Raw genomic sequence first — 65,314 nt, 5'->3', positions numbered from 1 at the left:
TGACCATTTCGGCAAATCTTATTATTTTGCTGATTGGACAGGCAAAGAGAATTTTCCAAAGTCACAACACTGATTCCTCCTGACTGAGACCATTTGCAGAATTTTGTACCCCAGGGAAAGACCCTAGGGAGTTTTGTAATTTGAGGATAAGGTACAAGTTTGGATGTGCCCCAGTTTCTCCCTGGGGCACCTAAAGGCATAACAGGTAAGACACACCTCCCACCAGGGAGTGGTCCTCAGCACTTGAGGCTGTAAGGGAAGCTCAGCAGGAATTTTGTGGCATTTTTGATTGAAGAAAGAGCCACCAAAGCAGAGCAAGTTTCAGACTTGTTAATGGTGCACTGTTCATTTCTAGAGTCCTTGGTCTTGAGTTATGACTCCGCTGGTGGCTTGGGGTTGGGAGCATAAAGTGGTCTTTGGTGGAGGTGGTGCATGGTGGGGGTACCCTGAGCAGGGCTGCTTCTCAAAGCAGGAGACGGCCAGCTGTTTCTGGAAACACAGTCAGGCTGCTCCCTGTAGCCTGCCTCCTCCCATCTATTGTCCGTATTTGGTTACCATCAGTAAAGGAAGCTCATGAGGTAGAGGATGCCATCCATGGTTTACAGACCCTGGCTCCAGGAGTCACCTGGAGATGGCGTCAGGAGACCCAAGTTTGGAGTGAGAACCATCCTTTTTCTTCAGCACCACCATTGTGAGGCCGCTTAGTCAAAGGGAGTGTGGCCTTTGTCCACCCGTCCTAGTCTGTGTCACTACTGGACCGAAGAAGGAGGGAAGCACTCTGGAATGAGGCCGGCAGCGAGGAGAGCTGGCTCATCAGTACTTTGGACTTCTCTCTCTCTCTCTCTCTCTCTCTCTCTCTCTCTCTCTCTCTCTCTCTCTCTCTCTCTCTCTCAAAGTGAAAATCCCACCCAGTTATCAAATTGCTGGGAGAACCTGGACTGTGGATGATGTAGGAGCCTGAGCCCAGCAGAAGCCTCCCAGCTCCTTCACCTTCCCGGTGCTGTGGTCTGGGGATTAGAGCATTGGTGAGCAGCACTCCAGAGGCTGCTGGCTCTCCAGACACAAAGGAGGGTGACCCTGAGCACCCACCAGCAGGGTGCATCCTTGTTCTCCACAGAACTTTTTTTAGATTCCACCAAATGAGGCATGTAGGTACTGATACCTCAGGCCGCTCTCCTGCTCTGTCTCTCTATCTCCCCAAGAAAGGTTTCTCTGGTCTCTTAGTTCCTTCCATCTTCTCTAAGAGGCCACCTGTATTCCACCTGTGGGTGGTGGGCACCAAAGGGCCAGCACCCCACCCTCCTGCTGGTGCAGGAGGAGCCAGAACGGAGAGCCCATGTGAGAACCGAGCTCTGCCCCTACCAGGGCTTGCAGATGGGGCTCTGTCCTGCTGAGCCTTCAGGACAGTGGAGCAAAGCGAGCCAGGGCAGGTGGGAGTTGCTTTGGGGCTGGGGGCATCCAGGACAGTGCAGGGAGAGGCTCTTTTTCGACTCCCTGCGGTAGTGTTGGCCCCTACACAACCTGTCAGAGGGAGGAGAGAACAGAGAGGAGGGGAGCCAGAGGGCCTTGGGTCCCCAGGTTGGGGGGCAGGGAGAAGTTTGAGGGATCCCTAGCTCTCCAAGGACCCTGTGCCAGGTGTGCTCAGCGTTTATATGCAACCACCAAGCTAGGAGAGGCCCTGCCTGTCTTTTTCTGGATCTCGTCACTAGGCAGAATAGCAGCCTCCATGGAGCCTGGAGATGGCTTGTCCCTTGGTGTGGACCATTGCAACAGAGGGATTTGCTACTCCACCAGAACCTCTGGGATTCTCTCTTCCATCCCCCCTCCCCTGTCTGTATTCCTCCTTCCCTGACTCACCACTTCCCTTTCCTTCCTGCCTACCTTCTCTCTCGGGCCTGGAATTCACTCTGTAGTTCAGTCTGACCTTGGACTTGCTACCCGCTCGCCTCAGCCTCTCTTTTTGTTTCTTTCTTGCTCTCTGACTAACAGTCTGGCTTTGGAGGGCTGTGTGGTCCACAACACACCTGCATTTTGTCTCTCTTACTGGGAGGCTCTCATTGCCTGTGGTTTCCTTCTTATCTGGGGATCAGGGGGTTTCTAGGAGCGCCCTCTGCTGTCTCAGAAGGAGCTGTCCCTTACCAGCCAGTGTGCTGCCAAACCACATATGTAGGGGGATAGAACATCATCTGTAACCTGCTCACAAGGGTGGGTCCTAGGTGAATACAATATGGTGGATGCTGGACGGTAAGACCAAGTCTCTTTAACCATAGACCTTCCTAGAGGCCACAGCTGAGAGAGCTGAACTAGGGTGGGACAGAGACGTGGGTGAGGACACTGAGCCAGTATTGCAAATGGTTTTCTGGTGACCCAGGGCCTTTGAGGTTTTCCCATGGGAACCACTTTGGAGCTGAGCCTCAAGGGACTGACTGTGGCTTTGATGAGCATATGTATGAGCGATCCTGGAGGAAAAATCATTTTTGTCCCAACAGTTGGATGAGTGAGCAGGCAGTGTGGGATTCCAAGGGCAGATGAGGCAGCCCCTTCCATCCCTACCCTGCAGCCTGTCGGGTGCTCAGTTCTTTCCAGAACTTCCCTCACTGATCCTGTGGGGTCCTTCTCTCATGACCTTTTCACAGGAGTGGGTCCCCTAAGCGCAAAGACAGAAAGTTGCAGGGTAATTTCTGTATCTAGGCTAAAAGAAATACCTAATGGCGCTAGGTGGCGGTGGCGCACGCCTTTAATCCCAGCACTTGGGAGGCAGAGGCAGGTGGGTCTCTATGAGTTTGAAGCCAGCCTGGTCTACAGAGTGAGTCCAAAGCTATGCAGAGAAACCCTGTCTCGAAAAAGCAAAAAAAAAAAAAAAAAATCCAAACAATATTCAGAAGTTACCTTCAAAATTCCACATAGATCGGGAAAAAAAATGCATTCTGACGTGTGTGTGTGTGTGTGTGTGTGTGTGTGTGTGTGTGTGTGTGTGTGTGTGAATGTGTGTGTGTGTGTGTGTGTGTGTGTGTGTGTGTGTGTGTGGTGCTGGGGACCAAACTCAGCATGCAAGCACTCTGATGTTGAGCCATACCCACGGCCAACATGTTATTTTAATGTTTTTATTTTATTATTCTATACTTTTATGTATATAAAGTGTTTCCCTAGAAGTATGTATGTATATCACAATCACATTTGTGCCTGGTACCCAAAGAGGTTAGAAGTGGGCATCAGACTCCCTGGAACTGGAGGTACAGATGTTTGTAAACCACCATGTGAGTGCTGTGAACCGAGCCCAGGTCCTATGCAAGAGCAGCAAGTGCTCTTAATCACAGGGCCGTCCTTTGAACCTCCTTATTTTTATTTTTTTTTTAATTTTACATGTATGGGGGTTTTGCCTGCATATGTGTGTGTGTGTGTGTGTGTGTGTGTGTGTGTGTGTGTGTGTGTGTGTGTACCATGTACATGCAGTGTCTGTAGAGGCTAAAAAGAGGGTATCAGGTCCCCTGGAACTGGAGTTACAGACAGTTGTGAGCCCCCATGTGGGTGCTGGGAATTGAACCCAGGTCCTTTGGAAGAGTAACCAGTGCTCTAAACTCCTGAGCTATCCCTTCAGTGCTGAGCCTCCTTATTTTATTATTTTATGTGTGGGGGTATTTTGTTTATGTGTATGTCTGTGCACCATGTGACGGGTGCTGAAGGAAGCCAGACGGTGTCGGATCTCCTGGACCTGGAATTACAGATGGTTGCAAGCCACCATGTGGACACTGAGAATAGAACCTGGATCTTCAGAAAGAGTTGCCAGTGCTTTTAACCACTAGCCATCTCTCCAGCCACACAAGCTACTTTAAGTTCATTTTGTTGTTGTTTGAGACAGGGTCTCTTTATGGAATCCTGGCTACCCTGGAACTTGCTGTGTAGACTAGAGTGGCCTCTAACTCAAAGACACCTGCCTAGCTCTGCCTCCTGAGTTCTAGGAGTAAAGGGATGTGACAACGCACCTGGCTAATTTCATCCCCCAGTAACTGTAGTTCCTCACTGACCAAAACCAGCACTTCCGTTTCTTCACACACTGTAGAGCCCACAGGCTGCTGTGCCCACCATCTTTGCTTTTAATGGTGGCTACAGCCCAGCCTTACAGAGACAAAATCTCTGAGAGGAATTTGGAACCATCAGCACTAAAATGAAACGTGCTTGTAGCTAATGGAGATATCCCTCCCTGGACAACAGAAGACATTCTACACTACACTGGGAGCTTTCTGGGACACCCTGGGCTGCCTTGGCACACACTCTGAGAAAGGCAGCACTAAAGCAAGCAGGTGGGACTGTGCCCCAGATGTGTGGGTGGGTGGGGCTGACCGGAGGAAGAAAATGGTGCGGCCACATCTGCTCCCGGATCTGTCCTGGAAGACTGAACTTTCCGGACCCTGGACTCGGCTCTCCCTCTCCCCACTTCTACCCTCCAGTTAAGTCACTTGGCCTGTCTGTGTGGATTATTCTGTCCTGCTGATGGTGTGTTCTTTTCTTCATAGCTAGTGAGCTTCCTGTTCATCTGTTCATTCTTGCACCTCCTCTCCACATCCTTGTCTCCTCCCCCGCCCCCCCCGCCCCCCCCCCCCCCCCCCCCCCCCGCATCTCTCCAGGAACCAACAGTAATGTCATTTCCACAGCCGTGTCTGTGGCGATCACTGACATGGGTATGTCTTTGCAGGGCCTCAGCAAGCAAGGCTTCCAGCTCAGGATGTGAGGCTGCTTGCATGGTCTGTGTCTAGTCTGGACCCCTTCTCCAGCGTGCGCTGCGATTGTTCCCAGCTCATGCAGTGCTTTATTCAGGCTGGACTCTTGCTCGCTGTCTGGTTTTGTGTGGGGCAGGTACAGCCCGGCAGCTGTTCCACTTGTGGTGACACACCCACCAGCTGTCTGGGTGTTCCGCTTCCTCAGCCATTCCCCTTCCTTCAGCCTCTCCTCCTGCTGACCGAGCTCAGTGTGTTTCTCCTATCAGACTGTCTGTTGCTTACATTGGGGCTGCTCATCCTTCCTTCCTTCCTTCCTTCCTTCCTTCCTTCCTTCCTTCCTTCCTTCTTTCCTTCCTACCTTCCTTCTTTCCTTCCCTCTTTCCTTCCTTCCTTTCTTCCTTCTTTCCTTCCTTCCTTCTTTCCTTCCTACCTTCCTTCTTTCCTTCCTTCCTTCTTTCCTTCTTTCCTTCCTTCCTTCCTTTCTTCCTTCCTTCCTTCTTTCCTTCCTTCCTTCCTTCTTTCCTCCCTCCCTCCTTCCCTCTCTCCCTCCCTCCTTTTCTTCCTTCCTTCCTTCCTTCTTTCCTTCCTTCCTTCCTTCCTTCCTTCTTTCCTCCCTTCCTCCTTCCCTCTCTCCCTTCCTCCCTTTCTTCCTTCCACTCTTCTCATTTGTTTTGAGATAGGGAGCTCCTGTAACCAAGGCTGATCTTGACGTAGCTGTGGATGACTTGACCGTGATGCCTTTGCGTCTGGGTACCTTCTTTCCTTAGTTTATAGTAATACTTACAGTCGCCTTGCCCCAACCTTTATGGAAGTTTCACTTGCTGCGGTTTCAGTCACCCTCAGTTAACAACAGTTCAGAAACACCATGGGGAAACTCCAGGAATAAACCATTTGTGAACTTTATTATCACTCCATGTGAGCTGAGTGATGAAATCTCACTCTGTCTCATGTGGAGTGGGCATCACCTCATTACCCCATTGCCCAACATCCCCACACTGTGGACTCTACCCACTCCTTAAGTCTGTTATGAGATGGACAGCCTCCACACCAGTGGGCTTCCATTTAAGTGGCCCTTTCTTTCCTCAATAGCCCAAAAGAGTAGTGATTCTGGAATTCAAGCATGTAAAAGAGAAGCTAGAAAGTGTTTCCTTTAATTAAAAGAGTAAAAGTTATCAATAAGGAAAGAAAAAATATAATATGCTGAGGTTGCTAAGACCCACATGAGACCAAGTCTTCTGTCTTCAGAACTGTGAGGAGGGAAACAGCTCTGTTCATTCTGAGTTTGGTTGTTTAGCTCCTAGTATGCCCGGTTTGTAAATTCAACATCATCACAGGTATGTGAGGGGGAATTAATACATGTAGGATTTGGTTGTTGATGTTATTGGTTTCACGCGTTCATGTTTTTTTTTCTTAAAGTGTTTATTCCCCTCCTCTCGTTCCGACCCCATGTTCTCTTGGTTCTTGGGGAAATTCTTAGCACAATACAGGTTTCCAGTGAGGTTTCTCCAAGGCTGTGGCGGTATGAGAACAGCAACCACACTCTGTCTAGGCTTCGTGGTCATGGGGCATCTGCTTTCCGATGCCCTGGAGGTTGTCCCCATCTCTCTGGAACTCAGGCTGTTTGAGGGTTACGCCTCATCTCTCTAAGGTGGGGATGGAGACCCCAGAAGATGAGCAGTCTTCGGCTGCATGGTGGGATGTGCTGGGTGGATCACGTGAGGTTTCTCTGGTGAGGAGAAGCTGCTGTGATGGTTAGGTTGATTGGACAGGAACTAGAGTCAGCACAAACTCTGTGAGGGAGTTTCTAGGTTAGACTGACTGAGGTAGGAAGACACTTATTAAATGTGAGCAGTGCCGTTCCATGGACTGGTATCCTAGACTGCCTAGAAAGGAGACAGTGAGCTGAGCATTCAGTCCTTGCTTCTGGATGCTGCTCCCCCTCTGGGAGCAGCTGCCTCCAGCTCCCGCCACCGTACCTTCCCTGCCACCATGGACCAAAACCTCGAACCGTGAGCCAAGCAGTGAGAATGGGAGCTAACACAGCCGAGGAGCTGATGTGAGCCCACACCATGCATGGCTGTTCGGAGTTGACCCCTGACACACGTATTTCCAAATAAAGGTGGTAGAGGCAGTGCTCAGTGGTTGGTTTCTCCCCTGCTCTTCCTGGAGAGACTGTAGAGGAGAATGAAGCGTTTCTCTCTCAGTTTTCGCCTCAACATGGGCTGTCTCCTCTCATGCTCACATCTCCAAATAGTCCCTGTGGAATACTATTTTAGCCTTATCAGTTTAGATCCTGTGTTACTCTGTCTTCTGTTATAACATGGTAACACTGGCTGGGTAATTTTGAAAGAAAAAAAAAAGCTTATAAAGAGGTCATGGTTCTGGAGGGTTGCAGCCAAAAGGTGCCTCTGGTAATCATTTATTCATTTATTATCTATCTATCTATCTATCTATCTATCTATCTATCTATCTATCTATCTATTTAATTTGTCTCTTCAAGCCTCTCTCCCTATTCCTATAAATTCACTGCTATTCATTCACAGGGCCCACTCTGGACCTTATCTAGCCATAATCACCCCCCAAAGGCTCCACCTCTGAACATCTCAATCAATTAGATTTCTACTCTCCTAGGACCCCACAATGAGGATTAAATTTCAAGCCTGGTGAAACACCCTCAAATCATACTGAAGATATATCAGACATCATGGAAGTCACCAGAAGCTCAGGCCAGCACCTTCTCATGTAGGAAAATCAGGCTTACAGTGAAGCGGTAGAGTAAGGAGAAATAGTCTAGATCCCTACCCCAAGGACCCTTCTGTGCTTTACACACTCTTCCGTCTGTCTGCTGGACGTCTGGGTGTTTTGCAGCCTTCTTCTCTTCATTTAGGGCAGAGTCTCTGAGAGCAAACCCGTACTACCCTCACTGAGTTGCCTGGACCCACCCTGCAGATGTATGGCCTCGTGGATCTCCACACAGAAGAGAAAACCAAATGGAATCTCAGCGCTATGGGTGCATGACACCAGCCTTCAGCTTGCCTGTGAAGCTAACATCAAATCCCTCGTCATGGGTGGGATGAGCTGTGAGATCCTGTGGCCCATGCAGCTGGGTAGCTGGAACCCTTGAATCCTGGAATGTTATGATTATCGAAACAAAGAGCCATAGGTGGAGTATTGCAGAATGATTTAAAAAATGGAATTTGGAATTTTAAAAAATCACAACACCAAGGCTTTGTAGAATCCTAGACTTCTGCTGTCACAACAGGTCCGAATCTGTAGACTCAGGTCTGGAGCTCTGGTCCCCAGGCTTCAGCAGGAAGTTGAAGGCATTAGACCACTCCGTCTTTCTTAGTGACAGGGTTCTGCTTCTCAGCCAATACTGCCACCACGTGGAGATGCCCAGGGCAGAGCAGCTTGGACAAGATGCACAGCATCCCTTTGCATGGAATCCACCCCTTTAGTTACGGATGGGTTTGGTGGGGTCTCCTCTTCGTACTCTCCACATTCCCATGGTCCGAGTCAGGTTTCGCGTTGTGTGGATGATACATCTTGTGACGGTGTCAACCCAAACTCCTCCCTGCTGAGTGCCAGGCTAGTGTGAACCAGATCAGTCCCCTTGGTAGATATAGGTGTCGCCACCCTGGAGTGTAAGTCAGCTGACATTCCTGCCCTAGACTATCTATGTATGTATGTGCAAACAAAATGGAGCCAGTCTGCCAAAGAGGCATCAGCGGGCTCGTGTTCACCACAGCACCATTTGCAGTGGCCAAGAAACAGAAGCAACCCGCGTGGCCATGACTGATGAACGGATAAGAAAAATGTGGTACAATATACTCCGCCTGTCGGCCGTAAGAATGGGTGTCTTTTGTGATATGATTTGGATTTGAGAGTGGTGTATAGAGGAGAAAGTAAAAATGTTTCTCTTAAAGCTGAAGTGAACAGCACTGGGAAAGTCCCCCTTACACTCTGACTTTCTCCTAGCCCCATGATTAATAGGCCAGACCTGCCTCAAGGGGCACAGCGTAGTCATCGGAGCCTGAGGCCGAGGTTCTCCCATGCAGGCAGATTATGTGGACCCTGGTCCTAGAGAACAGGAGTGTGGGGCAAGGGGCAGACAAGAAAAGAGGAGGAATCATCGGACAATTGACTTATCCGTGGGCTACCATCTTGATTGAGGGAGACTAAGGTATCGCGACCTTAGCCCTCCATTTTCAGCCTGTGGACCAGCCATTCAAGAGCAGGAAGAAAGCTAGGCGTGCCTTTACGGTGTGAGCTCAGCTTTGAGATCCTTCTGCCTCCATGACCTGGAAGTTGTGGGCCCAGCTTGTTTGGCCAGAACAAAAACCAAGTTGGGGGCCTCCTTACCCGGCCAAGGTCAGATTCGTCAGGGGCAGGCACCAGCTAGGACCTGCAGGGGGCAGTGTTGTCTCCTGCTGCAGTGGACATGGTCTCTCTCAGTAGGAACGTTTCTAGCCCAGAGCTAAACCCAGGGGGAAGATCAAGACACAGGGGTAGGGGGTCAACACGGCACAACATTCATATCTGCAGAAGATAGGGCAGTGCCGTGTGTTAGAGACTCCCCAAATACCTCACCGTTAACGCTTGCTGTTTGCACACTACATCCCAGAAAAGGCTCCGTTCTTGCCTACCAATGTAGTCTCCACTCGACCCTCTCCCCGCCGCCCCCTCCACCTGACCCACCCCCGCCCCCCCGCCCCCCTCCCCCGACACAGTATGTTCTGAACTTGAGCCTCTGATGCCTCCAGATCCATCACTCCATCTCCTCCCATCCTGTCTCAGTTCTCTGCAATCTGTTTCTGGTGGGTTATGCCTCCTCCACCCTTACCTTTCCTCTTGAATTAGCCCTTCTTTCTATAGAGAACGCTAAAGGAAAGAGGTCTATTTAGAAACAGTTTCAGAGGCTGAAAGTTCAGCATCCAGCAGCCCGTCTGGCCTCTGGAGAGGGAAGATGAAATCATGACACGAGTGTGGATAGGCAGAAGAGATCTTGTTGAAAGCAGAAGGCCAGAGAGATTGAGGGATTTAAAAACAACGCTCTTGGGAGCCAACTAGGACCATAAACATCTCTACCATTTTAAAGTACCAGTGAATCAGTCACTTTCTACTTGGCATCACCACTCAAAAAGGAAAAAAGTTATTATTATTTTTTTTTTTTAGGTTTTTCGAGACAGGGTTTCTCTGTGCAGCTTTGCGCCTTTCCTGGATCTCGCTCTCTAGACCAGGCTGGCCTCGAACTCACAAAGATCCGCCTGCCTCTGCCTCCCAAGTGCTGGGATTAAAGGCATGCGCCACCACCGCCCGGCTTATTTAGCTTTTTTGAGACAGGGTTTCTCTGTGTAGTTTTGGTGCCTGTCCTGGATCTCGCTCTGTAGACCAGGCTGGCCTCGAACTCACAGAGATCTGCCTGGCTCTGCCTCCCGAGTATTGGGATTAAAGGTGTGTGCCACCACCACCTGGCTTATTTTAGTTTATTTTAGGCAGGGTCTCACCATGTAGCCCTGCTGGCCTGGAACTCACTATGTAGACGAGACTGAGTTTGCTTCCTGAGTGCTGGATTAAAGGCTTGTACCACCAGGACTAACAAAACAACAACAAAATCATTTTTTTGAGACGGGGGTCTCATTCTGTAGCCCAGGATGGCCCCAAATTTGCAATCTTCCTGCTCTTATCTTCTGAATACTATAATTATAGGAATGTATCCCAGCCAACACTTTTATTTCTCATTTTATGTCACTGTGGTCAGAAAAGATGCATGTTATATGCTGGGATTGCAAGAGTGACCCTCTAAGCCTGATTAGGTATCCTTTCTTTCTTTTTCCTCTTAGATGTATTTATTTTATAGATTTATTTATTTTTAAATGTCTGCACACCACATTTGTGCAGTGCCCTCAGAGGCCAGAAGAGGGCATTAGCTCTCCTGGAACTGGAGTTAAAGACAGCTGTGAGCTGCCATACTAGAAGCCCAAAACTGGGTCCTCTGCAAGAGCAACAAACGCTCTTAACTGCTGAGCCATCTCTCCAGCCCCTAGGGACCATTTCCTAATGGTCTCCAATAACACTACGTTGAGGCCCAAGCTCCCAACACATGAACCCGGGAACACAACCCGTATCCAATTCAGCACATCTTTCCAAGGGCCTTCCCTCTGCCTCATGGACCTTCCCAGAGAAGGCAAAACAACCACAGAGAGGGTTTGGGGATCTAGCTCAGTCGTGAAGTACCTGCTGTGCGGGCATGGGGCCCAAAGGTCAGCATTCACACAAACAGGTGGCACAAATTAATAATCCAGGAGCCGGGGAGACACTAGAGACGGGGACAAGCAGATCGTTAGAACAAAAGATGAATGGTTGGGCTGGAGAGATGGTCAACCATAAAGAGCGCTTTTTGCTTTTGCAAAGAACACAGGTTTGGCTCTCAGCACCCACCTGCAGTTTACGGCAGTCTGTAACTCCAGTTCCAGGGCATCTGGTATCCTCCTCTAGCCTCCAATGACATCAAACACACACATGCAGGCAAAAGACTTATACCTGGGAAGTCAAAATAAATCTTTTTTTTTTGGGGGGGGGGAGCTCCTGAGGAATGACGCCCAAGGGGAGGGTGATCTTGTTCCTCCGCAACAGCCAGATCAGCCAGACCAACCCTGGCAGGGGAAAGGTGACAGATGTGACTGCCAGGCCAACCTCACATCATAGTGTCTGTCGTCTTTTCTGTGTTTCCTCCACTGGCAGTTTGTTGAACTTTTTGATTTTTAAAATAAAAATCAAAAGTTACTCTTTATCTTACGAATGTTTGCTCTGTACATATGACTGCACGAGGTGTGTGCCTGGTGTCCAAGGAGAACAAAAGAGTGTCAGATCTCCTGGGACTAGAGTTAAAGGTGATTGTGAGCCGCCGCGTGTGTGCTGGAAGTCCAACCAGGGTCCCTGGAGAGAACCAGTGTGCTCTTAACCACAGAGCCATCTCACTAAACACACCTGTTTGTTTGCTTTGTTTTTTTGAGACAGGGTTTCTCTATGTAGACCTGGCTGTCCTGGAACTCACTCTGTAGACCAGGCTGGCCTTGAACTCAGAGATCTCCCTGCCTCTGCCTCCAGAATGCTGGGATTAAAGGCTTATGTCACCACCACCCCACGGCTAGAAACTCCTGGGATGAACCTGAATAGAGTGGTGCAAAGCTGTAATCTCCATGTTTGAGGTGGAGGCAGGAGGTTCAGGAGTTCAAGGACAGCCTGGGATATACAAGACCCTGTCTTTTTAAAAACAAACAAACAACAACAAAGGTAGAGAAAGAAGGAGATGGGGGCTGGAGGGGATGTAGGAATTCATTGGCAGAGTGCTTGCCCAGCCTTGGACTCAGTGCCTAGTTCTGCATAAATTGGCATGATGCCCAACTAATCCCAGCATTTGTGAAGAGAGTTGGGAAGATGAAAAGTGTAAGGCCATCCTTAGCTACATAGTGAGCTCAAGGCCAGCAAAACAATAACAACAGGAAGGAAGGAAGGGAGGGAGGGAAGAAGGAAGGGAGGGAGGGAGGGAGGAAGAAAGGGAAGGAGGGAGGAAGGAAGGAAGAAGGGAGGGAGGGAGGGAGGGAGGAAGAAGGGAGGAAGGAAAGGAAGCTCATGGAAGGATTTTTCTGGGTTATGGTGTTCTGTGGTTCACTAAAGAGGCCAGAGCCAGGAGCTTTGAGGTTAGGGTAAGAGGGACACCGAGGACAGAGGTCATGAAGTTTGTGGGTAGGCGGGCGATCCACGATGGAGATCAGATCCTGTCTACACTGCTGTCACCGTGTGCTCAGCCAGTGCTGATCATCCTTCTCTGGGATGCACCACGCAAGACTGAGAAGTTCCTGCCTGGCAACAGGAGCATTATGGAACCCAGCAATGAGATCCCCACTTTCACAACAGAAGAGTCAGAAGCCACTTTCTGTGCCCTAGCCAGAAACACAGCAAAACAGGGCCTGGGAGTTGTGTCTGGAGTCTGAACATTGCTTTGTAAACACAATTTAATAAAAGTCTTGCACAAAGGGGAAAAAAACCAACAAATTTCTCACACTCATCTCCCAGAGGATGTAGGGTGTGGATGAATGCTTTTCTCGACAAGTCTGCCTTTTTTCTGGCATCTGTCCCAAGTCAGGTCTTGGGCTGGGTGCTGCCCAAGTAGGTATGCACATGCTGGCTGGGATGGTAGCCAGGACACTGGCTGGGGCACTGGCCATTCTCTCACTGACCGGCAGAGGGCAGCCTGGCCTTGCAGTTCAGCTTCCCACACTGGGCGCTCTCTCTCTCTCTCTCTCTCTCTCTCTCTCTCTCTCTCTCTCTCTCTCTCTCTCTCTCACACACACACACACACACACACACACACACATTCACTCTCACACACACACACACCCACCACCACCACCACCACCACCACCACACACTATCACAGCCATGAGCTCATTCTGTTCGTGTCTGGCAATCTGGGTGGGTTCCTTTCTCCTCACACTCTGTCCAGCTTCATTTCAAATGACTCATGCATGGTTTTGCCTTCTCCCCCAGGGAGACCCCTGCCCAACCTTCTCAATTAGGCAGTGTTTCCTGATAAGTGGCCCCTTGCCCCACTCCGCCCAGACCACCCGAGATTGGCTCCCCTGGTTCCAAATGCCGAGTGAACGTACAGGACAAATTCCCCTACTTTAACCTCTTCCTGCCTGCCGTGGGGCCTGCTGGTGACTGTCTGCTCACATTATGCAGCCCTGGTCTGGAGAAACGGCAGCAGGATGGCCTTGGGGTCCACAGAACCCTCTGTGAAATGGGGTTGTCACTTGCCCCTCTCAAGCCTGTATTCTCAGTGGAGGTCCCAGGGAATCCATAGGGGTCCAGAAACGGAGCCCAGGAATCTCGAAAAGATCTGGTCATTCCCTTTCCCTTCGGGGATGGTCACCTTGGAAAAGAGCTAGAGGCAGGCTGGGCAACTCGCGGGGGTCCTTCCTCAAGGGGACCTGATCGTCCCTTAACTTGGGGGTTCTGCACTTGCAAGTGGGTTCAAGCCCGAGGACCCATCAAAGAGCCGTGACTCAGCTTAGAACTCCAGCTAGATCTTGGCTCTCGGCTGTGAACACAGTGGCCTCTGGCCCCTGGCGTCTGGATGGCTGCACAGGACCAGGTGGTCACTGAGGGAGATGACAGCGAGCCTTCTAGCCCTGAAACCAGAGGGCCACTTGGCCATCCGCCAGAGCAAGGTATTAGGAAGGAGACTGGCCTTTCCCAGTAGGCTGCCCTTCCCACACTCTGCAAAGGAAAGGGAAGGTGGTAGGAAAGAGAGTGGAGAGGGAGGGAAGAGGAAAAGGAGGGGGAGTTTCCCTTCCTAGCCCGCTGCATGTCCTCAGGTGAGTGCTGCCAAACTCAGTGGACTCAGTTTCCCACCCGGTGCTTATCAAGAGCTCGTGTATAGGGATTCGCTTTCTACCAGCTTCCTGGCTCCTTCAGGCATTGCATTTTGATCATCACCAGAAAACCGCTAGAATCTTCAGTTTCCGTGATCTTTTCACTCTGTTCCTTGGTGGTCCCTCCACGGAGCTTCTCTCTCCTTTCTCCCTGTCTTCAGCAGAGACACTGACATGTGAGGCGGAACCTCCATAGGGCAGGTCCTCTCTCCACCCCAGTGCTGGGCTGGCTGGTGGCAGTCGGGGCAGATGGAGAGGGACTGGCAGGCTGGGGTGCTCCTTTGGGAGAGTATGGCAGGGTACAGCCCCGTATGAAGAAGCACCTCAAAGATCTGTGAGGGACAGAGAGGAGCCAACCACCTGGCTCTTGTGCCTATGCTATGGAGCAAGCCTGCCCTAGCCCTGGGTGAGGCTGTATGCAGGTAAGTGTGCCGGGGGGCACATGTCTCCTGAAGTTCTGTTGAAGGTAGGACGGCAGTGGCATCTCCACTGTCCACTGCCATCTCCCCATCTACGGGAATGGAAGGCCGGGGCAGCCCTCAGATTCAGAGCTGGCATTATTTTATGCCGGGCATGCATCCTGCCACCCACATGCCCTGGTCCCCTAGAGGTGGGCCAGAGCTCTGAGTTTGACAGGTCACTCAGAGGTAGGCTACCCCTCCCTCTCATTGTCATGATCAGACCCTACCCGAAAGCAAAGAAAGCAGAACCCTCTCCAGGATTTAAAAGGTAAGTCATCCTTATTAGCACCCCGTCTCCACAGATGGCCGGGGCTGAAACCAGTTCTCTGTGCCTGGGCTGCCCAGCTGCTGCCTCCTTCCTCGGCACTTGCTGGGTGGCCGAGGTGCCAGCTCCGCTCTCAGAGTCTGTATCGCCTGCAGAGCCTGGCGACACTCGTTTACAATCTCACACATCATTTTTCTTGGAAGCAATCTCATGCCTTTAAATATGTCATCGCTCGGGGTCTCCAGTCTCCTGCCTCTTCCCAGGAGCAGGAGCCAGGCCTCCAGGTGGAAGTCTCCCCGATGCTGAGGCCTCCAAAGCTGGGGTGGCTGGGGCTGCCTGCTGGGTTCACTTGGCTGCAGCAGCACCATGGGATGGCTAAGTGGGGTGGAGAAGGGTTCCCGGGAATAGGAGCGACATGAGTGTGCCACACCCAATAGGAAGGCGGATCCTAGGCTACAACATGATATCACACGTTAAAGACACTGCTCACTGGAGTTAAGTGGGCCTTCGATGGGGAAACCAAGGCTCAGAGAGGAAGTGATGGGCTCGCCCCACCCCTCACCCAGCCACACACCCACCACATCTGGAAGCTCTTCTGTCAGGACACGGCATATTCACTTGGGTGGTCCACGCCCACAGGAGTAACCTGCTTGGCTCTGACCACTCTGAAGGCTGATGTGATTTTTTTCTTTTCCTCTCTCTCATTTCCTCGTTTGCTTTCCTTTGGAGCAACCTTCTCGTGACAGGTGGCCGAGCAGTTGCTGTGCACAGCTAGACAGCCTAGCCTCCCAGAGGAGCTCCAATCCTTAGACTTGGAAGTCTCTGATCCAGAATCAGCCCCCTTTAAGTTCAGAGGCTCCTAGCCTGTAAGGAGGTTTGCCTTCCTCCAGAGTGGAGCTTGCCCCTGCAAGAGCCCAGGCCAGGGAGGCTCCTAGTGTTAGTGGCCCCTGAGTTTTGCCAGCCTGGCTCTGGTGTGTGTGGGGTCACTGTCTTGCACAGAAGTGCATCTCTAGCATGGAAGGCAGACAAATGGTAGGCACCTACAGGACCCAACCCTTCAGTCCTGTGCTCCAGCACTTTGTATGTCCCCGCATAAGCCCTACCATGCCCTTCCAGGGAACTTGTAAGCAGTCTCCTGAGTGCCCTGGGCACTTGGGTTTCCCTGCATCTTAGTTCAGGTCTGGTTTATCAGACAATGCAGTCCATGAAGATGAGTCACAGCTCTGGGCTTTCATACACACCAGTCACCATCCTGGCCAGTAGTCCCCTCATCTTCCACCCTGTTTGGGGGATGAAGTCCCTAGGTGTCAGTGATATCTGCAGCTGGTAGTCAGAGGGGTCCTAAGGACCATATCGCCCCATTCTCTGGTCCAAGTTATTCACAGCGCCCGCTCTGCAGAAATGCCTTTTTGGTCTCCCCGCGAGGGATCGCTTTTCCATTCCTCCAGCCACAGCACCCCAGCTTTTAACAGTGGCTCCCTCTTGGCAACATCTCCGGCGAGTGGATTCACGCCCCAACGCTGCAATCCGGTGGCTAACGTCGCCCCCAAGACATCCAGTCACCACCCCTCAAGTACGGACGTCCAAGTTTCCCTGGCTCCCGGCGGCCAACATCCAGCCCCAACTGTCAGGAGACTCCCGGGAGCTCGCACTTGGGTCCCGGCTGCAGACGCTTAGCCCCGGGGGTCTACCCTTGCTCGGTCTCCCGGTCCCCGCCCCGCCGCTCCTTCTGGCCCCGTTACTCGGCCCGGGTTCCCACCGCGCCACGTGCCCAGCCCTCCCCACGGCGCGCCCCAGGCCCGCCCCGCGAGCCGAGCCGCTCGGCGGCGGCGGCGGCGGCGGCGGCGGGCGCGCGGCTCGGGTTTCGGCCCGCCCCCGGCGCCGGCGTGACCCCTCCTCCGGGGCGCGGGCGGGCCGGGCCCAGCTGGCCGGCGCCCCGCCCCGCGGCCGCGGCTGCGGACGCTATAAGAGGGCGGCGGTCGCGGCGCGCCCTGCGCGGAGCTCGGAGCGCGATGGTCAGCCGCCGCGGCGCGGCAAGATGCTGGATGGGTCCCTTCTGGCGCGCTGGCTGGCCGCGGCCTTCGGGCTGACGCTGCTGCTCGCCGCGCTGCGCCCTTCGGCCGCCTACTTCGGGTAGGTGCCCGCGGCGGGCGGCCGCGCGAGGGCGGGCGAGGGCGGCGGGGCCGGACGGGGGCATCGAGCCCGGGGCAGCACCCGCCAGGTGCTCGGCAGGGTACACGGGTGGCTTGGAGTTGTTAGTTGGCAGCGAGCGCGCCTCTCGGTCCGCAGGTCGTTGCCCGCCGTGCGCCCTAGAGGTAGAGGGGCCGGTGTCCCCGACGGGCTTGTGCGGGGCCGCGGTCCACGGTGACTCCCGAGTCGCCGCCGCCGCCTTAGGCCGCTGTGTTCCTGCCAAAAGGCTGGAGCCTCCCTGGCCCCTGCCCACTACCCCCCTTCTCTCCTGGAAAAGTTAATTTAACAACAACAAAAAAACACGTACAAAATCCAGATGTTCCTTGCACTGAGCCCCAAAGGGGAGAAAAAAACCCTCCAAGCTGGAGAAATTTATTTTTCTTGCACTTTCTTCTGGCGCCCGCCCGAGCCCGGCCCCGACCTCGGCCCTCGGGAACACGTCTGGGAGACCTGGCCCGGGGGGTGAACGCCGCCGCTGTCCCGCGGGGTCGCCGCCCGCACTCGCTTGTCTCTGCGCTAGCAGTTTTGCCGCGTTGTTGGGCGCGTTTCTTCGCCTTTAGTTCCTTTCGTCCTCCCTTTCTACTCCCTTTCCCAGGTCTGGGATGCCTGAACCCAGCGATCTTTAGAGGGACACCCTCTGCACATTGAGTTCGCCGAGGTCCTGGGTGGCCCCATGAGAGGCAGCGTCCCAGCTTTCCCCGCTCTCCCTACTTCTTACCCCCGCATTGACCCCCTGGGAGCCCTGGTTGGCCCTTCGGGTCGCAGTCCTGGTCTTGGGTGCCCTGGACTGCTCTTGGGCCGCCGCCCTTCGCCGGTCACCTGTTCCCTCGCCCCTGGCTGCGGTGTCCGCTCGGAGCGGTGTGGCCGGCAGAGGGCCCCGTTGGTCCAGGAATCTGGCACCCGCCAGGGCAGGGAGAGGCGGCTGGGCCGAGGAGCCCTGCAGGTGTATCCTGTTCTCAAAGAAAATAAAATATTTTCATGGGAAAATTTTCCCTTTGTGTTTTTCTTTCTCCTCCTTTCTCCTCATCTGTCCATTTCTTCTGGGTTGTCTTCCAGGGTCAGTTCCATGTCTCGGTTCCCAGGGTCTCCCCCACCCTGGCTCCCCTGGCTTCCACTGTGGGTCCAGCCCCTGGGCCTTGGCCTGGCACGCCCCTGCACGCCATCTGTGCAGCCCTGAGCCTCACCCGCGGGCAAGAGGGAGGGCTGAGGATGGCCGTCTGGCCACAGGTCCGCGGTGAGTCACAGCAGCCCATCAGCCAGCTGTGCCTTCCTCTCTTCTGGCTCAGTCGGGCTTCTGACACGCCCTGGGCTTGCATGGGCGGCCACTTTGCTCCTTCTGGGATCTCTGCTGCTGTCCTTGTGGCCCCAGGATTCAGAACTTACAGATGATGGGGTTAGGATACTAGCTGCACTGTCCTTCATCCGTCTCTCTTTCTCACCCTCTCTTTGCTGTCTCTGTACCTTGCATCTTGGAAAAGTCCTCTAGCTTGGCTACTGTAGGGGTGTTGACACCCTTTGATTCTAAGGCAGGGTTTAAGCACAGGACAGGGAGCTCCCAAGCAGGTACAGAAGACGTCAGTATTGCTATGACTTGGGTCAACTTCTTCCTAGCTCTCTGCCCTTAAGAGCCCCTCGAGGAAAGCTGAGCTTGCCTGTGAATGCTCCCTTCCTGCAGCTGCCCCGGAGACCCACTTCCTTGGTTTGGAGGAAGAACTCTAATAGACCAAAGATGGGCAAAGTGGATACCTGTTGAACCCAGAGCCAGGGGGAAACTGGGAGAATAGGCTAGCTGACTTGGCTCTCTCTCGAGTTGATTTCTGAGGAGTAGGTATGTTGTTGTTGGATGTATGTTGTTGCTGGATGTATGTGTATTGGGGGCACAAGATGTGTCCTAGGCTGTTCTGTGTCCAGAGGTCCCACCGCTGCCTCAACCAAGGGAGGAGATGGGTCTGGAAACCCTGAAAGGCCTAGCAGGCCTGGAGCTGGAGGGGGAGCCTGAGGGTGCGCCCGTGAGAATGTGGTGTGCTTCCCAACTGGAGAGGGAGTAGAGAGTAGGGAGAAGGAGTTGGAATCTGGGGCTCTCCTCTCCCTTCCCCCTCTCCAAAGCTCTGCCTGGCACGGAGGCTCCCAGGCAGGGACACGGCTCCAGTTACAGCCCAGGAACCCAGAGCGGAGAGGCTGGCCCGGGGGAGGGTCACGTGGCTACAGGAGCCCTCCCCACCCCCTCCCTGAGCTGCAACCCAACCCTACAGCTCTGGCTGCCCTTCCCTTCTAGAGGCCTCTGGCCACCCTGCTGCTGGACCCCTCCAGGCTGGCCACCAGCCATGGGCAAGGGGCTCCCTTCTCTTCTTCCCTTGGCTCGGCTTCGCATCCCAGTCCCGTTCAGCAGATCAGCAGGTGGCAATTCCATTAGTGTCTTCTAGAGCTGCTGCCTGCTGCTCCTGAGGCCAGTCGGAGGTCACATGTGGGTTGGGGACACAGACACAGACCCTGTGGAGGGAGGGCTTTGCTTCCCTCACCCACTGCCCCTCTCTGGGCATTGACAGGTGAGAGGATTGGTGTGAGCCGCAGAAGTCTGGCCCAGACCTGTGACTCTGTTTCCTTGCTAGGTTGCAGGGGCATCTGGAAAGGAGGCCCCAGACTAAGTGGAGATGGGGATTAAGAACTGCAGCAGTGAACTAGGTCTCCAGCAGAGGCCTTTGGGAGCTCGGAGACTTTCACCCTGTTGTCTTTTAAAGAACTAGGGAGGTGCATTATAAACCTTACGACTGGCTTTCAGTTCTCGATTCTGGCCATATGCATCCAATTTCTCCCAGGGAATGCCTCCTGTGTCCCCATCTGAAAGGCACCCTCACTTGAGACCACTGTGGGCTGTTTGGGGCTGAGTGGTATGAGGACCTACCAAGGCCCTCTTTTTGTTATTGAATCTAACTCACATCCCGAGAAACTTCCCCCCAGCTCCGCGGTTTGGGGTATATTCACAAAACTGTCAGCCATCACCACTGTCTAATTCCAGAACATTTTCCTCACCCCAGAAACCTCATACCCACTCAGCAGTCACTCCCCGCTCCCCTCCCTCCAGCCCCTGGCAACCACTAATCTTTCTGTCTCTATGGATTTTCCTATTCTGGACTCCTTGACGAAGTGGGACCATCCGCTCTGTGGCCCTTTGTGTCTGGCTTCTCTCATTCAGTGTCATGTTTTTGGAGTCTTCTCTGTGTTGTAGCATGAATCAATGTTTCACTCCGTTTTATGACCGAATTGATTATACAACAGTTTTAAAACAAAAAAAACCCTGTTTGTCAGTTGATGGCTGGTTATTTCTAGTAATGCTGTTGTGAATGTCAGTCCCCGCCCCCATATCTGTGTTTTCGGTTCTTGGGGAGTGTCTATCTAGAAGTGGGACTGCCAGGCCCTCAGGCAATTCTACTTTACACTTCTTGAGGAACTGCCAAAATGTTTTCCCAAGTAGTTACAATATTTTATATCCCTCCCATAAAAGTACAGGGGTCCAATTTCTCCATGTCATCACCAAACGCATTCTGCTTTTTTCATTGTTGTTTTTTAATTCTAGCCATGCTAGTGGGTGTGAAGCATGTCTCCTTGTGGGTTTGGAGGCTGATGACATTGGTTGCCTTTCGTAGGCTTCTTGTTAGGTTGGTTGGGTTTTTGTTGTGATTTTTTTTTTCCCTTTGAGACAGGGTCTCTTCGTTATGTAGCCCTGGCTGTCCTAGAACTCACTAATGTAAACCAGGCTGGCTTTCAACGCAGAGAGATCTGCCTGACCACGTCTCTGGAGTGCTGAGTGAGATGAAAGGGATTCCAGGCCATGGCTTTTGCAGGTTTCTTGACCATTTTGCACACCTCCTTTGGAGAACCGTCTGTTCAGTTCTTTTGCCCTTTTACAAGTTGGGTTATTTGGTTTGTTGTTGTGTGTGAGAGCTCTTTGCATATTCTGGATCTCTCCTAGAGAGAGAAGTTTTATTTCTTGACTGGAGAACATACCCAGAGGTGGTGGCAATCCTTAGCTGCCTTTCTTGTGCCTGCCCCAGCCTGACTGTAAGAGTGGAGGGGACATCCTTTATTTATGAGAATTCTGGGTATTCAGGAAACTAGAGGAGGATCCCCTCAGGTCAAAAGGGAGGAGACTGTCCCATCCTTCATTCTTACTCTGGAGCCTGGATGGGAATACCCTGTGGCCATTTGCCCAAGTCTGATGGCTGTTTGAACAAGGGGCGCCCTGGTAGCTCCTCGAGTCAGAGAAGGCTGGGAAGGGTTCCAGGCAGGATGCTGGGTCTGAGAGCACAGACTCTTCAAGCTATATGGAGCCTTCACTGTATGTGTTGGGGCACAAAGAGAGACTGCAAAGAAGTCAGGGGTCTGAGCCCAGCCGGGAGCTGAGTAGTCATGAGCTGGGGAATCCGTGGAGGCTTAGGGACAGATTGGAAGGTCAGGCCTAGGTCAGGAGTGGCGGTTGCAGTTGGGGTCAGGTGTATCCACAGAGCTGCTGGGCTCAGAACCCCCCAGGATGTTCGCAGGCCTTTGGAAGGTCAGCAAAGTATGGCACCCAGGCAATGGGGCTTTGCAGAGCCGCAGTGGGAGCAGACAGGCTGGCCTTGGAGGCCTCCGCCAAGGGGCTGTGAGACCTTTTGGCAGAGGATTAGGAGAAACCAAGAGGTGGGTGAGGGGTGGAGAGCTCCCTGGGGCCAGCTGAGATGGAGGTGGAGCCAGCATTCCTTTGCAGCGCCCCGAACAACCCCCACCCCCCAAGTGACCAGCTGAAGTTGGAGTTGCCTGACTTCCCAGCTAGGCTATGTGGCAGGTGTGGCATTAGCCCAGGTAGGAGCTGCTTGCCTTTACTCAGCATTAGCAACCCCTGACCCTTCAGATCCTCCACTCCAGCTGCCCTTCAGTCTCCATCTGCAAGTTCCTGGAATTGGGGGGGACTTTTCCCTGGACCCCTACACGCACACTGGTCAAGCCCAGACCCCCAGACTAGGGTGCACAGTGTCCCTCCTGTGCCTTGAGGGAATGGGAAGTAGTGTTTAGCAGCAGTGTGGTGGGATTTAAGGTGAGGCCAGCCCCGGGCCACCTGGCCCCTCAGCTGTGTGAGCAGATGTCCTCCTCACAGCCGACAGCCGTCTGGACAGGGAGACAGCTGGCCTAATCTTGCTCCTGTCCTCACCATACGCTCTGCCTCCTGCCCTTGTGGCTCGGGGTGCCTGTCCTGGGCAGGACCTGGTAAGTGCCAGGCAGCATCTAGGTGGCCTAAGGCCCCAGGCACCTTCTACCTGTGCCTCTGCCTCTCTGCCAACTCCCAAGTTTGGCCATCATCGGTCAGGTGTGCAGGTAATTTGTACCCTAGGAAGGAATGTACAAGGATAGATTCCTCCTAGGGAGGCCCTGAACCCTGGAGGGTGATGAGCTGATAAGGGGTAGGTGGAGGGGGGCAGCCAGGCCTGCCTGGCTCCTTGCTGGAAAGACGACACCTGTTGACAGGCTTCCTGCACTTGCCCTCCAGTCCAGCCTGCCGGGCACCCGCTGCCTGCCTTTGTGTATTGTGCCGTGTGGCGGGTGCCCTGATGGTGCCCGGCTGGCTGCAGCAGGCTCTGGACAAGGCACAGTTGTCTGTGTAGTCTGGGAAGCTTCTGGTACGAGCCTTAGGTGCCTGTGGATGGAGCCAGGCCCCCTGGCTGCATAAGTGGGGGTGTTCTTGCTGGGAAGTGGGGGGGAAATCGGCATCTGCCTGGCTGACTGCCTCCATAACAGCCCAGATGTGTCAATCTTTCCCTAATTCAATTCTGAGGCATACAGGAGGGTCTTCTATGAGTCTCTTCTTAGCTGTGCACGGTGTCCCCTAGTAGTTCAAGGCTGCTACCAGCCATTGGAGGACCCTCTGTTCCCCTGGGGGGCGGTGTCTGCATTCCTTATTGATCTCATTGTCTAGCCTGGTCTACTGCCTTGTCTGGAGTCCTAACTTCACCTACTAGACACACTTAGAAGAAGAGGTGTGGGTGCCTGCTCCAAGCTCATGACTCCCTAGCTGGCATGCCGTCCTACCTTCTGGCATGTCTGAGATCATTATGAGGAAGGCGCCCATGCATGAGGATGAACACTCATAGACAGCCATGCAGTGTGAGCCCAGCTGGGTAAATCAGAAAGTCCACCTATGGCTGACTGCCCCCATGGCAGGTGCCTGGGGACGGGCTCACCATACTTGCCGATCTGGGTGGCTCCAGACTGCCCTGCCCCTGTGACCCACAGGCCTGGCCCCTCTGGCAAGGTCCCTGCTGGCCCTATGCCCCTACCCACAGGAGGAAACCCAGCTGCCCAGCTGGCAGCCTAAGTACCTTGGGTCAGGCAGCCGGACGAGGCGATGGAAAAGGCAAGCCGCAAGCTGCGTTTGTTTTTCATCTCAATACCTGAGGTCGGAGCAGCTAGGGGAAGTGGGCTGGAGGTCTGGCCCAGGACAAGATGCTTGCGAGGAGCTCCCGGAGCCTGAGGACACTGGGGCCATCTGCATCTTGGCAGATGGGGATATGGAGATGGGAGCCCCCTCGTCAGAAGGCTGGGTAGCTAGGGGTATAGTCCTCTAGGGAGGACTGCTGTGCAGGGTCGTGCTGGAGGCTGCTGAGGGTCCTCCAGATCTGCCTGCTTCTAGTGTCAAAGACCTATGGCTGGCCTTTTGTGAAGACTGTTGCTGGACACAGAGGTGGCTGTTCTGGGAAGTTCTGCTCCCATCTTCTTCCCAGGGGTCCAGTGCAGCACAGTGGCACCACAGCATGCTTGCCTGTGATGGATGGGGTCTGCTGGACAGCACCTTGGATCCTGGGGTGGTAGCTGGATGGTGCTTGTCTACCCCACAGTCCCCAGGAGCTTGGCTCCTCGGGGCAGTGGGCAGTGTGAGAGAGACTGGATGGCTGCCCATTTGCAGCCTTTGACCAGTGTCTCTGTGGAAAACATCCCTGGCCTTGTCCTGGGCTCATTGCCACCCCCAGGGACACGGAGGTACTCTGGTTGGAAGCTGGACTGCGGGAGGGCGGAGGGTTAATCTCAGTTCCGTCTCTCAGTGCTGGAATTTGTTTTGATTTTGTTTCACACAGAAATTAAATGCTGTCTGGCGGAGCTGAGGTTTCCTCGGCTGGGCTCTGTGGCTTCTGGAACTGCACCCTTGGCTCCCTCCACCTTGGCCCAGGGGAGAGCTGGTTCCCTGGCAGGGTGGCCGGGGGGTGGCCTAACTTACTGGTGGGATGGAGGATTGTGGGAGCAACTCTGGGGGCTTGCTGTCATAAGCGCTGCCCATCTGCCTGCCCTGTGTGGGGGACAATGTGGGCTGCAGGATTGGGGTACACTTCCATCTTGAGCTATCCTCAGCTCTTGATCACCTAGCTAGTATACCAGGGAGGCGCCTGGGTCCTTTAGCAGTCACAGCCTGAGGCCTGTCCAGGACTCAGGAGCAGTCATCAGCTCTGATCTCTCTAAAGGGATAAAAGGGTCTCTGCTAAGTTTCTGCAGATCAGTGAGGGGCTGGGGTTCTCGGTGGACCATCTCTCAGCATCTTAGGGGGTCAGCAGTCTCAAGTCAGTTCTACTCCATGGGATTTTGAGGGTTGGAACGGCATTTCTGTCACATGTGATTCCGTGTGCCACAGATTTCTTCCTTCTTTCCAGCTGGTCTTACATCTTCTGGAGTGGTTGCTGCTTGAATGCTGGAGAAGGTGTGAGAGCCAGCTTGGGATGGCTTGGGTTACTGGGGGTGTGTGGGCATCCCCTGGAGACTATGTTGGACTTCTTGTCAAGGAAGCAATCTTAAGTCAGGCTTGCTTGTGGGCTGGTTTGGGGCTGCTATTGGTTTCTGGTCTTATCTGGCTTCTCCTTCTAGACAGTGCATTCTTGGCCACGTTATGTTAGCCTCTGCCCTTTAGAGTCCTGCTTGTGTGGGTGGCGAAAACAGCCACCAATCAATCCATCAAAACGAGAACACCTGTGGTGTAAGGACCTTAGTTGCAGTAACGATGACCCATGTCGTCGTGCCGAAAACAGTTGAAGCTCTGTGTGTGTGTGTGTGTGTGTGTGTGTGTGTGTGTGTGTGTGTGTGTGTGCTCACGTGCATACATGCACATCTGTGGGCATGTGTGAAAGTTTGCGAGTGTGTGTGTGTGTGTGTGTGTGTGTGTGTGTGTGTGTGTGTCTGTGTAAATGTGTTTGTGTTGTATGTGTCTTGGCATGTATGTGAATGCACCTGTGTGCATGTTTCTGTAGGGGTTACCCGTGTATATGGGTGTGTATGTGTATGAGGATAGTCAATGTTGAAACTGTCAAAGGCCGATAAAGTGAAGCCCATAGATATAGACCCATAGAGATAACAATGTTGGCTTGGAGCCTCTCCCAGGAGAAAGCACAGCAGAGGCCAGTGCCTGCTATAGCAAGGAACACTCAGTGGAGACTTTCCAACAACCATCAGGGCCCCAAAGCTTGTAGGACACCTGATGATGGCCTGAGTCTCCCGCACAGTCCAGGGTCCAGCCTTCCTTGGACTTAACTTATTCTGAGTTTGGGACTATCGTGTCCACAGCAGCCTGACTACTTGACATGGGAACATTTTCTGTGGGCTAGGTGGGGGGCTGTTGTTGGATCCCAGTCTGTACAAGTGACTACACACCAGTGTGGTGTGTTAATGGAGCAAGAACTTGTTCTCTGTCAATTCTGGAGACTAGAAGTCTGAATTCAAGTATTAGCTCTTTCTGAAGGCTCCTGTGCAAATCCCTCCTGTCTCCTCCAACTCCTGGAAGCCTCACTGCTTTCTTTCTCATGGTGTGTCTTTGCATGTGTGCACACATAAGTGCATATACACATGTGAATGTGCGTGTAGAGGCCAGATGTCCACAGCAGAGTCCTCCTTCACATTATGTTTTGAGATGGGCTCTTGTTGAGCCTGAAACTCACCGGTTAAGCTAGATTGGCTGTCAGGACTAGGGATCCACCTATCTTGGCCACACCTGCTCAGCACTGGCATTGAAGATGCACACCACCATGCCAGGCCTTTACATGGGTGCTGGAGTTCTGAACATAGGTCCTCACGCTTGTTCAGTCAGCCTTTGACCCACTGAGTCTCCAACGCTTCCTCATTTTTTTCTTACAAGGACACCCTCTGCTGGTTTCAGGGGCCTGGACTTCAAGACTTTGACCTTCATGCTACCTGCAAAGATTCCAGATGACTCCTTCTCAAGGCTCTGGGTCGATGTCTATCTAGTGGGGTCACCATGCACCCCCATCTCCATGTTTTATACTTTATTTCAACTTGTGCATGTCAAAGACAGCAACCAGCACACAGTCCGGGGTGAGCAGGCGTGCATGGCAAAGCAGCCCCAGCCCCAGCAGGCTCTAGGGCGGCACACTCACGCTCGCTGCGCTTTAAGTAGAGGGTGGGGGAGTTCCGATGAAAGCAGATAGGCTAGGAATCTCTGTACAGAGAGAACCCACAAAAAAACTGACCCAGCAGTTTGGAAACACCAAACAACCAGGGGGGAAAAGTGCCAGTGACAGATGGGTTGAGAAGCAGATTCAAAACAGCTGAAGGGAATTAGCACATTGGGAGCCGGTCAGAAGAAATTACCCAGAGCTGGTGGAGAGGCAGACAGATGTGGGACAGGGGCGCTGCCTCCCCACTGGGAAGGTCCAGAGCAGGGGAGGAGCAGCCAGGGCTGATGTTCTGAAAGGGCAAGGACTTTCCAAAATAGAGCTATACAGAAGAGTCAAGAAACAGTGGATGGGTAAAGCCCAGACAGAGGATAAGAGTGGATTTCACAGGAATTTATTCAATTATGGTACATCTGTGAATACTGAAGACAGTTGCAAGAGGAGCCAGAGGGAACAAGACACAGATGACATGATGTTCATGGGAGCCAAGGGGCTGACACTCACTCTGGCAGCTTGCCTGCCCCATCCCTAGAAGTACAGAGAGAATGGCCTCTGTGGAGTGACAGGTGAGACGATGCTAACTGTGACATGATGCTTCCTTGGCCCTGAGCTGGACCTAAAGTACATGGGAGCATGTCATTGGGGGCAAGAATGTGAACAGGTGACCTTCACCTGCACTGGACTTCGGTGAGTGACAGCCTCCTGTCAAGGAGAACGGAGACAATGGGAAGGGGTGTTATTAACTACTAAACTGTAAATGAGTAGAGGGGAAATTGGGGGGAGGATCCCTAAAATGAAATAAAGAGAAGGTTTAAAATGGGCAGGTATGGTCCACAGACTGGATGAAAAAAACAAAAACAACAAGAAAACAAAACAAAATAAAACAACAACAATAACAAAAAACCAGCAAGCCAAGACCTTTGCCCTTATAGTGTCAACACTTCAGGGCAAGGCTGAGCAAAGAGCCAGTGATCCAGTGCGGTATGATGAAGGCTCCTGGTGAGACACCCATCAAAACATGTGGATGTGGGAGTTGAGAGCATGAGAGAAAACATACCAAGTCAGCCACAGACAGTGGGGGAATGCAGAGAGACAGTGAGGACTGGGTTCTGATGTCAGCTCAGCCTGTTGATGAAGTTGGAGATCAGATTCTATATGAAAACCCGAGACGGCGACTCAGGCTCTGTATAGTTTTCTGAAGTTATGACTTGGGCTCTGTAGGATGAACTCAGGTTGTGAGTTGGATTCTGTGTTGATCTATGTATGCTTCTGACTCAGACCCTGTATGATGCTTTAAGGCTGTGACTCAGGCTCTGTGCGGCCGCCTGGGGCTGGGGATGAAGCTGCAGGTTAGCGGTGACTGGGATGATGGTGGTTGATGCCTTCTGTGCCTAAGTTTGAGGTGGAGTGAGGCTTGGAAGCACTGAGCAGAATCCCCTCAGAAGGAATGAAAGCCTTTTAAGCCAATGCAAAGGCGGTCATGGGGAGACAGGCGACAGCAGCAATGTCTTATACCTAGTCGGTGCACTGCTCCTTCATGGGCGGCCAGGAAAACTCAGAAACCCTGCCTGATGATGTAAGGTGGGGCAGCTGCTTTGGAGAACACGCTGACAGTTCCTGGAAGGTCCTTGACCCAGCAATTCCCATCCCAGGGGCACGCCCACAAGAAACAAAACAGGTCCACATGATCTCTGAAAGGCAGAAACAATCCAAGTACCCATCCATCAATGAGTAAACAAGCAAAATGTCCTTCCGCACCGGGGAATGTTTCCAGCTAAAGGAAAGGGCTCTTCATATTCTTTACGTGGATGAGCCAGGAGCGTGTGACCTAGGGAAATAAACAGTCACAAAGGACAGCTGTCGCCTGGCTCCATTCATAGGAAATGCGCAGAGTGGCTCAGCTGGTAAAGGGCTTACTATGCAGTCATAGGAGCCTGGACCCCCTGGGACCCATGGAAAAATACAGGTGTGAAGGTGTGAAGGTGTGATGTATGCCTGTAACCCCAGGGTTGGGGACACAGAGACTGGGAGGTCCCTAGGGCTTGCTGGCTAGGCAGCGTCCTCATTGGCAAGCTCTAGATTCAGTGAGAGGCTCTGTCTCAAAATGTAAGGAGGAGGGCTGTTAAGATGGCTCATCAGGTAAGGGTGCTTGCTGCCAAGCCTAGTGGACTGGGTTTGAAGCCCAAGATCCCCTGCGTAGTGGAAAGGAAAAAATCCACTTCTGCATGCTGTCCTCTGACCTCTACATATGCACTGTGGTACACAGACATCACCACCGCCTCCACACACACACAAAGAAATTAATTTTTTTTTTTTTTTTTTTTTTTTGGTTTTTCAAGCAGGGTTTCTCTGTGTAGCTTTGAGCCTTTCCTGGAACTCATTCTGTAGCCCAGGCTGGCCTCGAACTCACAGAGATCCGCCTGGCTCTGCCTCCCGAGTGCTGAGATTAAAGGCGTGTACCACCACTGCCCGGAGAAATTAAAATTTTTAATTTATTTTCATTTTATGTGAATTACTGTTTTGCCTGCATGCATATATGTGTACCACATACATAAAAGTGCCCATGGAGGCCAGAAGAGGGTGTCCCAAAACTGGAGTTACAGACAGTTGTGAGCTGCCATACAGGTGCTGGGAACTGAACCTGGGTTATGTGTAAGAACAATAAATGCTTTTAACAACTGAGCCATCTCTCCAGCCCCTAGATAAGTGTTTCTGTTTCTGTCTGTCTGTCTGTCTGTGTCTGTTTTGAGACGGGATTTCACTGTGTAATCCTGTCTGTCCCAGCACTAGATCTGTATAGATCAGGTTGATCTTGAACTCAGAGATCTGCCTACCTCTGGCTCCCAAACCCTGGTGTGCACCCCACACCCAGCTATGGAGGAAGTCCTGAATTTGATGCTGATGATTGTTCTGTATGTCTCTGAGTAATACATCGACAGTCTTTAAATGTGTGAACTTAACAGTAGGTGATTGACATCCCAGTCAGAGTGTCACAGTGACAGGAGGTGGCAGAGTGGCGTGAGAACTGTCCCCAGGGCATGGTTCAGGACGATCTTAAATGCTTCCCTCGGATGGTAGCTCTTCCAGGGAAGATCAGCAGAAGGTTCACTCCAAACTGAGACTCACTGGGAAGAGCAAAGGGCACACAGGTGAGACCCCCAGTCAGAGCCCAGCCACGCAGAAGGCAGAGCCACCCCGACCAAGGCGAGTTCTCAGGACTTTGCTCCAGAATAGAGGTTCTGCCAGAGCTGTGGGTTTCTGTGTCTCCCCTCTGCAGGCGGATGCTCACTCCCCCAGAGATGCAAGCAGCATTTGACTATGGGTGGCTTCCACTGAGAGTCTGAACGGAGACCCAGAGAGCTGTTCTACCCTGCTCAGTGTGTCTGGCTCTCATCATGAATGGTGTGGTATCAGGAGTTGGCCTTTGATGTGCCAGAGTGACACGGAATGCCTGACTCACCCCGTATACACTGAGAAGATGCTAGCTGCCCCTGGTTTCCCGCATGTCGTAGTCCAAAGTCTGGCACATATGTGGGCACCTGTCTCAACTCTTGCCTCTCTGTCCTCTATTGTCTTTGGGGGGCATCCTTGTGCTAGGCTGGCTGCATCTGGATGACAAAGTTGTGACGTTGATTTGACTGTATTTCTGTCAGCTATTAGGAGGCGTGGCTGTGTGTTTTCATACCTGCTGCAGGGCCCCAGGTCAGCTCTTTGCTAGCCAAAGGCCACAGTAATGTGGGCCAGGGACGCTGAGTGTGGGATACAGTCAGCGGATGCCACGACACTGTGCTGAGGGCTCTCACTGCTATATGGAAGCAAAGAAAAAAAAATGGCATTGGGGTGGAAAAGGGATTCTTGCACAATTAGTGGGAACATAAAATAGGCCGTTCCTGAGGAAGCTAAAAGTAGAACCGGCCATCCCCTTCTGGATGTTTCAAAGGAAGTGAACTCAATGTGTTCAAGAGCCTGTATTCCCACACACTCTCTGAGGGTGGGCGCTGTCCCGCTCTCTGTCCTGTGTTGACCTCACTGGCTATGCGCAGACTGTTTCATTGAGATTTTGTGTCTTTTGTATCTTTTTACCAACTTCCTCCCCAGAACACCTGGTGACAACCATCCACTACTTCTGAGTTGAACTTTCTCACCTTGCTCTTATGAGTGAACTTGTCTTTCTGTGCTTGACTAACTCACCTAACATAATGATCTCTAGCTCCTCATGAATAACCATAAATGATGTGAACTCCTCCGTGATGTGGGTGTGCTGTGATGTCGTTATCTATATATAAGTTGATGGACGCCAAGGATGCTTCCCTTTGTCTGTTCTTGTGACTGTGCAGTAGACACAGAGATGCAGGCGTCTCTGACAAAGTGACTTCATTTCCTTTAGATACATGCCCAGGAGTATGGTCGCCAGAGTGGTGCTTTGAATAAGAATGGCCCCTTAGGCTCATTTGTCTGAATAGTCAGTCCCCAAGTGGACCTGTTTGGGAAGAATTAGGAGGTGTGGTCTTGTTGGAAGTGTAGGTGTGTTACTGGGGGTGGGCTTTGCGGTTTCAAAACCCCATGCCATTTCCAGTTAGCTCTCTAACTCATGGTTGTGTCTCAGGATATAAGCTCTCAGCTACTGCTCCAACACCATGCCTGCCTGCCTGCCACCGTGCTCCCTGCCATTAATGATCATGGAGTCACCCTCTGGAACTGTGAGCCTTCAATACACTCATCTATAAATTGCCTTGGTCATGGTGTTTTACCATAGCAATAGAAAAGTATTAAGACGGTGGATCTCTGATAGTTCTAGTTTTGTTTTTGTCTTTGGGATCCCCCCGACTTTCTTCCACAATAGCTGTGTTAATTTCCATCCCTTCCAGTGGTGATCAGAGCTCCACATGCTGTGGTGAGGTGACACCTTATTGAGTTTTTGATTGGCATTTCCCTAGTGATTTGGAGTCATCTCCTTGGTTAGTTGCTGTTGTGTTTCATTTGTTTATTCATTTTGTTTTTTGGGTTTTTTAACAAATGTTGTTTTGCCTGCAAGTATGTTTGGGGACCATGTGCGTGCAGTGCCCACAGAGGCCAAAAGAGATCATTGGATCCCTTGAGATGAGTTATAGAGTGCTGTGAGCTGCCATGTGGGTGCTGGGAATTGAACCTGGGTCCTCTGGACGAGCAGAGCGCTCTTAATCACTGAGCCCACCTTGGCTGGTTTTCAAGGGGTTATTTCTTGCTACTGAATTGGACACTAGCCCCTTCTCAGAGTGCTTCCTCCTCCTCCTCTGCAAGGGTCTCTTTCTCTGTTGATTGCTTCCCTGCCCTAGAGAAGCATTTACCTCTGTACAGTCCTGTTCTCTGTTTTTACTTCCATTCAGTGTGCTTTTAGGGTCATGTGAAAACAACAAACAAAACTACCAAGATCAGTCCTTTCCCCTGTATTTTTAGTAGTTAGTTTAGACTAAGGTTTAGGTCATTGTAATCCACTTTTGGTCATCTTCTTCATTTATTTATTTTATCTTATATGTAAGAGTGTTTTGTCTGATGAGGGTATGTGTACCACACACACGTCTAATGCCCATGGAGGTCAGAAGAGGGTGTCAGAGTCCCAGGATTTATGGAAGATTGTAAGTCACCATATATATTCTGGGATTGAATCCCAGTCCCCTGCAAGAGCAAGTGCTCTAAACCCTTGAACCATCTCTTCTGAGACAGGGTCTCATGTCACTCAGACTGGCCTCAGTCTCACTATGTAGCCAAGGGTGATCTTGAGTTCTGATCCTCCTGCCTCTACTGCCCTCATGCTGGAATTACAGGTGTGTGCAATTATGCCCGGTTTATAGAACCCAGGGTTTTGAGCATGCCAGACAGGTACCCTGCCAATGGAACTGCATCCTTGACCCCCTGTTTAATCCACTGTAGAGTGTGTGTGTGTGTGTGTGTGTGTGTGTGTGTGTGTGAAGATGAGGGGCCTATGTGTAGATAGATACAGAATCAGAGAAATAGATATGGTATGTGATTGAGTTACGGACTTTGGTTGCCCAGAAGACCATGTAGAGTGCATGAGGCCCCTAGCCTCAAGAGAAACCCACACCCCTGCCTGGAAAGATGTGTGTGCCCAGCTGGGTGGCTGTACTGAACTGTGCAGCTGGCTCTGTCTGCCATGTTAGGCCAGACACCACCAGGGCTGGGCGGCAGCTGCCTTGAGCCTGGCAGCAGGTGCTCCGTGTGTGGCAGGCAGCTGGTCCAGTGGGCAGGGCCTGTGCCATGCCAGGACAGGATACAGGGGATGCTGTCTGGGCTGCAGGGCCACAACCTCTGGGTAGAGAGTCATATAGGCAGGCACTTGCCACGTGTTTGTGAAGAAGCCATCTGTGCCCAGGGATGCACATAGCTGTGCAGAAAAGAATGTGCTCCCCCCCCCCCAGGTGGCCTGTCCTGAGTGTTTTCCTCTGTCTCCAAGTCTGTCTGCAAGCTTCTGGGCATGCCATCTGTGGGGTGTTGGGTGGGCTCTGTGTTGGCACAGGGCTGCTGCTCACTCCAGGGCACAGTAGATCAGGCAGATCCAGCCCTTCTCTACTTCTTTCTTGAACACTCGCCAGCACTGCATTCTACCACGAGGGAGGGCCATGTGGCACAATGCGCCTTGACTTACGATAGGTTATGTCCTGAGAAACCTACGGCATATTAAAAGCCAAAAATGCATGGAGTATGCCCCCTCCATCCAGCATCCCAGCTCAGGCCAGGCCAGTGCACACACTCAGAACACGGAGCCTGGCGTAGAGTGGGGTAGAGTCAACACCAAGCCTGTTTCCTCGTAAGCTGACCACCTGTGTCACTTCTGAGTGGCCGTGTTCCTCTTAGGACCCTGGGACCGGCTGCAAGGAGCTTTGTGCTGCATAATACCAACACAGGAAAGAGCAGACCGCAAGTCCACGGTACCATCTCTCCCGGATTCCTGTCACCTTTGTGCCACTGTAAAGTCAAACTTTTGTAAATGGGAACATTGTCGTGGTCACGGCTACTGTTGCTGGGATGGAACACCATGACCAAAGCAACTTGGGAAGAAGAGGGCTTATTGGGATCACACTTCCTCATCACTGTTCATCAGGAAGTCAGGGCAGGAACCTGGAGGCAGGAGCTGATGCAGAGGCCGTGGAGGGGTGCTGCTTACCGGCTTGCTCCTCATGGCCTGCTCAGCCTGCTCTGTTATAGATCCCAGGACTAGCGGCCCAGCGGGGGCACCACCATGGGTTGGGCCCTCCCACATCAATAACTAATTAAGAAAACACCCTACGGTTTTGCCTATAGGGATCTTATGGAGGCCTTTTCTCAGTTGAGGTCCCTCCTCTCCAGTGACCCTAGCTTGTGTCAGGCTCACCTAAAACTAGCCAGCTCAGACCTTCTGTGGCTCAAAACTCTCCTCACCTCTTCTTCTCTCATTTTCTCCTTCCCTCTTTCTGTTTTTCTGACTAGGTCTCGCTTTTTGGCCCAGGATGGCATTGAACTCATAACCCTCCTTCCTGGGTGACTGGGATGACATGCCTGTGCCATCACGTGTGTGTGTGTGTGTGTGTGTGTGTGTGTGTGTGTGTGTGTGTGTGTGTATGTGTATGTGTGTGTTTTCAGTGAAGATGAGCACCTGAGTTCTGTGTGTGTGTGTGTGTGTATGTGTGTGTGTGTATGTGTGTGTTTTCAGTGAAGATGAGCACCTGAGTTCTGTGTGTGTGTGTGTATGTGTGTGTGTGTATGTGTGTGTGTGTTTTCAGTGAAGATGAGCACCTGAGTTCTGTGTGTGTGTGTATGTGTGTGTGTGTGTGTGTATGTGTGTGTGTGTTTTCAGTGAAGATGAGCACCTGAGTTCTAAAAACAGCTGTATTTTCTTTTTTAAAAAGTGTCTTGTGTTGGGGGTTGGGGATGGGGTGTATGCATGTGTGTCACAGAATGCATGTGGATGTTGTCACATGACAGCTTTCAGGAATTGGTTCTCTCCTTCCATGTGGGTTCTGGCTATCAGACTTAGATTGGCAGTCTTGGCTGCAAGCCCCTTAACCTGCTGAGCCATCTCGTTGACCCTTGCACTAGTCCTCTCTTGGGAATTGTTTTTTGTTTGTTTGTTTTTTGGGGTTTTTTTTGACAGTGTTTCTCTATGTAGTCCTGGCTGCCCTGGAACTCACTCTATAGACCAGGCTAGCCTTGAACTTACAGAGATCCGCCTGTCTTTGCCTCCTATGTGCTGGGATTAAAGGCATGCGCCACACTCCCTGGTTATTTTCTTCATTTTTTAACTGATACATAAAGAAAAAAATTGTGCATACTAAGGGGGAATCAGCGATGTTTTCATACGTGCAGGTTTTTTTGGTTTTGAAGTTAGAGTAAACACGGTCTTCTAAAATACTTCAGTTCTTCAACTTTCAGAATCTTTCCAGCTGTTTGGAACACATAGCACATTACTGTCATCTATTATATTAGTGACTTTTACATCCCAATAACTAAAATACCCAACACAAACAACTTAATGGGGGCTGTGTTCAGGCTCAGGATTTCAGAGGGTTTCAGTCTGTCATGGTGGGTGAGGCATGGTGGAGTGTGTGGCAGAGGCTGTTTGCCTCACTCTGGGCCAGGAAGCCAAGGATGTGACGAGAACCAAGGGCTGAGCAGAGCCATCTAAGGCCCACCCCTATGGCCTACCTCTACCAGCCATGCCACACTTCCTGGAGAAGGCTCCCAAAATAATGCCGCCGCTGGAGAGCAAAGCATGAGCCCAGGGAAGACCTTTGAGGTAGGAAGCACAGCATTAGGCATCACTCTCAGACACCACTACACTAGGACCTCTTACTCCCATCTACTTCTTGTGGCCATTCATTTATAGAAAGGTATATATGTCCACAGTCACACACACACACACACACACACACACACACACACACACACACACACACTCATACTGTTGGGTTTATTGTGGGAAATAAGTTGCAAACAGCTTCCAAGATGGTCTACTGCCTTATTTCTGTGCCCTCTGCAATGCCCCAAAGGCTTGTAGTCTTTTAGCTATTCAGATACATTCACCCCTAACACCCGCACTCAGTCACGAGGAAGGACACACTTCTTCCTAGCGTCATCTTAGGACCCTTCACCTTTTCTTCCAGCACTTCCATGGACTATTTTTTTTTTTTTTTTTTTTTTTTTTTTTGGTTTTTCGACACAGGGTTTCTCTGTGTAGCTTTGCGCCTTTCCTGGAACTCACTTGGTAGTCCAGGCTGGCCTCGAACTCACAGAGATCCGCCTGGCTCTGCCTCCCAAGTGCTGGGATTAAAGGCGTGCGCCACCACCGCCTGGCCCATGGACTATTTTTACACTTGATGCTGGTCTCCTGGGAATCTTGCCCTGACTAGGTGGTCCCCACCCACTTCGAAGTCCACTCATTCAGGCACTCAAACCCCCAAATCCTAGTCCTGTTTCTGTGACCCTGAATGTTGTCATTCTGATGACATGCCTTCCAGATAACTGCACTGAGTCCATCCAGAGTAAAAAAAAAAAAGGGTTCTGAGACAAAGTCAGCCCCAGAGGACAGTAGAGGGACAGGCTGGCCCAGACAGGGACCCTGATCTCTTCAAGTCCCTGTTTACATGGTGATACATGTTTGCCCAAGAATTCAGGGGCACGCTGCCTTCCGTCCCCTCAGGCAGAGCATGAACTGGTGTTGTCTGGACATGTCCAGGCATCAGGGGATGCTGCACAGTCTCTTTCAACATTTCCGTTTCTACCTTTTTCCTGCTCATTCCTTGATCCCCTCTACCTGTCCAGATCTCCAGTTGCATGTCACATGTGGTCCCCAGTCCCCTCCTCAGGGCCTTGACATTGTTGTCTTGGATGGAGTACCCTGGTGATGTAAAGATTGGCGGCTGAGGTCTTTCTGTGCTCTGTTCTGAGCATAGTGATGGCATTCCCGTCCGAGGTCAGAGGTCACCACTCAGCTTTCTTGGTTTTGGCAGTGTTGGGCATCACTGGCTCTTCCCCTGACCCTGTTTTTTTTGGTGGAAGCACCTGAGGCTTCTGATGTCTGAGATACTGAGGCTTGGAGCTGTCTGTGTAAGCAGAGTTGGTGGGAAGGCTTGCATTTTATCATAAAGCTCCCTGAGAGATGCTCTGCCCAGCTCCTTTGGAGGACCCCAAAGGTTTTGTGTTCAGCATCTAGCCCTTGATGATTCAAGGCTTCTGTGACTGGGCCTTCTTGCCTCTTAGCTTCCTCCTAACCCAGGAGGTCTCTCTCCAACCTCTGGAGATGACAACTTCTTTTTCTCTAAGGCCCTGCCCCTCCCTTATGTACCCCCCAGGCTCTGCCCCCTCTTATGTACCCCCAGGCCCTGCCCTCCTCTCTACTCCTAGAGTAGACCCTACCCAGTAGGGTAGACGCTATCCTGGCCCGTGAATGGGAATGTGGTGAACAGGGCTTGCTTCTCCAGGGGCCAGTGTGCCCACAGTCCTGAGGCTGAGAGACTATCACAGCCAGACCACATGGCATCCAGACAGGCTTCAGGGGGTCAGGGAGAAGAAGCGAGCCCAGGACACTCCTGGCTGGTACTAGCACAGGGATGGGTCTCCAAGCTGGGGAGGAGGACAGTATGGACATCGCCTGGGTCCTGGCTCTGGCCCTTTGCCCACTGCCGTCCTACATTCCCCGCTGTATTCCTACAGCGCTGTGCTCTTGAGAGTGTGACTGGGGGACGGTGTTTATCCACCAGTGCTGGTATCCACTGGGACAGGCGGGACAGCTACATAGCTGTTAGAGGCCAGGCCTGGGCAGCTGGGAGGGCCTTGGGCTACATGGGGGTCCCTCTGTATTCTGTAGGGAACAGGGCAGTGCTGATAAGTGTGAGAGCAGATAGGTTCGGGGAAGGTCTTTATGTACTGCCTGATTCTTTCTGGGGTCTTCCCATTCCTGTCCTCTAACGTGGCTTAGTGCGCTGGTTCCTCTGTCCCCAGGGAGACTCTCAGACACTTCAGTGCAGACGGTTCTCCCCACCCTAGGACAGGGGCTCACTCTCTCCTCTCTGTCCTCAGGCTAACCGGCAGTGAACCCCTGACGATCCTCCCTCTGACCCTGGAGACCGAGGCGGCAGCCCAAGCACACTACAAGGCCTGTGACAGGCTGAAGCTGGAGCGCAAGCAGCGACGCATGTGCCGCAGGGACCCGGGTGTGGCCGAGACACTGGTGGAGGCTGTGAGCATGAGTGCGCTGGAGTGCCAGTACCAGTTCCGCTTTGAGCGCTGGAACTGCACCCTGGAGGGCCGCTACCGAGCCAGCCTGCTCAAGCGAGGTGGGCTCCCGCTTGCTTCCCCGCAGGCAGCCGTGCCCTCCAGGCGCTCCCCGTCATGTGCGCATGTGTGCCAGCCGTGCCCTCCAGGCTCTCCCCGTCATGTGCGCATGTGTGCCAGCCGTGCCCTCCAGGCTCTCCCCGTCATGTGCGCATGTGTGCCAGCCGTGCCCTCCAGGCTCTCCCCGTCATGTGCGCATGTGTGCCAGCCGTGCCCTCCAGGCTCTCCCCGTCATGTGCGCATGTGTGCCAGCCGTGCCCTCCAGGCTCTCCCCGTCATGTGCGCATGTGTGCCAGCCGTACCCTCCAGGCTCTCCCCGTCATGTGCGCATGTGTGCCAGCCGTACCCTCCAGGCTCTCCCCGTCATGTGCGCATGTGTGCCAGCCGTACCCTCCAGGCTCTCCCCGTCATGTGCGCATGTGTGCGCAGGTGGCAGCACACCATCAACTTTGAAACCCTCAGGCCCAGGCCAAATCCTCCTTGCCCCTCCTTCCACTGGGCACAGGAGCTCATGGGAGTCTCTTCATAACCTTAAAAACTGAGGACCTGAGGGAATAGTGGTTAATTCAGTGGTAGAGTACTTGCCAATATAGGTGCATAGATAGATGATAGATGACTGATAATAAATAGATGATAGATAGACGTGGATCGATAATAAGAAGTATACAGATAAATAATTGATAGGTAGATGATGATGAAGACAGATGATAGATAGATAGATAGATAGATAGATAGATAGATAGATAGATAGATGATAGATAGATCGATGATAGATAATACACAAGTTAGTAGAGGACCTGAGGTCTAAGGCTGGATTCATCAAGGACCCCAGGGACAGGCCAAGACATTGGGAACCTGGATGAGATCTGTGACTACCAGGCTAGAGGTACCACAGTAGTCTCTGAAGCCTTAAGCACTCCCCAACCTGTCCTACACTACTGAAACCTTGGCATCTCTCTCCAGGTGCCTGCCAAAGGCCCTCAAAGGCCTGGTACCCCACCCCCTACCTAGCTAGCACACATGTGAAATTGGTAGGTGGCTTGTGAAGTTAGAGTGCCTGACTGTCCACCGGGCCTCGCTAACTCTGCTGCCGTCCCCAGGCTTCAAGGAGACCGCCTTCCTCTACGCCATCTCTTCTGCGGGCCTGACACACGCACTAGCCAAGGCGTGCAGTGCAGGGCGCATGGAGCGCTGTACCTGTGATGAGGCGCCTGACCTGGAAAACCGCGAGGCCTGGCAGTGGGGTGGCTGCGGAGACAATCTCAAGTACAGCAGCAAGTTTGTCAAGGAGTTCCTGGGCCGGCGCTCGAGCAAGGATCTGCGAGCCCGAGTGGACTTCCACAACAACCTCGTGGGTGTGAAGGCAAGCTGGCTGGGGCACAGGGCGGGATGGGGGAGGTTGTGTGTCTGAGAGGAGCTGGGCCTCAGTGAGTATTTTAGGGCTGGGCACTAAGTCGACCTATACAGGGCAGGTGGGAGAGGCTGGGTACAAGGAGACTGGGGCCGGGCATGGAGTGGATGGAGGAAGAGTGAACAATTGGAGGAGGGTCGTGTGTGTGTGTGTGTGTGTGTGTGTGTGTGTGTGTGTGTGTGACCCAAGAAGAAAAGGGGCTGGAAGGAGTCAGGAGCTGCCTGTTCTAGCCATGCAGTTCCAGCCAGGACCTGGAATCCTGCTTAGATATGAGACAGATGGGGTCCCTAGTCATGGAGGTGCCTCATGGTAGTCTAGGGAAGGGTCTTCTTCCTTTCTGCACCTGTTCCTGGCAAGTCAAGGACCTGGGGATAGTCTCTCCGGACAGTCACCCCAGAGGCTGGCGGTTGTATCCTACGTGCCAAAGTGACCTGCGGAGTCACCACAGAAGTAGGGAGCAGCCACAGTAGAGTAGATGGGAGGTTCCAAGGAAGAGCACAAGGTCCAGGACCAGTTTGCCCAGGCTGCCCAATGTTGTCTGTGGCTAAGACTGTTCTGGAAGACAGAGACTCAACTCTACAAACAAACAAAAAGGGCATGTATTAGCTCTCTAGTAGGCCTTTGGGGAGCTGTGGGCTGCAGGCATGGCCAAGCTCTGGAGTTGCCTGACCTCTTGAATGTCTTGGATGTCACTTACAATTCTGAAGCTCCTGGCTTACCTGTTGCCGAATGGGATCAAGATAGAACCCTGTGCACATCCCCCCCCTGCCCCCACCTCATCTTTGAATGACCCAAATTCCAAACTCTAGCCTGGGGCTTGGGAAAGCAGGGTCCATACCTCCCTCAGGAGCTGGGGGCCTTGCCTCCTCCCCTTGCCAGGCTCTGCATCTCCAGTCTGGGGAGGACAGCAAGGTAATTAGAGCCCGTCCTGCCCTGCGCTCCTTGTTATTGAGTAATCGGAGTTCTGAATCCCCCACTTATTAAAGGATTGGTCTGCCTTCTTTCCAACCAGGGCCTTCCCAGGCCTAGGCTAGTGGGGAGGGACGCCCGGGAGGGCAGATTCAATCTTCAAGGCCAGGCTGTTCTTTTCTTTCCTGCTGGACCCTCCCTCCCCACCTTACCCTTTTGAGCTATTAATGAAAAGTCAGAATGTGTGAACGTGCTCCATCAGCTTACTGCTCCCAGGCAGCCGCGCTTTAATTAAATCTGTCCTGGTTTCTCAGGAAAGCGTGGTTAAGTGGGACTCTGGTTGCTTGGCAGGAGAGTGAGGAAGTAGCTACACTTCTTAATCCCTCTCCAATGGACACTCCTGGGGGCCAGCTTGGGAGCTCAGCAGTGGCTTAGGGCCCACCTGGGAAGAGGTTCCCCCCTCCCTGACATTCTTCCGTCCCACAACCCTCTAAGATTTGAAACAGCATTTGGAGGGACCCGAGGCACGAGAGGTCAGGCGGAAGGTCCCTCAGGCAGAACCCTAAGTCACGAGAAGAGAAAGGCCTGGCCAGTGTTCCCTGGAGGCTTACCAGACTTGGAATTCTGGTGCTCGGCCATGCCTGCTCCGACCTGTGGCCATGGGGCGAGGGGTGCAGCTCTCCTTGGCACAGCATTTGCTTAAGAAGTTACCTTTACTGAAGCTTACTTCCCACCGTTCTCTGCATCTGCAGCCACTCCCTCACAGGCCGACCCTTAAGTGGGTAGGGCTTGAGTTTGCTACGTCCACATGGAGCTCGGTACTCAGGAGGGGTGTGGTCAGCCTGGGCAGAGAGCACCAGGGGATCCTTGTCTTCATCCGCCCAATGAGCAGTGTGCTGAGATCAGCAGGAGAGACCCTGGCAAGGCTGTAACTGTTGATGGCAGGGATGGTTATAAGGTTAGGCAGGAAGTGTCTCAAAGCGGGTGTGGGCTCAGCCAGTGTCACAGAGGTGCAGCGGTCTGTCCTGGAAGTCAAGGTGCTGGCCTTAGGGCCTCTGTCCCCTGGCAGTCCTGACTAGGAGGGGGAAGAGCCAGACTATGATCCTGGTTGCTGGGCTTCCTGTGTGCTGCACAGTGCTGACCCCTGCTGGCCAGGCTCTGGTCTTGGTCTCTGTGAGGGCTGCACCGTGGGCAAGAAGGGTGGGCTGAGGTGCCAGCCTCTGATGTTTCTGGGCCTTCCTGGCATGCTCCTCATGCTCCCTCTCCCGGCTGCAGGTGATAAAGGCCGGAGTTGAGACCACCTGCAAATGCCATGGCGTGTCTGGCTCCTGCACGGTGCGGACCTGTTGGCGGCAGCTAGCACCCTTCCACGAGGTGGGCAAGCACCTGAAACACAAATATGAGACCGCGCTCAAGGTGGGCAGCACGACCAATGAAGCCACCGGCGAGGCTGGTGCCATCTCCCCACCGAGGGGCCGGGCCTCTGGGTCAGGAGGTGGTGACCCACTGCCCCGAACACCGGAGCTGGTGCACCTGGATGACTCTCCCAGCTTCTGCCTAGCTGGCCGCTTTTCCCCCGGCACTGCAGGCCGCAGGTGCCACCGTGAGAAGAACTGTGAGAGTATCTGTTGTGGCCGTGGCCACAACACACAGAGCCGGGTGGTGACCAGGCCCTGCCAATGCCAGGTACGCTGGTGCTGTTACGTGGAGTGCAGGCAGTGTACACAGCGAGAGGAGGTCTACACCTGCAAGGGCTGACCCGAGGCCCCGTGGCCCTGCCGCGAAGGGTGTGGGCTTTGCACACAGTACCGGAAGAATGCTACACCCGCGGGAGCTGACCCCTGGGCTCTGCCGGGGTGCAGGCGTCGCACATCGTGCAAGGGGTCTTCACCTGCATAGAGTGAGCCCTGCAGGTCCAGCCCGTCCTGCTGTGTGGGGGGCGCAGGTGTCACAAACAACACAAAAGGTCTGCAAGGAAGGAGAGGTGCCCCAGCACACTGGGGCCCTGGTATGTGGACAGCTGGTTGGCTGTCTCCCTTCTCAAAGGCCCAGAGGGCGGGGCTGGCCCCTGTCTGGCCTCCTCAACCCTTCTGCTTATGCCCTGGGCCCGAGCTTCCTCCCCCGACCCGAGAGCGTTGCAGTAATGCTTTCTCAGTTGCCTCCGTCCCTGACACATCAGTCCCTAGAGTGTAGCCCTCGTCAGGGACCAGTGTGTTGACTGGTCCTCCCTGCCTCTTGGCTTCCTCGGAGGCTTGGAGGACAGGTGCACCTTCGTAATCACATGGCTGCCCTTCTGGCCCAGCAGCCTGATGCCAGCACTGTCTTCAGAGAGCCAAACCACTAGGAGAGAGCAGCCACTCCGTCTCCAGGGCCCAGCCTCTGGCCCTCTGACCCTGAGCACTTCCTCGGAGTATCAGTGACTTTTAAATTATTATTATTTAACTAATATAGTAATTATTATTTTCTGTATCCCCTTGCCTCCTGATCTGTGGCTTTTTTTTTTTTTTCCTCTGACTGCCCCAGGCCCAGCCAAGCCAATCTGGGAGGCCCCACCTTCCTGTTCCTCTATCTCTTTCCCTGCTTGCTCTAGTTTGAAACCACTAAGTCAAGGTTATGGATGGAAAGAAATGAAGCAATGAAGCCTAGCCATGGCCCCCAGGACTTCTGGGAACCCACCTCTCATTCTACCCTACCTGGGGGTCAGAGGCCTTGGTGTGGTCCGTGCTCTGTACCCTGCAGGTGTAGTGACCAGGTTGCTGGATATGGATTGTGGGGTGCTGGAGGCATGGGCACGGTGACAGAGGCAGGACTAGCTTCTTGAATGTCCATCTTAGGAAGCCATGCTTGCTCTGTGTCACCAAGGGGGGGATGGGGGCCAGACACACTTGCTGTCACCAGGTCTTGCTGATGTCTTTACAGGGGAAAGGTGGCTACACTGAGCTGGTGTTGAGTGTGTGTGCATGGGTTGTGTGAGTGTGTGAGTGTATGGACTCTGAGCTGTCATGGTCAGCATCCTATGCCCCTCTGCAGTATGGTGACTCTTTGGCTCCCAGAAAGCACAGCCTTAGGTTTGCGTGGGAATCCCGTGGCTGTGTGGGCTAGAGTGTGGGCAGGTGGCAGGCATGGAGGGAGGAACTACTGAGGAAGGAGTGGCTCCCTTGGAGCTCCAGGAGTCCCGAATGCCCAAGCCTGGGGTGGTGGTAAGACTGTCTTAAAAGGAAACCTATTTATGTGGAGGAGGGCCTCTGGTCCCTCTTGGATGTGTAAATAGCAAAGTTTATTCTCCTGTGGTTCATGATAGCCCACCAATGAATGCCACGTTCCCAGGATGAGAGTGTGAGGTGGCAGTGCACAGTGGCTGGTGGGTGGGGAGTGCACCCCACACTTCTCACATGTCTGTACCCAGTCACACTGTCACCACAGACTGGAGCTTCATCTCTGTCAGATCTGGGGAAGGGAGCCTACCAGTTCAGAGGAAGAATATTTTTATCGAATACCACATTTAGCTCTATGTCCTCAATATTCAGAAAAGTATTTTTTAAAACAAGGCAGAATGAAAATGTCTGCCGGCTGGTTTGTTTCTGTATAAATATATCCTAGAATGTCTTTCTGGATGAAGCAACTCCCACAGGCCAGGACCTCTTTGATCTTCTTCTCTTCTATGGGCAGTAGAGTGAGCGGCTGCCCTGCTCCAGCCGGCCACCCAGGGGATGCTGGCTCTGAGGCTCGCTGCTGGCCCGTCTGGCAGGGCAGTGGACACACAAGGCAGCGCTGTCTTTGTGTGGAGTCTTGTGCGGCCTGTGATTTCTCTACCTCATCTGTGTGGCGAGTAGGTGTGAACCTGAGTGACTGCAGAGAATGTATTTATTTAACAGCTTTGTGTAACAAAACCAGAAACAAATGGAAACACTAAATAAATGTATTTTAAATTATAGACAACCCAAGTCTGCTGCTTTCATAGAGGTTGTGGGGAACCTGAAAGGACAGGGAGGGGGAAGATGTGGGAAAGGCCTGGGGTGGTGGGGGAGGAGGAGGAGGGAAAGGAAGACCTGGAGAGGCAGAGGAGGTTTCAGGCTGAAAGAGAACATGGGAGGGAGAGAGAGAAGGAGGAAAAGCTGTCTAGGGGGAGTGGGGAGGACAGGAGGCTCCTTTCTGAGGACCGGGGGTGCAGAGACTTGCTAACCCTAGAGGACTGATGACCCTAGGCTGTGTGGCCGTCCCAGACCCCTGGTCTCTCTCTGCCTCCTGTGTTGAGGCTGGGTGGGAGTTGAGGCACTTTAAAGAAGCCTTCTCTAATCATGTGACCTAGGAAGGGACCCTCCTGTCAAAACCTCCACCAGAGTTCCTACCACTCCTCCCCCGGCTTGGTTCCTGCAGCCTTTTCTATCTGTTCTATGGCAGGGGACCTCCGGCCCTATGTTTGGGGTGCCCTCGAAGTAGCGCCCCCCCCTTCAGCCCTCCCCCACCTCTCCCCAGCTACTGTGACCTGCCTTGCTTGGATCCCTAGTGGCTCCCTTAGCACCTGTCTGTGTTCTGCTCCCCACCCTGCCCCAGGGTTTATACCAGTAAACACCAGGGGAGGGGCTGCCCACTGAGGACTGTGGAGCATCTGCTCCACTGATCGAGATGTCCAGATCTATAACCCTGCCTCCAAGAAGATGCCCGTGCTGGACTTTCACTGAGCCTCCAATCACAGACCGAAGCCCACCAGCTGTATTTCCCCTTCAGCTCTTCGGGACCCTGTGACTGACAAATGGCAGGGTGTGGGGGGCATCATGGTTCCTTCCTGGGGTTATGGGGGGCTTCGTGGGGCCGTTCTCCTGGATGAGTACTGTGAGTACTGACTTAATCCCATCTGCACAAAGTCGCTGGACAGGCAGGATTGGCCAGTGTGTCAATCTGATCTGTGTCCACCTGGGTGCATAGACTGTCCCCCGCCCCGCCCGAGGAGGGTGGTCCTGGTCATTCTCCTAGGGTCTTGGCTGACATCTCTATAGGCCAGATCCTTTTTTTAAATTTTATTTTATTTATTTATTTTTTTGGTTTTTCAAGACAGGGTTTCTCTGTGTAGCTTTGCGCCTTTCCTGGATCTCGCTCTGAAGACCAGGCTGTCCTCGAACTCACAAAGATCCGTATAGCATGATGTCTTTTAGGATCTATGAGTATGACCCTGTGAGTAAGAGTATGTTTATGTCTGTATGCCTAAGTCTGTGTGCCCACAGAAGTCTGTACATGTTCAGAGGGGCTCTATCCATAGGTCTGTCTGTGTTTGTGCATGTACACATGTGAGCCATGTCCTGTGTCTGTGTCCACATATCTCTGTATCTTGTGACTGCACATGGCTGCATCCATAGGTTTGTCTCTTCATGCATGTACGTGTGGTACATTGTATCTGCATGTATGGCGTGTCTGCATGCAAGTCTGTCTGTGTGCATATGGGTACAGTAGGGCACAGTGCTGGCCGTAGCTCACCTCCTAGCCCCAACACGGTCTTTGCCTTGCACAGCCGTCCACCATGGTGAGGTCTAGATCCACCTCCATCTGATTTTCTCAGTGGATGAGCTCCCATTGGCCACTGAGGCAGGAAGAAGGACCTCCCACTGAGTTACTTCCTCTAGTGGACAAGACACCCTTGATCCTGAAAGGCGCTTCCTACTCTTGGTTGGAGAAGAGGTTCCCCAGCAATTCTTAGAGGGCAGGGTATCCAACCGTGAGGGCTGGCAGGTGAGCACCGACAAGGGGGTGGGTCCCATGAGACAGGGATTCTTCAATGGTCTGGCCCCAGGGTCCTTCACAGGTAGGGGCACAGGCCCAGAACATGCAGGTGCTAGGGGCCAGCCAGAGACCAACCAGGCAACTCGCTGAGCTAGGACTGGGGCCGGGGCAGGCATCTGGCTCTCCTCCCAGCGGGGCTGGCCGGTGTGGGAGATGGCTGGGGGATTAGATAAGAAGGCACTTAGGTAATGTCTCAGAAAGGCTTGAATGTGCGGCAGTGGGAAGGTATTGGGTTGGATCCCGCCTTGCCTGTAAGGCTGACTTCAGACACCAAAGATGAAGGTAGAGAGGAGGAGGGACTGAGGGGAAGAAATGGCGGAGGAGGGGAGAGAGAAAGGGAAGATGTGAGGAGGGAGAGAGAGGAAGGGGGAAAGGGAGGAGGGGAAGGGGAGGATGTAGGACAGACTGGGAGAAGGGACAGGAGAAGGCTGGACCCCAGAACCGTATAACCTGCAGCAAGCCCTTGGCTACCCTGGATGTGTTGAGGGGCATGAGGACCCCAGGAGGTGTCCTGACTGACCCCAGTTCCTGGCCCAGGTTGCTCATGGTAAGCTCCCCGGGGTGTCAGGGTGGGGGAGGTTGGGGTGGGGAGGTACTGACAGTAGGAAGTTGTGAACAGGTTGGGTTGGGGCCCGGGTCTAGCCTGCCTGCATATGCACACACACAAGCCTTGTGCCCCCCTGAGCTTTACTGGAAACTGGGTTGACCTAGTCCGACCCGGGAGAGCCCCTCTCTCTGTGGGGTTCTCCATGATCCCTCAGCACACAAGAGAATCTCGAAGGGACTTGCTGCTGACTTTGAGGGACCGGGGCACACATACAGGGGTGAGGGGCCTGCTGGTGCCCTAGACCCTGGAGCTGCTTGGAGACTAGCCACACTGGGGCACAGTTCTGTCCCGTCTTGCCACATCCCTGCCAGGGATGGCTGGGCTCCGTTCCTGGAAGGTCGGAGCTGACTCCAACCTGTTGCCCCAGGGACAGCAGGTGGAGCGTCAGGCCGGTCCTCAGCCCTGGGCAGGGACCGTCTTGCTTCCAACTTCCAAACTCTACCCCCGGAAGTGGGGTTAAGGGTCACAGTCCCTTCCTAGCAGCTCAGAATTATGGCCTGGGGTCTCAGCACCGCAAGGTATGGCCTGGAAAAGGGCAGTGGTCCCTATGGGCAGCCTTGCTGGACGGCTCAGGGATGGGAGTGGGGGAGGGGTCCAGCAAGTTGCCAGGGAAACAAGAGCAAACAAACACTTCCTCCCCTCACAGGCCTGCTGGCCTGCTGGGGGGGCCTGTGGCGATGACCTCATCTGCCCACCCAACCCTACTCCCAAGGCCAGGCTGAAGGTGGGGGGTCCTGGGCTGTTTGTATTGGGCCCAGATCCATGGAAACGGCTGGGGCTAGGGGTGCAGGGCTGTTCCTGCTGCAGTCTGTCAGTAGGTGGCAGGAAAAACGGACAAGAGAGGGAAGGAAAATGAGAGGGTAACGAGGAGAGGAAGAGGGAGAGAGGGAGGGAAGCAGGGGGGAGGAGGGTGTTCCAGGGAGGAGCGGAGAAGAGGCACAGAGCGCAGAGAGGTCAGGCCTGGGGTGTGGAGAGCCCCTGAGCTTGTGGGGGGGGGGTGCAGAGAGAGCCCCTGGAAGACATGCTCTGGGGTATAAGAAGAGCCCTGTGGGAGATGAGGGTAATTGGGTTGGGGTGAGGCAAGGGTGTGGGGACAGGACCTTGGGGTATGTGACTGGCATAGGGAGGCAACCCTCTCAGGAGAGCCTCCCCCAACTTCCTTTTTTATTTTATTTTATTTTTCAAAACAGGGTTTCTCTGTGTAGTTTTGGCGCCTTTCCTGGATCTCACTCTGTAGCCCAGGCTGGCCTCTGCCTCCCGAGTGCTGGGATCAAAGGTGTGTACCACCACTGCCCAGCTCCTCCAACTCCGTCAACCAAGACCCTCCCTGGGGGAGAAGACAGCAAAGTGATTGTGACACCCAGTGGAGGACCTACCTTTCCGGGACCAAATCCTCCACGCTGGGCCCAGGGTGGGCTCTTCTCTGCTCTTGGAACACACACGTATCTATTGTCTTTCTGTCCATCTAAAAGAAGCTGGAGATCTGGGCACCATGTCCCTGCTTGCTCCTCTTCCTATGTGCCAGAAGCACACTGACAGGATGCTAATTGCCATGCTCCCTGTGTGTTCTTCTCCGACTGTGTGATGGAGGACCTGATACGGAAGCCCCTCTCCTCTGGGGCCTCCTGCTCTGGTAAAGGTTATGTCATACCTTAGTAAGCCCAATTCCATCATCTCCAGGACCAGATGCTGTTGTTCCAGGACTCTGTGTGTTTGTGTTTTGTAGTGTCATTAATGGTTGGTTCCTTCATTATGCTGCACAGACTGAGCACTCCTCACTTGGAGAGCTTGGGACCAAAGGTGTATTCAGAGGTTCAACATGTTTTGGACTAGAAGACATTTGACAGATGGGGTAAACATCCCTATTCTGAAAATTTCAGACCCTAAGATCCTGAGGTGCTCCCATAGCCAGAACTTTTGAACATCCTATAGCCTTCTAGAAAGTTTTGGACTCCAAGATGGCTCAGCAAGTAGTGCTTGCCACCGAGCATGGTCTGAACGTAATCTCCAGAGCCCACAAGGTGGACAGGGAGAGCCAATTTCCCCAAGTTGTCCTTTGGCATCTATGAATCAATCAATCAATCAATCAATCAATCTCTCTCTCTGTCTCTCTGTCTCTCTCTCTGTCTCTGTCTCTCTCTCTCTCTCTCTCTCTCTCTCTCACACACACACACACACACACACACACACACACACACACACACACACACAAAGATAAAAGCCTAAGAAATAAAATAAAAAACAACTAGGTCAGCTCCTCTTGGCTAACTGCCATCCTCAGTGACCACGGGACACCTTCGTGACTGAGGGATGACAAGTCCCTCCTCTAATGCACAGACAAAGACCAGATGCTGAGAGACTGCTCTTCTGCTGAGCACTTCACCCTTCACCCACTTTCTGTCTGGAACACGAGATCTGGTGGCAGAGTCACAGCAGCTATCTTGAGCTCACGAGTAGGGAAGCCACACACGGAAGCTGATGGAGGAACACTCAAGAAAGCTTGGGCTCCAGCGCTACCCTTTGTTTCTGTTGCATGTGTGACAAGTGAACACTGGCTGGGGATGTGGCTAGTGATATAACATGTGCTTAGCATGTGCAAGACTATCTCCCACCCCAAAATAAATAAGCAGACATTTAAAATTTTAAAAGATTATCTGAATAGATTTAATTGAGGGAAAAAAAAAACCAAAAACACATTTTTTCTGGGATGGCCACATGAAGCTCTGGGCATCAGGCAGGTTGTATAAATTAAATTGTAGCTTCAGCTAAGCCTGAAGCCAGGTTGATGGCACAGGCCTGTGGTCCCAGGTACTACAGAGGCAGGAAGATCAAGAGTTCAAGGCTGACCTTGCAATTTAGTGAGACCTTGTCTCAAAATAAAAAATTTTAAAAAAAGTTTTTTTTAAAGAGGAAGGGCTGAGATGTAGCTCAGTCGTACAGTGCTTGCCTAGCATGTGTGAGGCTCTGGATTCAATCCCCCATACCAAAACACCACCAAACCTAGATAATTCAAGGGACAGCCATTTCCACCCCAGATGTCCATACCTACCAAGATAACTTTTTTTATTTTTATTTTTTTAATTTTTTTTTTGGTTTTTCAAGACAGGGTTTCTCTGTGTAGCTTTGTGCCTTTCCTGGAACTCACTTTGGAGACCAGGCTGGCCTCGAACTCACAGAGATCCGCCTGCCTCTGCCTCCCGAGTACTGGGATTAAAGGCGTGTGCCACCACCACCCGGCTGATAACTTTTTTTAAAAAAATAATTTATTTAAATTTATTTTATGTACATTGGCGTGAAGGTGTCAGATCCCCTGGAACTGGAGTTACAGACAGTTGTGAGCTGCCATGTGGGTGCTGGGAATTGAACCCAGGTCCTTTGGAAGAGCAGTCAGTGCTCTTAACTGCTGAGCCATCTCTCCAGCCCCCCAAGATAGCTTTTGATAAAACAGAAAACAACATAAATTTTATATTGATGGGTACAAAGTATGCATACTCATAGGGTACTGTGCGATGCTCTTTCTATACAAGCATTGCATAATACTCAAGTTAGGGTGAGCAAAGTTGCTTCCCCAGTGTCAATCTCTGGCTTCCTCGTGGACATGCACACACATGTATGAGCACTATCATACTTGTGTACTCCTGTATGTGAGAACACACGCGTGTGCGCACACACACACGTAACATATACACATACATGGAAAAACAGGTGTGAGTTGTGAACAGAAGGCAGGTGGAGCTGGGAGCCTGAGGCCATCTAAGTGCAGAGAGGACCCATCTGAGGTTGGGGAGCTGGGGCAGATGGTGGCTGTGTTCTTGCTGATCCTCTTCCTAGAAGATGTCTGGGGCTCAGCAACTGAAATCCCTGAGCCCAGGAGACACTCTCACTCACTCTTGCTCCTCCATCTCACGCTCCTTCCTCTCTCCTTGTCTTTTCCCCTCTGTTCCATTTTTCCCTCTTTCTTCTTTCCCTTGTTTAAGATTTATTTTTATTTTATACATACAAGTGCTTTGCCTGCATGGATGTGTATGTGCCATGTGTGTGCCCGTGGAGGGCAGATGAGAGTGTCTGGAGTTGCAGACAGTCGTGAGCCACTATGTGAATGTTGGGAATTGAAACGGAATCCTCTGCAAGAGCAGCAAGTGTCCTTGGGCATTTAGCAATCTCTCTACCCCCTTCTCCTTTTAAATATGCTTTTATTTTATGTGCACGAATGTTTGCGTGCACTATGTGTGTGCCTGGTGCTTGCAGAAGCAGAAAAGGAATCGGATCCCCTAGAACCGGAGTTACAGCTGGTTGTGAGTTACCATGTGGGTGCTGGGAATCAAACCTGGATGCTCTGCAAGAGCAACTAGTGCCCTTGAACACTGAGCCACCTCTCCACCCCTTCTCCCTCTTTTTCATTTGAGGGATAGACCCCCCCAAAGTGTATGTGTGTGCTGCATATCTGTGCACAGATGTGGTTGTCCATGCATAGTGTGTGGAGACCAGAGGTCAGTGTCCAGTGTCTTTTTCCATTGCTTTCCACTCCCACTTTTTTGAGACAGGGTCTCTCGGTGAACTGGAGCTCTGATTCAGCTAGACTGACTGGCCAATCAGCAAGCGCTGTTGACTTGAACCATCCCCCCAGCCTTCTTTTTCTCTTTCTTCCTTTTCTACATTCTAAAAATATACTTCTCAGGGCTGGAGAGATGGCTCAGAGGTTAAGAGCACTGGCTGTGCTCTACCAGAGGTCCTGAGTTCAATTCCTAGCAACCACATGGTGGCTCACAACCATCTATAATGAGATCTTGTGCCCTCTTCTGGCCTGCAGGCATACATGCAGACAGAGCACTGTATATGTAATAACTAAATAAATTGTTAAATAAAATAAAACTTATTTTTTTAAAAAATACATATACCTCTCTTTTTCTTCTTTCTCTAATTTTTCTTACTTTTCCCTCTTCTTTTCAATTTACGTTTCTTTCTCTTTGTATTTTTCCTTCTTTTCTCTCCATCCACCCACCAACCCATCCATCCAGTAAGTACTTAGCAAGAGCCTTACACATTCTCCTCCTGCAAATCCCGAGATTAAGGATGTCAGTATCAGCACTGAGAATGCACTTCATGGAGGGAAGTGTGTTCCACACGAGGAACACTGGTCCCTAAGCTCCTTCACACAAGCCACTTGGTAAAGGAGGCTTACTGACCTAGAGCTCATCATCAGCACATTGACATGAAGAGCAGAGATTCTGTGAGCCTGACACATGCCCCGCCCCCTGCCATGTCAGGGAGACACACTGAGTCATGGACATGTCAGAGCGACAGATCATGGGTCAGCTCAGAATGGCACAGGCCTGGGAAGCCGCTGATAGAGAGAATGGATACTAGGTATGAACAGCTGTATTGGCCAAGCTTGGCAAGCATGAGGTCCCGAGTGGTTATAGAGTAACTAGTATGAGAAGGGTCATAACTCCATTCCAACACAGTGTTTGGCTTCGACAAACTGAGATCCCATGAAAACATCCCTAATCCATTCCAAGGGCAGTACCCCAGTGACTCAAACAATTCCCGCTGGGATCATCAAGGTTCTACCTCTTAACATCAGGATCCTGAGGAGTCGGCTTCTTGGTGGACAAGTCATAATAAAGCACAGTAAACCAAAGATACTACCAAAGATACTATCCACTGCAGAGTCCCCTAGGGGGGCAACAAGAGGGCAACAATGAGATGCTTCCACTGCCTATAAACCAGATCCAGGCAGGTGGTGGAGGCGCACACCTGTAATCCCAGCACTTGAATTTCTGAGTTCGAGGCCAACCTGATCTACAGAGTGAGTTCCAGGACAGCCAGGGCTACATGGAGTAACCCTGTCTTGAAAAACAAAACAAACACAGAAAAATAAACTGTGTCCAAGGTAAGTAAGAAAAAGAGAGTAAGAGGCAACAACTGACGGCATAAGCCGTCTACCTGGAGGAGAGCCATCTGGGGCCACAAGGGCGGAGAGAAGGAGGCCACTCTTGCTGCAGGGGGTTCCTGGTGTGGAGGCAGTGGGGCTGAGAGGCATGATAAGGGTGGGGAAGAGGCTGGCAGGAGACAAGGATCTGTTGTGGGGAGGTATGGTCTCCTGATGCAGTGACAGGATTTCCTAGCTAAGAGCCCAGTCGTGGTGAGGTTTGGCTCGGGAGCTCCGGCCAGAACATTTAAGATTGCGGCCATGTGTATAATACAGCTGAGGAGCCACTGACTGGCCAAGGAGAAGGAAGATGTGGTGCTGGTTGGCTGTGGGAGGCCAGAGCCTCGTGTTAAGAGGGGTTCATCCCAGGGTGGAGCCAGGGAGGACTCCCAGAGGTTTCTGTTCCTCCCACTGGTGGGCTCCATATCTAGAGACAAGCTCAGCCCCAGAGGCACACCCCAACAGGGATTTATAAGCATTGCTCTGCAGGGAAGCTGGCTGGGATATGGCTTCTGGACTCCCGTGGAAGCGTGTCTGAGCACATGTTAGCCTCCTGTCTACTGACAGCAGTGTGAACATCACATGGCCTGTGCAATTGGCCAGGTGTCCTTCAAACCACACCAATGGCTCAAAGGGAGGACTATGTGTCTGTTATGCCTGCAACAAGCCTCTGGCCCTGTAAGTGTCACCTGACTCTCAATCAAGGGACTGGAGCCATGCAATTGGGAGTGTGAACTGCTAAGATGCACAGTCTGAACTCCAGCAGGGAGATAGGCAAGTGATGTGGAGGGAGCTGGGCAGATGCATACAGCTGCTTACCGAGGAGAGACGGGGAGTCCAGGCAGGCCAAGAATGTAGCTCCCAGGAGGAAGTGAAGGCTGGTAGAGTGTGTGCTGAATGCCTGAAGTTTAGCCCAGAGGCATCCTGAGGTGTGCTGCTGCCTAGAGTAGGGCCCAGGAGCTTGTGGGATTTGGACTGAGAACACCCTAGGTGCCCCAGGGGTGGGACTATGAGGACTGGTCTGTGGCCAGTAGGAGACTTTGCTCCACAGGGAAGGAACTGTGGTTCTGGTGAGGAACTAGAGCTTTGTGGTTGTCTGGGACTCATTTCTGCAGAGCCCAGGTCCTTAGTGACCCAGCATCCACAGAGATCTGTATTCCTCTGTGGTGTCTGGGCTCAGGCCAAGGTGGCTGAAACCCCATGTGGGGGTAAAGGGAGTTGGCAAGGCCAGCCCAGAGAGGGTTAGAACTTCATGAAGGTTCACAGCAAGAGGGGCGGAGTGATGAGCTGTCCCCACCCAGCCCCCAGTTGGCCCCAGTACAGAGCTGTGGACCGGGTGGCCAGCTCTGGATGTTGGTAACTGTCATTGATAGCATCTACTGCTGATGACATTTATGGTGCCCTTGGGGACATTTTCTATGCCAAATAACTCAGCAGGGCTCACACATGGAGAGTGAATGTGTGAAATCCAGGAAGGCAGAGGGGGTTGTAAAGGTTTATTGTGGGGCCCTGGCCACATGGTCCATGGGACAGGGGGCTTCTCAGGCCTCCTCATCAGTTACCTACCCACTGCAGCCAAGTGTGTGACTCCATGTTTGCTGTGCTGAGGACAGTGGGACAGACTTGGCATCTCCCTGTGTTTGCCTACTGGGACGCAGTGGTGTTCAGTGCATTCTTTTATGTCAAGTAGACACAAAGAAGACAGGGGGCCCTGTCCATCCTGTTGACAGTAGCTGTGAAAACTGACTCATTCTGAGACCTGTAAGACATGGCCCACCTGGGGTCTGGGTAGACACTGTCTTGCCAAGTGCCCTGGACACGTAACCTTAGAACCTGCAGGTCCACCACCTTATCCTCCCTTCTAAGAATGAGGATTCTTACTCACCCTGACAGACATTTCTCCTTGAGTCTATCCCTCCGTGTAGGAGGTGTCCAGAATGAAACTAGAGCCAGGGGCTCACCGCTCCACCTAAGCTACCCCTGAGGCATGGGAGAGGGTCAGTTCAGGCAGCCAGGGTCAGGTGAGGCCAGCTGGGAGTTCAATAGATATCAGCCAGGTGACTCAGGGGTCAACCAGCCTTTCAAGTTAGAGAGGCAGCCAGAGAATCAGCTATGTGACCCAGGGGTCAGCCAAGAACATAGCCAGTGTGACAGCTAGGGGCCAGCTAAAAGAAGACGTAGGTTTCCTGGCTCCTCCAAGCGACCACTGTTCTTAGCCAAGCTGAGCAGAGGACAGGAGGGGCTGAACATGCCTGCTAGAGAGCCACTTGGGCACATGGATAGGGTCTAAATAGATGGGCAACTTGCTGCTGGGTAAAGCCACACCCAGGGAGGATGGGAGGATGACAGGTCTTGGCTCTGGAGGCCTCGAGTCTAAGAGTCCAGTTTAGAGCTGCCTCTCTCAGGAGTGCTCAAGGCCCAAAGCTGAAATCTTTCAGGATGGTGGTAGTGGGGATTCAAGCCACCTCCTTAACTGGAGGGTCGTGCCTACCCCTTTCTGATTGCCACAGCCTTGTCTCAGTGTCATGGCACAGACCTATGAGCCACAAGACAGACCCCTTCCTGCGGGGGGGGGGCGAGGGGGGGGCGGGGCGGGGCGGGCTCAACTCAGTTGCTGCTGCTGCTGCTGCTGCTGCATCACTTTTCAAGATGAGTCTGAACTCTCCTCACCTCATCCCTACCTGCCCTACTCTAGGGCCTTGGGCTGGGGTTGTGCTCATCTCAGGTCATAGTGGGAGTGTGGAGCACTGGGGAGCACCTGTCCCCGGGCCTGCAGGGGCCAGTGTTCTCAAAGACCACACTTACTTCATGGATTGGGAGTGGGAGTGAGGCCTGGGGGCCAGAGCCAGCCTCTTCCTAGCCCCAGGCTGGCCAGCCAGCCTCCCTTTATCCTCCCACTCCACCTCCCCAGACACTTCTTGGCTTATTTAAGTCTGCAGGCTGACCCAGAGACATAGAGAAATGGAGAGAGAGAGAGAGAGAGAGAGAGAGAGAGAGAGAGAGAGAGAGAGAGAGAGAGTCAGGGACAGTCGAGACAGATGGGGAGCTAGAGATGGAGAAATAGCTAGGCGGAGAGGGATGCAGACACACAGCGAGACAGACAGACAGATAATGAGATTCAGAGAGATGGAGAAACAGCAAAAGTCAGAAAGAGAGACAGAGAGATGAGGAGAGAGGGGTTAAACAAAGACAGAGAGAAACAGCTGGAGAACAGAGAGAGCCAGAGATAAAGATGGACAGTGAAAGACAGACAGGGAGATGGAGATAAGCGGCGGGGGGGGGGGGGGAGTTGGAGAGGGGGAGAGAGAGAAGACAGAGACATAGAGAGACAGAGAGAGAGATGGAGGTAAGCAGAGAGATAGAAGGGTAAGAGGGAGAAGGAAGAGGGACAGGGGGAGGTCCTGGGGATAGAGACTCAGAAGTGAACTGGTCCTGCCCCATCCAGTGGCTTCTCTTCCCCCACAGCCTCTCCTTTCATTTCTAGGAAGGAGCGGGGATTCAGCCTGCTCAGCCTAGAAGATGGGGTGGCACTGGGCACCTGTGCCTGGAGGATCACCCCATCTTCCCACCCCTATCAAGCCTTCTCCCTGAAGCCGTCCAGAAACATGGGGCTTCAGCCTCTCAATGGCTCTGCCTATGCGCTGTTCCTCTGGACAGCCGCTGGACCTTCCTGAGGCCCAAGAACCATGTCCTGGTCCACCAGGCCTTCCTGTATTCCTGTCCAATTCCCCAGACTCCAGTGTGCCACCTACAGGTAGCCTCAGTCAGGACTGAGGGGTGGGATTCTGTCTTTGGTGTTCTAGAGGAGGCTGCTTGCAGGGAAAGGGTCCCTGGACACAGAGGGAAGCTTCATGCCTCCTTTTTGAAGGCTGAGAGAGACAATGGAAAGGGCTGGCTGCCAAGAGCCAAAGAGGAGCCCAGGAGCCGGCAGAGGGAGGCCTGGCCTCACAGGGCTCAGGCCTTTCTTTTGGCCTGGTTATGGGGGCAGGGCACATGAGGACTATTTATGTAAATGCCATACGCTGTTGGATTCTCCCAAGATGAAATCACACTGCTTGGCTCAGGGTCTGGGGAGCTGGCCAGGAGGGCTGAGTTGGCCTGGGGCTGCACCAGGGCCTCAATGAGCGAACTAAGCAAGGAGAGGCATCGGAGCCCCGCAGCTGCAGGGACTGTGGGGTACAAACATCTCTGGAGCTGCAGAAGGAACAGCTGGGGGGTTCCCTGCTAAGGCTCAGAAAGCTTAGGGTACATTTAGACTTCTTGTTCCAGGGCCCGTAGAAAGAAGGGTCAGGGTCCTACTGTCCAGGGACCATCCTGAACCAATCTGGATTCATTCCAATGGACTGAGATGTAGAAGAGACAGTGTGCTTCAACTGTGCCAGGACCCAGGGCAGCTCTATGGCTGACTTAGCTTCCAGAATGTCAACTCCTGGAAACCAGGAAGCTAGTGAGAGACCTTGAAGCCAGCAAAGACACTAGCATTATATAACCCACTCTCTGAGGGCTGTGTGCAGACCAGGCTTACCCAGAAGGCCAGGCTCTTGAAGGTTTACCTTGCATGAAGATGTATGGAAGTATGGACACTTAGAGAGTATGCAGGGTCACCTCAGAGCGTGAGGGACAGGGCACCAAGAGGACATGTGGGGTCACAGAACACGTGATACAGGGCATTAAGAAGACATGTTGGGTCACCTCCGAGAATAAGTGTATTAGTTACTTCTTTGTTCTATGATAAAAATTCCATGACTAAGGCAATTTATAGAGAGAAGGCTTTATTTTGGCGCGTAGTTCCAGAGGGATAGGAGTCTATCATGAAGGGTTAGAGAACTCACATCTTGACTCATAAGAGAAAACGAACTGGAAATTGCATGGAGTCTTTAAATTCCCAAGCATGCCTTCAGGGACAACTCCTCTAACAAGGCTGCACCTCTTAATGTCCCCAAGCAGTGCCACCAACTGGAGACAAGTGTTCAAACATCTGAGCCTATGAGGGACTTCCCATTCAAACCACTACAGTGAGGGACGGGACCTCGAGGACATTGAGTCACCTCAAAGAATGAGGAACGGGACACTAGAGGACACGCAGGGTCACCTCGGATCCTGAGGGACAGGACCCTGAGAGGGGCCTATGGGGTCATCGAAGAGGACAAGGACGAAAGGATGGGGACGGGATACGGTCTGGGCTGAGTTTCTGGGGAGTGCTGAGGCTAGCCGGTCTGCATCAGCTGGCACTGGGCAGTCCGCTGCACTGGCTGCTGCGTCTGTGGTAGAACTGGCAGATTACTGGCAGACTGCTCTCTGTGGCCGTGCTCCATCCCTAGCTCCCAGTCTCTCTCTGGGCAGGGATGACCTACCTGTGCAGTAAGAGGAGGTTGTGCGGTCACTGAGGCTACATCCTGGGGGTGGGGGCATGTTCTCTCTCACAGGTACTGCAGGATTGGGTACCTCTTGCCACCTACCTGAAGGTCATCTCCTCCTGGTAGTGCCCCTGACGGGCAGCACAGGTATGACCTCCCCTCTGCCCTGTAATCTCAGATTCCTGGCCAGAGATGAAGGCAGCTGCTCCATAACAGCACTGCTGGTGAACGCCCCCCCCCCCCTCCCCTCAGCCCAGAGGACATCTGGGAACCAGCAGGGAGGGACCAGTGGGGCGACAGAGACAGAAGACATGCACAAAGACAGAGATGAGAAATGGGGACAAACAGGGAGGTGGGGATACCAAGAAACGGGGAGGGAGACAGGAAGGTCCAGATGAGCGGGAGGGGGGGGGGACACAAAGGGAAGCACAGGGAGAGGGAGACAGAGAGACAGGGACAGAGAGGCAGAGAGGGTAGGAGATGGAGACGAGAGTGAGCTACAGTCAGGGTCAAGAGCACAGAGATGCTGCAGGGACACACAGAGAGAGTGAAGAAGGAGACAGGACAGAGGGGACAGATGGCTCACACCTGCGATTCCGGCACTGGGGAGGCTGAGGGAGAAGAAGCCTGGCATACCCTAATGTGAGGACCAGAGGAAGACACAGGAGGGGGGGACAGAGGAGACACGGGGTGACAGGGCAGCGGAGTCAGAGGGAGACAGACACAGTAGGAGAGTCACAGAGACGGGCTGTGAGGACTTTGAGGACAAGCAAAAGGGAGGAGATTGAAGCAGAGACAGAGGACAGTGGACCCTGACCTTGCGACAGCAGCAGCCTGGGGCCAAGGATGTGATGCGGAGAGTCCCACGGCACAGCGGGTGGTCAGGGACAGGGCCGCTGCTGGGGTAGCTAAAGGACTTCCCGTGCCCTGTAGGTTCCGCTTACCTCGAGTCCCCAGGCTCCTCACTGTGCTGGGACCAGGGAAGAGAGAGTCTTCCTTTCTTCCGCTAGCGACTGTGGGTCCCTGGGTCAACCCCTCTTTCCCCAGCTTAGGCCATGCCAGCTGCCACACATGTTAGTGGTACCACATGACCTTGACGTTTGCTGGGTGGAGGCAGCAAGGATATATATATATAGTGAGATGACAAATGCCATATGTCACAACTCTTGGTGTGTGTGGGGGGGGGGTGGGGGCGTGCACCTTGGACATGGAGTGAGGGGATTCAAGGGTTCAGGTTCGGATCCTGAGCTCTGGGGTGGAGAATTTGAGGTCTGACATTCTGGTCAGTGTTCTGGCGAGGAGACTGGGGCCTCTCACGTGTGCCCTGTGAAGGCCCTGCCCTCAGTCAAGAGACAGTTTGATCCACCAAGCCCGGTGGGTGTTCCTCTAGAACAGCATAGAACATTCTGCCTAGTCCGCGGCACACTCGAGGAAGCTCGGGTGGGCGTGTCCACTTCTGCTCTTCGGTGGTCACTGTTTCTATACACAGGTGTATACTCCAGGAGGGCCAGAGCCTGCTCCCACTCCCTGGAATCCCCTGGCATGGCTGCCTCAGCCATGGGTTCCCAGGACCACAGGCCACTGAGCCAACTCTCCTCAGACCGCCTGCCCTCTGGCTTCCCAGCCCAAGCATCGAGCAGGGTTTGTCAGCTTCTGCTCGCACTGCAAAGAGCATCTACAAGACTTCACCTCAGAACACCTCCTTCGACAGCGCTTCCTGGAAGGACACCTGGACGCTCACCCCCAGATGCCTCTCCGTCCTGGGCCCCCACAGTGCTCCCCACTTGTGTGCTCACCTCACTAGACCCAGGGGTCTTTTCAAAGGGTACTTATTTATATTTTTATATGTATATGTGTGCGTGCTCTCGTGAGTTTGTGCACACCCCCACGTACATAAGAGGAGACCAGAAGCGGTGTTTAGATCGCTTGGAGCTGGAGTTCTAGTTGTTTGTGGATCCTGGGCTCTTAACTGCTAAGCCATCTATTCAGCCCCAGCCCAGGGAGCTTGCCCAAGATCAAATGGCCACTCAGTAAAAAGGAAGAAACGAGGCAGATGAGTGGCAAGAGGACAGAGAAGGAAGACTGAGGCCTGGGAGGGAGCTGGCCACAGCTGTATCGGACCCAGAAGCCCAGAGGGGCCAAGTAGTCAAAGTCTGTTCCTTGTCTACCTTCCTCATCTCTGCCCACCTGAGAACAAGCAGCCCTCTGTCCCCTGGCAGCCGAGATCTAGCTCCTGGGAGATAGTCCCTGACCAAGGGGATTCCCAGAGGGGCCTCATATTGGCAGCCCTGAGGAACTGGCCCTGAATAGATGTCGCCAGCCATCCCAGCCACCTCTGGGCAGTTGCCCTCTGTTCCGTACTCCTGAGTTGACAACCATAGGGCCATGAGACTGGCAACCTCCAAGGTCTCTCCACAAGCTGGGAGCCCCTCCTGGGTCAGTGCCTCCTGGGAAAGAGAAGTGGAGCCTGGGAACGTTTGGACTCAGGAGTACCGGCCAATTGCTGCTCAGCCCAGGACACCCAGCCTGTGGGATCTGGCGGTGAAGAGGCATGCTCTCAGGTCCTTTGAGAAGTCTGGAGCTCAGACTTTGTGTCACTACGTACCGCTTTGCATATGTGGTTTATTGAGAGCCTACTGAGGCAGCTCGGAGGGAAGCCCCACCCTGGATATCTGGTGTCCTGGATGTATGACTAGCTTCTTGAACCCTGGCCCCAGATGTTGTCTGTTCACCAAGCTGGTTCTTAGCAGGACCCTGTTAGATGAGCTGGGCCAGGATCCCTTCCCTGACATTTCCTCCTGGCCATTCTCCAGCCACTCACCTCCCCTGCTCCTGAATGTCATTGCTACCTAACCGTGTTCAGGGTACAGCTTGATCTTTTCTCCATGTGAGGCCATGTTGGGAAGCCCTATACTCACTGGGATGCACACACCCTCTAAGTCTGTCTTTCACAAGTGTCAAGAGTATATTTTCATTACCAGAGAGCATGCTAGCAAGTCCAGGCAGTGTTCCTGATCCCCATGGGCCCATCAGATGGAAATGAGGACCCTGTTGTCCATATGGACACCATGAATGGCCTCCGTGCCACACCTGTAGCACTAGACAGCCACGAGGCCTTGGGATTCCAGGAGAGATGACTCCCACTCCGGGGAGAAGGTCATCTTCCTCCCTGAAAATACCCACGTCTTTCCTGCTCTAAGCTTCCAGATCCTTCTCTGAAGTTGCTGGTGTGTACACCAGCTGCTGCATGTGAGAGCAGGCGTTGCTCCTGGCTTGGAACAGAGCCATGAGAAGGCGCGTGGGCAGTTGCTGGTGGTGAGGGTCAGGGCCAGGGTCAGATGTTTTCAGTTCTTGGCCTTTCATCCAAATAATTGAAAATTAGGGTTCACAGAGGCTTGCGAACATAGCAAGACAGCTATTCAAAAGCAAAGCCATAGTACAGATTTGGAAAGGGTGCGCTGTGAGTACGGCAAGGCCCATGAATGAGGATGGCCAAGTTCTCCATCAGTGTTTGGTGAGTCCTTGTAGGGACTCAAGGCAAGGGGAGTTTGGTTGCTAAGGGGCATAGTGAGGGTGGTTCTCTATTTTGACTGATAGATTAGGTCATATAATAATTTTCCTATTGCATATATCCCTTCTCATAATGCATCTAATTTTCTAATTTTAATCATATGCATACATAATTAGGCATAAGCAGAAAATGTTAACTAGAAAATTCTCCTTAAAAGCATACTTTTGTTTTTATTCCGTTTTTTTTTTTCTTTCTTTGAGATAGGGTCTCACTTTGTAGTCCTGGTCTAGAACTTGTTATATAGTTCAGCAGTCTGCCCTCAAACTCAGAGATCTGCCTGCCTCTACCTTCTGATTTAAAGGAACGTGGCACCACACCGGCTCACTTTGTTGTTGATTTTGTTGCTTAATTATATTAACTTGTGTGTGTGTGTGTGTGTGTGTGTGTGTGTGTGTGTGTGTGTGTGTGTACATAATCAAAAATGAATATAGGGGACAGAGGACAACTCATGGTGTTGGATTTTCCTTCCACTGTTGTGGGTCCTGCAGATTTGAACTCAGCACAGTGAGTTCAATGCTGCTGAGCCATGTTGCCAGTCCTGAAAATTCACTTTAGAGGACCCAGTTTGCCTTATTTTTCATGCACTCCAAGCCAGTGCAGGCCAGATCAGCTTTTCCATTCTTAGTACCTGGATACACTGGGAATACATTTGAATTGAAACTCTAAATTTGATGGTTGTTAGAGGCCAAGAAACTTATACTATTGTTGAGAGAAGGATGTATGTGTAGCCTGATGGAAGTGAGGGTTGCTAGATGCATTGTTCAGAAAGATGTGTGTACATAGTACACGCAGGTAAAGGAACTGGGCTGTCAAGTGCATTGTTAGAAGGAAGGTGTGCACAGCCCAAAGCAAATAGAGCTGAGCTCCTAAACTGTCTATTTCCCGTGTTTGCCTGCCTCGTCCACCCAGCTTCAGACTCTGCCAGCAATTCAAGAAGGCACTGAAAGTGGGCAACCTGGGCACTGTGAAACCCAGGATCATACATGGACACCTTGTGTATTGGGTACATCTGCAGACACTGGGCGTGATGGTGCAGGCTTGTGTGTAGAAATCTAACCTCATAAACTCATATAGAAATCTAACCTCATAAACTCCTCACATTATGGGCCGATGCATGGGATTTTCATACATCATGTAAGTACTATGCACCTGGGACACCATATGGCCTGGGTGTAAGCTTGTGGGTCTTGTGTATTTCAGTATGGGATGGACACTCACTCTGTGTGCAGAATCATGAGCTGTGGATGCCTCATCTACATATATGTGTGCATCTGTATGTGTACACCCTCTGTGGCTTCCCTGCCTGGCTTATTCTCCTTCTCCAGAGGGGAAAAAAATCTGTTATAATCCAAGAAATCGCACCCAACTATTTCTTACTCCCTGGATCATGTGTGGCCCCTCAGCTGTCTGGAAGCCTGAAAGGTTCAGGGTGGCCCAAGGGTGGTGTGTAGGTGAACCCAAAGACTGAAATGGGGGTGGTATGTGGTTCCCAGACAGGGTGGTGGTAGGCTGTCATGGCATCTCTCTAGGTCTCATGATTCTACTGGAGCCCATCAGAAGAAACAACTGTTTCTGAAGCTGGCTTACCCTGAGCCTCAGTTTCTCCTTCTGCACCTGGGGCTGTGTGTAGTTTTTTTTTAAAAGACCTGTTGAGCTCCATCTCTAAGAATTTTTCCCCATTAACCTCCTGGTCCTTCATCCATCAGTAGCATCTTCAGCCTCAATGGCACCTCAGGCTCCTTTTCATCAGGCCACATTCCTGGCATATGGAATCGAGGCCAAGATGCCATCCTTGTGGATGCCTTTGTGATGTGTGGGGGTGGGGGAATGGGAGGGGTGGGGGATGGAAGGGGTGGGGATGGGAGGGGTGGGGGATGGAAGGGGTGGGGATGGGAGGGGTGGGGGATGGAAGGGGTGGGGATGGGAGGGGTGGGGGTTGGAAGGGGTGGGGATGAGAGGGGTGGGGGATGGAAGGGGTGGGGATAGGAGGGGTGGGGGATGGAAGGGGTGGGGATAGGAGGGGTGGGGGATGGAAGGGGTGGGGATAGGAGGGGTGGGGGATGGAAGGGGTGGGGATAGGAGGGGTGGGGGATGGCGAGCACCTTTAGGTGGTGTCTCAAAGAGGCAGACTGAACTCTCTAAGGTTCTGAGGGCAATGGATGCTGGAGAAGATGTGACATTCTTCTCACTCCTGTTTCATCTTTGCTGTTTCCAAGTGAAGATGAATGTTGAGAGGGATGAGGAGAGGCGACTGGAGCAGATCCACTTCAACCCTCACATGGGATGGGATCTTATCGCCCTTTGGGTACCTGGCCCATTCGATATCTGAGCCCCATACCTCCCCCTGGGAGGGGAACCTCCCATTTGTCTTTGATACTCTAGGACCAGGGGCAGAGTTGGGATTGTGTTCATGAGGCCAGGCTGGGGCTGTGACCCCGAGAGCAGAGGACAGGGCCTGAAGCCAGCCTGAGGTGGCTGCAGTTGTGAGGGTCTAGAGTGTGCCCAGCATGGAGAAAATGGCCTTTTGGGGAACCATTAGCCATTATGGTCTCTGCTGGTCTGAGCTATAACAGTTCTGTCAACCTTAGAAAGCTGGAGGAAGAGAGAGTTCGTGGGCCCCTCCTGCAGGCATCTGTTGCCTGCCTTGGCAACCCTCCCTCTCCCTCCTAGCGAATTCCCGGAATTCCTTCCCAATCCCCTTGCTGGGCTGGGTGAGATGCAGGCGGCTGCATTTCTCCCAGCATCTGTTGGCCTATAGCCTCCAGGTTGGATCCAGGCCTGGCCTCTCAGGGCTTCCCAGCCCTCAGAACTCCACCGGGGCTATAAGATCCCAGCCCACACTCCTGGGTCTTGATGGGAAAAGAACTGATGGAAGACTGCTTTGGAAGGCAAACTGGAAACCTGATGCTCTCCACCTACTCACAGGAGGACCCATTAGGCTGGCCAAACTTCCGGGTATCTAATCCTGAGCACCAGGGTTCCTAAGAAAACTGCTCTGGGTCTAGAGTGGAGGGGCGGGGGACGACAATGGGATGGGTACAGAACCACAGACAGGGAGCTAAGGAAGACAGAAATAAAGAGACACAGAAAAAAAGTAAAGATAGAGAGGAATAAGGACAAAAGACAAAGATAAAAAGCCAGGAAAAGAGACAGTGAGGGAGAGATGAAAGAGATGAAGAGAGACCCAAGAAAACAGAAGCGGAGAGACAGACTAAGTAAGATATGGAAAAACAGAGAGATTAGAGAAGACAGAGAAACAGACCCCGAGACAAAGGGGTGAAATAAAAGGAGAGACAGAGACAGAGACACACAAGACAGAGAGAGAGAGAGAGAGAGAGAACATAAGAGATTGGGAGCAATGCGAGGAAAAGGAGGCGAAGACAGAGACAGAGGTGTATCAGGAGGAGTGGAGTGAGTGGAGCCCTGTGCCTACTACGGGACCAAGAAGTATTGAAGCCCCACCCCGCCCACTACGTCCACAGGTTGTGAGGTGTTCTGGAACAGCTGGTGACACTGTTCTGGAACAGTAGCTGTGAGAGCAGATCCCACAGGACCCCAAATCTGTCTTAACATGCCCTGCTGGTTCCACAGGGCTCAGAGTGGCAACAGTGTGGACCTCACTCAACTATTTCTCACTCCCCGGATCATGTGTGGCCCCTCAGCTGTCTGGAAGCCTGAAAGGTTCAGGGTGGCCCAAGGGTGGTGTGTGAGTGAACCCAAAGACTGAAATGGGGGTGGTATGTGGTTCCCAGACAGGGTGGTGGTAGGCTGTCATGGCATCTCTCAGGTCTCCTGATTCTACTGGAGCCCATCAGAAGAAACAATTGTTTCTGAAGCTGGCTTACCCTGAGCCTCAGTTTCTCCTTCTGCACCGGGGGCTGTGTACAGGTTTCCTTAAAAGGCCTGTTGAGCCCCATCTCTAAGAATTTTTCCCCATTCATCTCCTGGTCCT

The 65,314-nt window shown here is 52.7% G+C and overlaps 1 protein-coding gene across 1 annotated transcript; it reads left to right on the top strand.

The window, feature by feature from the left end:
* Positions 1-16,816: 16,816 nt before the first annotated feature.
* Wnt9a (Wnt family member 9A) lies at positions 16,817-44,053 on the top strand. The gene is made up of 4 exons (XM_052758488.1): positions 16,817-17,017; positions 37,546-37,802; positions 38,901-39,163; positions 41,396-44,053. The coding sequence occupies exons 1-4, from the start codon at positions 16,923-16,925 to the stop codon at positions 41,876-41,878; spliced, it is 1,098 nt and encodes a 365-aa protein (XP_052614448.1). The 5' UTR covers positions 16,817-16,922; the 3' UTR covers positions 41,879-44,053.
* The last annotated feature ends 21,261 nt before the right edge of the window (positions 44,054-65,314 follow it).

This window comes from Peromyscus californicus, unplaced genomic scaffold (genome assembly GCF_007827085.1).
Source record: "Peromyscus californicus insignis strain IS unplaced genomic scaffold, ASM782708v3 Scaffold_3__1_contigs__length_106647218, whole genome shotgun sequence".
Taxonomy (NCBI): Eukaryota; Metazoa; Chordata; class Mammalia; order Rodentia; family Cricetidae; genus Peromyscus; species Peromyscus californicus.
The sequence above is the reverse complement of the archived record's forward strand: the minus strand, read 5'-3'. Positions and strand labels throughout refer to the sequence as shown.

Excerpts from the sequence above, each read along its gene's own strand:
- Wnt9a (XM_052758488.1), top strand. The coding sequence starts at position 16,923 with ATGCTGGATGGGTCCCTTCTGGCGCGCTGGCTGGCCGCGGCCTTCGGG. Across the intron at positions 17,018-37,545 it reads CCTTCGGCCGCCTACTTCGG|GCTAACCGGCAGTGAACCCC; the intron begins GTAGGTGCCCGC and ends CTCTGTCCTCAG. Across the intron at positions 37,803-38,900 it reads AGCCAGCCTGCTCAAGCGAG|GCTTCAAGGAGACCGCCTTC; the intron begins GTGGGCTCCCGC and ends TGCCGTCCCCAG.